Source organism: Equus quagga, chromosome 4 (assembly GCF_021613505.1).
Source record: "Equus quagga isolate Etosha38 chromosome 4, UCLA_HA_Equagga_1.0, whole genome shotgun sequence".
NCBI lineage: Eukaryota > Metazoa > Chordata > Mammalia > Perissodactyla > Equidae > Equus > Equus quagga.
In genome coordinates, this window is record NC_060270.1 from 3,329,198 (window position 1) to 3,401,286 (window position 72,089).

General features: G+C 36.8%; 3 protein-coding genes and 3 pseudogenes across 3 annotated transcripts; all 6 read left to right on the forward strand.

Annotated features, from left to right (window-relative positions):
* The first annotated feature begins 3,260 nt into the window (after window positions 1-3,260).
* On the forward strand, window positions 3,261-4,048 carry LOC124238122 (olfactory receptor 5K4-like; annotated as a pseudogene).
* Window positions 4,049-15,471: 11,423 nt separating this feature from the next.
* Window positions 15,472-16,401, forward strand: LOC124238607 (olfactory receptor 5K1-like). Its single transcript, XM_046659750.1, has one exon. The coding sequence runs from the start codon at window positions 15,472-15,474 to the stop codon at window positions 16,399-16,401; it is 930 nt and encodes a 309-aa protein (XP_046515706.1).
* Window positions 16,402-20,024: 3,623 nt separating this feature from the next.
* On the forward strand, window positions 20,025-20,943 carry LOC124238123 (olfactory receptor 5H2-like; annotated as a pseudogene).
* Window positions 20,944-28,142: 7,199 nt separating this feature from the next.
* LOC124238515 (olfactory receptor 5H2-like) lies at window positions 28,143-29,090 on the forward strand. Its single transcript, XM_046659557.1, has one exon. The coding sequence runs from the start codon at window positions 28,161-28,163 to the stop codon at window positions 29,088-29,090; it is 930 nt and encodes a 309-aa protein (XP_046515513.1). The 5' UTR covers window positions 28,143-28,160.
* An 11,728-nt stretch (window positions 29,091-40,818) lies between these two features.
* LOC124238510 (olfactory receptor 5H2-like) lies at window positions 40,819-41,748 on the forward strand. The gene has a single exon (XM_046659553.1). It carries the CDS (start codon window positions 40,819-40,821, stop codon window positions 41,746-41,748), a length of 930 nt encoding a protein of 309 aa, XP_046515509.1.
* Window positions 41,749-69,035: 27,287 nt separating this feature from the next.
* Window positions 69,036-72,089, forward strand: part of LOC124238124 (olfactory receptor 5H2-like) — a 5,671-nt pseudogene continuing 2,617 nt past the window's right edge.

The window sequence follows — 72,089 nt, forward strand, 5'->3', positions numbered from 1 at the left end:
TGCAATCCCTATAAAAATTCAATTTGCATTTTTCATAGAAATAGAACAATTCTAAAATTCTTTTGGGACTACAAAAGATCCCCAATAGCAAAAGCAATCTTGAGAAAGAACAAAGCAGGAAGCTTCACACTTCCTGATTTCAAGCTATACTATAAATCTATAGAAATCAAAACAGTATGGTACTAGCATGAAAACAGACACACGGAACAATGAAACAGAACTGAGAGCCCAGAAATAAACCCACAAATGGAATATGATTCAGCATTAAATAAGAAGGAAATCCTGCCACTTTTGACAACGTGGGTGGACCTTGAGGACATTTTGCTAAGTGAAATATATCAGACAGAGAAGGACAAATATTGTATGATCTCACTTATATGTGGACTCTTAAAAAAACATAGAAACAGAGAGTAGAATGGTGGTTTCTAGGGGCTGGGGGAAATGGGCAGACGGTTAAAGTGTAAAACTTTCAGTTATAAGATGAATAACTTCAGAGGATCTAATATACAGCATGGTGACTAGTGTTAACTTCTCCAACTTGAAAGCTAACTGTATACTTGAAAGTGGTCAAGCGAGTAAATCCTATGTTCTCAGCACAAACAAAAAATTGTAACTATGTGAGGTGTTGGATGTGTTAACTAACCTTATTGTGGTAATTAATTTGCAATATACACCTGTATCAAATCATCCTATTTTACATCTTAAACTTACATAATGTTACATGTCAATTGTAACTCAATAAAGCCGGAATAAAAAAATTTGCCATGGTTGTCAATCTCTGGAGTTGCTGGATTTGCCTAATGAGCTCTGAGCTCTCTATTAAGGAGTAACTCCAAAATATCTATGTGCCTTAAAACGTCAGTTATTTTTTTTCTTAACAAAGAATTTTAGAAATCAGATTCACTTTTGTTACTTTTGTGTCTTCTGAGAATACACTGTTATGACTATCCTTCTGAAATCAGATGGCCCCCCAATGATTTCCACAGTGAAATGCATATTTTGATGTTATTATCTGACCTTTCCATGTATATAAACAAATCTCCTGGTTATTCATATTTTACTGAGAGCCTGATGTGGTAAGGATATATCCAAGACACCTACAGACCAGCATAGCTTTATTAACTGTCATAGCTCTAGATAACAGAGCGATCTCAACTATTTATTGGCCAAGCAAGACAGAATTAATACAATGACTAATGCCTGGGTGCATCCTTTAGGAAAAGTGTAAATATCAATTAATCCATTAAGATAAAGGGCCAATTGGGGTCGGCCTGGTTGCATAGTAGTTAAGTTTGCAGACTCCACTTTGGTGGCCCGTGATGCAAGTGTGGATCCCAGGTGCTGACAGATACACACCTCATCAAGCCATGCTGTGGTGGCCTCCCATACAATATGGAGGAAGACTGACACAGACGTTAGCTCAGGGACAATCTCCCTCAAGCAAAAAAAAAGAAAAGAAGAAGATCGGCAATGTGTGTTAGCTCAGGGCTAATCTTCCTCACCATATTAATTAGCTATACATTTTATCTACTCAATAATTTTCTTTGCTTGTCTCTAAATTGAAGACACTGGAAAGTTGTAATAAGATGGCACAGTGGATCATTCTGACCTATTCTGAGTTCAAAGTTACCAATGTCTTATCAGTAAATATACAGGTAACGCTATAAATGACTTGGTAAAATGATTCTGGGAGGTAAAGGAAAATTGATTTCTAATTCAGTAGAATAATTTATATTTCAAATGCAGGAGAGAAGACGAGTTTTCATTCATTATTCTGATTCAGTATTTTCTATATAAAATAGTGATTATAGGTAACTAAACCAGAGTCTACATCAGTATTTTCATTTGGTTTGCCACTAGGGGTTTCTAAAACAATGATATAAAGATATCTTTGAATATTTTTACGAAGTTTTTCTAAAATACTATTATTCTGAAAGATTTTTTAAAATGTTATAGACCTAAAATACAAAGTATATCTTATTTTATTCATCTGATTGCAATCATCTAGTGAGGAACTCCAGAAAACCTTTCCATGCTATGGGAGAAAATAGAAAAAACAGTATATTAAATTCAATGTAGTCAAGGATAAGAAACAAACAAAAAAATTTAACCAAAATATTTTTTTAAAACAATGTGCTTTGAAGAATTAACAGGCACATCTCCAAAATTTTTTATCTGAAAAATGCTGAGGCCAAAGGTTTTTAGCAATTTCTGGAAGAAAGGAAAAAGGATTGCAGCATTCTTTAAAACCTACGTTTCTTGTAGTATTATGGTTACTAAACTATAATAAGTATATAATAAATTTGAGTGATCATTGAATTCCAATAAATATATAGTGGATTAAGTGTAAATAGTGAGTTTATAAGCATAAATAATCACATAATAAATGTAGAACCTCCACGGGATTTACCAAAAATGAGGAAAGTGGTTTCTATAGAAGTAAGAGAGAGTGCAAGATAGGGATTTATCACGAGTAATATACACTGTGAATGGAGAGTTGGTGACCAAACTCATAATGCTGGCATGCATGTAGGACACTCAAAACTACTGACAGAAAGTTTTAGAATAAATGGATGTTAAGAGTAATAACTTCTTGGGAGAATGTGTCACAGCAATATAGGAGTAGGATCCAGAATGTGATGGATTAAATAGAAATCATGTCAAAATTAACTTATTAAGAAAGTTTAAAGATGCTCTATTCTTCCCCTGTCTTAAAGGATGAATAGGTCTTTTTTTAAAATGTCCCTTGGAAGGCTTACCAGTGCAGGAATACTAAGATAGAGAAACCAGTTTTAAAACCCATTGTGTTTCTGTGGAGTTTTTAAAATGAGACATTTAAAATGTCTAAAGTAATTTATTTTCAAACAATCAATCCAACAGGATAGGATTTAAAACTCATTTACTTTTTTCCTGGAGAAAAAGACATCATAATTAAATGTCTTCTAATTTTGGAAATACCAAATTATACATACTGACCAGGAATGTGTACATCAGCATTGGATAATTTATGCAGAAACAGCATTTCTGTCCTGGGAATTCACACAGGCATTTCTAGACAATCCTGTGGACACAATCTGTGATACTTCTGTTCTCACAGACTTGACCTACTGTGCATGGGCTATTTTTCAGAAGACAGCATAGGATGATTGAAGAAGACCTTCTTTCTTTTTGTACGTGGGGAAATTCGAGGGGAGAATTAGATACACTCTATTTTAGAATTCCAATTCTCTACAATTCCTATCTCAGCTGAGAAGCCAGGAATGGCTGAGGAAAATGACTCTGACAACTGAGTTTATCCTCATAGGATTTACAGATCACCCAGAGCTGAAGATGCTCCTGTTTGTGGAGTTCTTGGCCATCTATCTGATCACCATGGTGGGGAATCTTAGCTTGGTGGCACTGAATTTTATGGAGCTGCATCTTCACACATCAGTGTGCATCTTTCTGGGCAACCTGAGTCTGATGGATTCCTGTTGTTCCTGTGCCATTACCCCCAAGACGTTAGGAAACTCTGCATTCAGAAGACCACAGGGGCCTTCATAGTTGCAAACCTGCATTCCCTGATCCATGTAGGGCTTCTATTAAGGTTAACTTTCTGCAGGTCTCATCATTGACCACTTTTTTGGTGATGTTCTTCCACTCTATAGACTCTCCTGTACTGACCCTTTTATCAATGAATTACTGATATATGTTTTTTCAGTGTCAATTCAAGTCCTCACCATTGCCACGGTCTTGATCTCTTATCTTTGCATCCTTTTCAATGTTTTGGAATGAAAGCTAAAGAAGGGAGAGGCAAAGCATTTTCTACGTGCACATCCCACTTTTTCTCTGTCTCAATATTCTACATTTGTCTTCTCATGTATATTTGACCATTTGAAGAAAGGAATAAAGATACACCAGGAGCAATTTTTTATACTATAGTAATTTAATTCCTTTACTAAATCCTTTTATTTATAGTCTGAGAAATAAGGAGGTGATAAATGTTCTGGAAAATACTATATTTAAATATAATATTCTTAAACAAACTTCAACCTCTATGGAAAACTGATTTTAATATATTGGAATATATAATTTCAATATAAAATATAATATATATTTAATTATATTCAATTATTATTAATATAATTATATTAATTATATTCAATATATAATATAATATATATTTAATTTATTGAACATAGAAAATGAAAAACATTTTATATAAAATAGTAATCTGTAAATCATTAGATTGTGTTTGTTAAAAGATGTATGAATGGAATTTCAAAATTTTCTGGCAAATCTTAATCCGAATTCTACCATTACCAGAGCAGGCCAGGAGGAATCTCAATGATAACTTCCATTACCAGCTCTCATTATGCTTGTGTAATTGTGCCAGACTATGATTCCAAACCTCAACAAATCAACACTGCATCAAAATTAAATGTTTAAATGTGTAGAAAATTTTCCCTTGACTAACCACATCTAGTTAATGGAAGACATTATATCTGATCCCACGTGGAGTGTCTGATACATTTAAAATTTCCTGGCAGGAGATGGAAATGACCGTTTCCATTCAGAAAACTCACTGGAGACACACGTGGATTAGTTTGGGGAGAGAGACTGGAAGCAGACTAATGCAGTATCTATATTTAAAGTAACGAAGTTTGATCTAGATAAGACTCCAGGAATGGGGAAAAATGGACTGAGAAGGAATACACCATCACATACACAGCCGCATACATATTTAGTAGAATAATTAATAATGAATCATAATATGAAGTAGGTTAAGATCTACTTTAACCTGAAATGTGCTGAAGGTCCTTTACCTTTGGAAGGCATCAATTGTTATATATTATGGAATATGAAATAGCAACTTACATAGTAAACACTTAATAAGCATTTAAAAAACACATTAATTAGGGCATCGTGGTTTTAGTTTTTATATTTTTGAGAAATAGTAAAATTAATTAATATTTGATGTGTTTATTGGCCATTTTTACTTCTACGAATTATCTGTTCATTTTTCATTAAATTCTATTATTTCCTCATTTATTTCTACCACTCTACAAAGAAAAGATTAAAATGTTGCAACTATTTGCAGCAAATAATTTCTCTGTATGTTAACAGTATTTTAGTATTTGTGTTATTTATAATTGATGAACATTACAATTTGATATATCATAGTTATTGATTTCTGTCTTATGTGATCTTTTATGTTTTTTGTGTTTAGAATTTCTTTTCTTAATCTGAGGTCTAAAATTGACATTTCTTTTTCTCTTTTTCTTCTATCACCTCCCTCTCTTCATTTTTCTCCTCCTCTTTCTTTCTTTTTTTTCTTGATAGTTTAAATTTTCACACTTCCCTCTTGATTCTGTCTGGAATTTATTAAGCATATGGGATAAATTGAAGACATTGATTTATTTGGTTTGTTTTGTCAAAAATAATTCACAGATTAATTTACCTCAAATAAACATCGAAGGAATACTTCCTTGGGAACCTGGAAAAATGTCTAAATTTTTTCCAGAAAAATAATAAAACAGATAGACTTGATGTACTATGTATTAAAATACATGATGAATTTCCAATAATTAAAATAATTTGGTATAAAATGAAGAATTATCAGACAGATCGATGGAAAAAAAAGACTATCCATAGTAAACTTCCATAGAAAATCAGAAGAGCATCAGAAATCAATGAGGAAAGGACTGAAGTGACCTTCAATCAGGTCATTGAAGTGACCTGAAGTCAACCAAGGTCAACTGGTTAACTATCTCTTCCATCTGCGTTAAAATTTGTAAGTCCCCTCTCATTCAGAGATATTTTATAAACATAATTTGTATTTTTTTTTCCAAAGCTTAAATTTTTTTTTTTTTTTAGATTGGCACCTGGGCTAACAACTGTTGCCAATATATATATTTTTTTCTGCTTTATCTCCCCAAACCCCACCTGTACATAGTTGTATATCTTAGTTGCAGGTCCTTCTAGTTGTGGGATGTGGGACGCCGCCTCAACGTGGCCTGACGAGTGGTGCCATGTCCGCGCCCAGGATCCGAACCCTGGGCCGCTGCAGCGGAGCGCACGTACTTAACCACTCGGCCATGGAGCCAGCCCCCCAAAGCTTAAATTTTTATACGTAGTACTTCTACTCAACTGGAATTCACATTAGAATGCTGTGAAATGAGAAATAGAGTTTGATGTTTTATGGCTAACCAGTCATTCCAAAAGCATTTATTAACTAAATCTTCCCTGCTCATTGATTCTTCTGCCTCTTTCTTCATGAGCAGTCACACTCACACACACAAGCATACACGGAGAGGCCTGTTTCCAGTCTGTCTGGCCTGCACAACCAAAACACGGCAGTCTCAGTCCCTACAGCTGTATTGTAGCAGGAAAGAGAGACATTTTAAAAAGTAATTAAACTAAATAGTAATGAGTGTTATGATTGGGGAAGACTCCTCTGCTTCTACTCGGAATCTAAATGTTGGGATTCTGTAAGGTTCAGATGTAAGATTCTTTATTCTATTCTCTCTATTCTTTCTTTGTATGTGACTCTATTTATTTTATAAGACTTTTAATATCATCAATATGATGATGACCCAGAACATATATCCTCAGCTCTGACATGTCCCATATCTCCAGGCTTGTGTATACAACTTCCAAGCACGACATAGTTATGTGAATGCCTCACAAACATCTCAAATCTAGCATGATCAAAAGGGAACTCTCTTATTTTATCCTCCAACCAAGTGGGCCGGGAACAAATTAGGTCCATCTCCTTCTGCTATCACATCCAGACTTACACAAGATCTGTCAACCATATCTCTGAAATCTATCTGAAATGTGCCCAAGTCTCTCCGTTTACACCACTTTCACACAATTCCATGCTGCCATCACATCTCACCTCAACAATATCAATAACTTCACACTGTTGTCCCTTGCTGTTGTCCTTTTATTTCTTTTTAATTTTTATTCAGAAACCAATTTTAAATATAGTACTAAAAGGCATATTCCAAAAACTATAGTCTTCTGCCTACTGTGACCATGCATTTCAGCTACAACGACTTTCTAATTATTTTTAGCTATCTCTCTGAAAATTCACCTTTATACTTCTTGGTTTTAATTGTAGACATAGTAATCAACCCCTGTTATGGTAAATAACTGTTTACTTGTTTATTTAACTCCTCATTTTTCTCATCCTAGATGATATATCATGATTTTAGATAATTCAGTAATCCATCTTTATCAGAGACACACAAATAGTTTCCACTGCTGAGACAATTAGTGTACCAGGCTTATGTTTCCTTTTCTGTATGACTTAGTGAGATTTTTTAAAAAGTTAATAAAAATTTTATTTTCCCATTTGCTCAATTAGATCATCATTTTCTATCAAATATCTTCCCTGAAAATTCAACTGTGATAAATAATCTTTCATTCTTTTTTATCCTGGAGACTTTCTCCTGGTGCCCTCCATTCTCCTGTTCCATTCTGGAGGGGTTGCCCTCTGGCCCAGTGCTCACCTGTCCTGCTGAGACTCCCCTTTGCTGAACTCCTGTGTTAGCTTCCCTGTGTCCCAGCTCTCTGTCTTCCTCTTCACGTTCATCCTCTCATTTTGCTAAGAAATCTTCATTGTCTCTTTGCCAGTAAGGATTTGGAGCCCAGACATGTTGCAAATGATCTTCGTTCTTTCCTCACACATGATTAATAGTTTGGTATCTACAGAATTATAGATCTGAAATAATTTTCCTTCTGAACATTGAAGGCATTCTTCCTTTATCTTCCAGCAAGCTGCGTTGGTTTGGAGAAATTGCATGTCATTCTGATTCCTTTTCCTGTGTTGTTTCTCTGGAAACTTTTTGAAGCTTTCTTTCTCACTGGCTTTATGAAATCTCAGAAGGAATATCTTTGGCATTTTTTAAAATTAGTTTTTCTAGAAGTGGATTCTTTGTTTCTTTTCTCCTTGCCTGCTTGGTTCTCTTTTCTGTTCTTTTCGTGTTCCTTCCCTCTTCCATCTCTTCCCTTTGCCTTTCCTTTCTTTGTCCATCCTTTCCTTTCCCTTTTCCATCCTTCCCGCCCTTCCCTCTCTCCCTTTATTTCACTTGAAAGACTGAAAGCTTTACTTCCTCAATGAAAACAAAGCTGAGAGTATATAACAAATAAAATTCACATAGAAAAAGCAGAATAAATAAACCTAATCACCAGTTTTCATAATAAATTGTTTTCCTAACATCCTATGAAGATCATTAACCTTTAAAAAATTATCATTATGAATGCATAGATTAGAATACGTTTTATCAGCTTAAATCCAGTATAAGCATTACTCATTTTGATGCCAAAACTATAGTTTGACTGGTATGAAATCAAATCAAAAACTTCAAGAAGGTTCCAGAGTCCTTCTGATAGGACTGCAGTAGTCTCCGATTGCACAAGATGCCCAGGCGCCACCTGTGCATTTCCTGCCTCAGAATGGGAATTACACATCTTTCCTAAGAGGCCCTATAAGCAATAATGTTCACTAGTTTCTGGTCTATGTTTCCTCTGTTTCTTATACAAAATAAACAAACACACAAACATGAAGGCATATCTACACAATCTTGTTTCCCCTTCTTTCTTACTGAAATGTTAGCATGTATATACATACATATATTCACATACACACCCTCACAGAGACACATACACACAGTCACACATACATCCACACACACGTACATATGTACACACAGTTACAACACACACAATACACATAAACTTTCACACACTCACATATACACAGATTCAGCAAACACACATACACACACTCACACACATGCACACTTTGTGCCTTGACTTTTTTTCTTTTACTTCCCAGTGTGACCTGGATATCTGGTCTCTTAAGAATGGATTGTTTCCCACACTTTCTCTGACACATCTCTGCTCTAACCTTTACTTGTAGCCTTTCTGAATCACTTGGTCTTAGTTGTATCTCTTATACAAAGTATAGAGCTGAGTATTCTTTCTTGAGCAAATCTGAAAATCTTTTTATTGTAATAGTTAAATTAATTCTATTGACATAAATTTCTATGAATGATGTGTTTGATTCAAACTCTCTCCTATCATTTCATTTAATTCTACCATTGGTATTATGGCACGGTTTCTTTATTTATATGGCTTGTCTTACTTTTTGTAGTTCTTTTTATATTTTGGATGGTTTGCATCGTTGTTACCTTTATGTTAATACCTTTATTACATATCCAGTCCTCTCATTCTGTATTTATGATGCTGGTTTTGGCTTGTCAGCTATGATTAATATTATTTGCGTATGACTCGGATTTAGGTGGCAGTCAATGGGCTTATTCTACTAAGCTCTCCCCCTTTACCTCTGCTTTTTTTTTTTTTTACTTTTTATTAAATTCTCATTTTGTAATGATTTCAGATTTCCAGAGGAGTTACAAAGAGAGTACAGAGTTCCCATGTACACTTCACCCAATGGTAGCATCTTAAATAATCATGGCTCACTTATCAAAACTAAGATGTTAAATACAGGCTTCATTTTATATTTTAACAGTTTTCCCACTAAAGTCATTTTTCTGCTCCAGGATTCAGTCCAGAGTACCAGTTTGCATTTACTTCTCAGGTCTCCTTGGTTTTCTCCAATCTGTAACAGTTTCTCAGTGTTTCCTTGTCTTTCATGACCTTGACAATATTGAAGAGTACTGATCAAATGCTTTGTAGAATGTTCCTAAATTTTGGGTGGACTGATATTTGCTCATGATTAGACTTGTGTTATGGATTTTTGGGAAGAATATCACAGAAGTGAAGAGGCCCTCTCATTGTATCATATCGGGGTACGTGACATCAACATAACTTGCTACTGGTGAAGTTAACCTTGACCACTTGATTAAGGTAGAGTCTGCTAGTTTTTCCACTGCAGAGTTAACTATTCTACCTTTTCATAAACCTCTCATTAGAAACAAGTCACTGAGTCCAGCTACACTCAGGGGAGGGGGCTATGATATATCTCCTGGAGGGAGCAGTATCAGAGACTCTGTGGAAAGATGTTGACACCACCCCAGTGATTAATAAATATTTGGGAGGGATATTTTGAGACTATGAAAATATCCTTTTTCCCCTTAAAATTTTGCCCACCAGAGGATCTTCCCAAGCAATTATTACTGTGGTGTTCTAATAGCATTATTCTATTTCCCTGCTTCCTTCTACATGCATTAATTGGAAAGTATAGCTGATGGAGATATGAAATCCTTGGCTCATGCTTTTTTCCTTGAGCTTATTGAATACATTGATCCACAGTTGTCTTGCTTCATATGCTGCTGTTGGGATGCCAATCTGATTTCCTTTCTTTGGAAGTAAGGTTGTCTTTCTATGTGGAGGTGCAGATAATTAGATGTTCTGTGGAGTTAGCATTTAGACTTGGTTGTGAACTTACTGAAACAGAGGGTCCAGTGAATTGGAAAGGGCAGAAAAAAATGTAAATGAATCAAATAGAAAATTTCCAATCTATTTCCTCATTCCCTTTGTATTACCTGTGAGTGTCTCCTATATCACGTTTGAGTAAGCTGCAGCCACCCTTGTTTACTACCCATTTTTTATTAGGTCTTGGTTATTCAAGCTTCCAGGCTTTTATCCTGCATATCCATCAGGCTGCTTCTTTTCCGCATTCACTTATTATAATCCTACTTATCCTGCAAGGTTCAGCTGCTATGACACTTCCTTTGAGAAATATTCACTCTATTTTTATATAACACGTCCAAACTTTTTAAAATTACAACCTGAACCACATGCTAGTTTAGCAATATAAGTAAAAGTTGTTTTCCCCACTAGATTATGAGTTTCTTGTAGGAACCATATGGAAAATCTGAGAACTTCTTATCCCCACCTTGTTCACATCCTGTTCCCACTCTACCAATACCCTGTATGCTGTAAACACTTGATAAGGGTTAATTAGAACAGAACTTTGAGCACTCAATGCAACATGTATTGAGGATATACCTCAGTTCGTTGTCAGGAATCCAAGAGATGGATGACGTGATTGGTGACTCAGCGATATTAAGTCAAGACTTTTACAATTAGGAGACACACAAGTCACACTTGATAAAGTGGCAAATGCATTATAAAAGCAGATAAGTGTCATGTAGATAAGGAAGAGGAAAAATCAATTCATTGTAAAGGACCTAGGAAAATCCTCATGGAGGAAATCAGATCTGAGCTCAAGGATGAGTAGGATTTGGATGGAAAGAGAAGGTGTTTTAGGTGAGGGAAACATGAGCAAATTAACAGAAGCAGATGCACAGAGCAACAGTGAAGGACGCACATGGTCAAGTGCCCTGAGATGAGTGAAAAAAGCAAGTTGATAGATAAGATGCAGACAGACACATAGCATCTGGAATACCAAAATGAGAATGGATTTGGTTTGAAAACTGGTGAGGGACCATGACAAATTCTTGAGCAGATGAGTATCATGTTTTTTCATTCATTCAGCAATTATTTGTTGGGCACAACAAAGTACCAGACACTGTTCAAGGTGTTGAAGATAAAGTAATGAACCTAACAAAGAAACCTCTTCCCTCTTAAGCCTATATGCTAATGGAGGGGGGGAAGTGACTGATTATAGACATCCTAACGAATATATAGTATATTGAAGAGTGATTAGTGTAACCAAGGGGACAAAAAACAGGGTAACAAAGATAAAGTCAGCTGGGGTGAAGTGGAAAGAAAGAAAATAACCTCAGTAACGCATATGTGGGACTAAATAATAATATCAAAGTTTCCAGTGAGTGTTTTGAAAAATGTGGGCAAATTCAACTCACAGAGTGAAGAAGCTGATGACTTGGCTGAACCTACCACACTTTTTAATCTTCTCTCCAAATCCTACTCACCTTTCATGAACTATATTAATTCCTCCAGTAACAGATCACACCAACCTGAGACTCTTTTCTGCTTGTTCTATGTTTTATGCACAGAATAATGAACAGAATTGTAAAAATAAGGTCAGTTACATATGAATCAGCAAGATGATCATCAGATGACCTTAGTGTAGGTCATTTGCCCTATCCTCATTGTCTCACCAGTCATCTTTAATTAATTTCACATAGTTTGTATGTTTTGAGGACTGAATTTCCCCATAGAAATACACTGATGTCAGTGCAGAGAAGTCCCTTTAGGATTTGATGGAAAATTTTAACCTTGCATCGTAAGGGACATAATTATTGACACTGACATATTAATGGTCTCTCAGATTTTCATTCTTTTAATCCCAAATGTTTCAGAGATAATATTTATAATCTGACATTTTATGAGACCAAACACCATAAAGCAGACAGTGAGGTGTTACCAAACTCTTCTGAGTGAATCCATGTAAGGGAAGCGTTCTAATTTATTGTTACTTTTAATATTAGCAGCCATAAATATTTATTTATCTGAATTGTTTAGCATGTATTCATTGTTCTTAGATTTCGATTTCTTAGTTATCTTTCTACCTCTTCTGAGAACTGAAGGCTATGAGAAACTTGGATGAGAAAATTTACTGCAATTCATGCTCATCTTTTCTGTTTTTAAGATAGATTTTCAAAATGTACAGGTATGAATGGAGAGTAATTCTGTTATGCAATTCAGGCATGTACATGACAGTTATCTCTAACTTAGCTAAATAATAAAGTGGTTTATATTTGATATTTGTAAACAAAGAAATCAAATTTTCAGCCAGTGCCTTTATTTTGATGTTTTGGTTACGGAGAAATAAGCCATTTTGACCATCAAATTTATATGATGAGACACACCAGTCAATATGTCCTAAAGGATCACTAAAAAATAAGAGAGGATAGCCTTTTGGAGGAAAAAAAATTTTGTTCTCAAAAATTACATTAAGGTTTAAAGGTTTTTCTCTTTTTCTAGTGTTAGAAAACTAAAGTATAAAGGCAAGCTTACTTCTATTTATTAGCTTTATCTGCTCTGATATCCTTCAAAAAATCTTCCATAATTTTCTCAGGAAATAGGAAAATATTATATGAGTAATTCAGACAAAAAAGATACCTAAATTTGTTGGATAAAATATGTTTTTAATTGAAATATATTTGGCATAGAATATTGTGCAAGTTTAAGGTATACAACATGTTGATTTGATATATTTGCATATGATAATGATTTCCATTGTAGCGTTAGCAGTCTATCACAACACATAATTATCATTTCTTTTTGTGGTGGGAATAACTATGATCTAATCTCTTAGCAAGTGTGATGACTATAATACAATATTGTCTATATTCACTATAGTGTGCTTTAGATCTCCAGGACTTATTTATCTACCAGTTGAAACGTTGGCTCCCTAAAATGCATCTCCCCTAATCCCTCACTGTCCAGCCTGTGGTAACCACCATTTTGCACTTTGTATTTAAGAGGTTGGCTTTTTTAGATCCCAGATGTAAGTGATCTCATACAGTATTTGTCTTTCTGTCTAGCTAATCTCAGCATAATATCTCAGGGTCCATCCATCTTGTTGCAAATGGTAGGATTTCCTTCTTTCACAATGCTGAATAATATTCCATTGCACATATATACCATATCACCTTTATGCATTCATTCATTGATGAGCACTTATGTTGTTTCCATATCTTGGCTATTGTGAATAATGCTGCAATGAATATGAGAATGCACATATCTCTTCAAAATCCTATTTTCATTCCCTCTGGGTATACATCCAGAAGTGGAAATGCCGGATCCTATGATAGTTCTATTTCTAATTTTTTGAGGAACCTCTATACTGTTTTCCATAATGGCTGAACCTATTTATATTCCCACCAACAGTGCACAAGGGTTCCATTTTTCTCCACATCCTCAACAACAATTGTTTTTGATGATCATAGCCATTCTAACAGAAGTGAGATGGTATCTCATTCTGGTTTTGATTTGCATTTCTCTCATGATTAGTGATGTTGGGCATCTTTTCATGTACATATTGGCCATCTGTATGTCTTCTCTGGAAAAATGTCTATTCAGCTCCTCTGCCAATTTTTTAATTGGATTTTTTAAACTTTTTCTATTAAGTTGTATGAGTTCCTTATATAGTTTGGATATTAACTCCTAATTTTTTTTAATGACGAGTTTTAAATAATTTTCTTTTTAGATTCTTCTTCAAAACTAATAGTCTCAATTTGCAGAAGCCAAAGAGGTTACTAAGGATCATTGGTAGGACACTGAAAACAAGTTTGCACATTCCAAGTCTTCAGGGTGGAGCTAGGACTGGAATCCATACTGCTTTTTCCCCATTGCATTTTACTCAGCATTTTTCCCTATTGCATTTCTTATAAGAGATATAAGTCAAAGCTAATCTCAAAAGGCCTACAATATAATAAGAAAATTGTTCATGCACATATGGGGGAAAAAGCAATGTAGATTAAACACAAGCAATTCTAGATTGTGTTGGGGATATAAGATATGCTTTATGGTTCAGCAAATAGAGATCACTGTGGTCTGGGGCATTTAGTTAAAACTTTATTAAGTAGCATTATATATAAACTATGCTTTACAGAAAGGAGAAAAGGATGTAGATATATTGGCAAAACTCAATAAGAATAACGGTGTGGGGCCGGCTCCGTGGCCCAGTGGTTAAGTTCGTGCGCTCCTCTGTTGCGGCCCAGGGTTTGGATCCTGGGCAGGGACATGGTACCGCTCGTCAGGCCACATTGAGGCGGCGTCCCACATCCCACAACTGGAAGGACCTGCAACTAAGATATACAACTATGTACGGGGTGGGTTGGGTAGATAAAGCAGAAAAAAAAAAAAAGATTGGCAACAGTTGTAAAAAGAAAAAAAAATAACGGTGTGGACAGAGTCAGTGTTTATGGAAATGGGTGTGACACTGGGAAAAGAGATGAGAAGGGTGACAATCTATAGATATTCATTTCCTTAGCTATTCAAGATAATTTTCTTTAAAGATAAATAGTCCTCTCCTTAATCTTTAGTGATCGCCATGCAATTCCTAAGATACAAATTTAACATATCTGTTGTATGTAATTTCCAAACATTCACTCCACTTCAAGTACTAAAAACTTTGAGTGGAAAAATATACATATATATGAAAATTTCATATTTAATATTCATATATATATGAGATTTGATTTTAACTTTATTGTAAGGATCTCTAATACAAAATCTAACACTGAAATTATTTTTGAACACTGAGCCAAACATGGGTACACTAGACGTGTACACTCCTTGCATAAATTCATAAAGACCAACCTTTTCCACTGTAAGCACCCTCCCTAGAATTGTCAAAATATCCTTTGAATCCTGAGTTTCAGAATCGAGGTCATTGAAGCCGACGTTTTAAGGGAATGAATGTACCCTAGAGGTTGTGTACCTGTCTCCCAGAGATAGTGGGATAAGCTTGAAGAAAAAGCTCCTCTCCTTGTTAAAAAAAGAAAAATTTGAAGGGAATATTATGCACACTCTAATTTAGAATCTTTTAACTCCATGATTACTATCTCAACAGACAAAGTAGAGATGACTGAGGAAAATCACTCCTTGACAACTGAGTTTATCCTCACAGGATTTACAGATCACCCAGAGCTGAAGACCCTTTTATTCCTGGTGTTCTTGGCCATCTATCTTATCACCATGGTGGGGAATCTTGGTTTGGTGGCACTGATTTTTAAGGAGCGGCATCTTCACACACCAATGTACATCTTTCTGGGCAACCTGGCTCTGATGGATTCCTGTTGTTCCTGTGCCATTACCCCCAAGATGTTACAGAACTTCTTTTCTGAGGACAGAATGATTTCCCTCTATGAATGCATGGCACAATTTTACTTTCTCTGCCTTGCAGAAACTGCAAATTGCTTTCTCCTGGTGGCAATGGCCTATGATCGCTATGTGGCCATATGCAGCCCACTGCAGTACCACACCATGATGTCGAGGAAACTCTGCATTCAGATGACCACAGGGGCCTACATCGCTGGAAACCTGCATTCCATGATCCATGTAGGACTTCTGTTTAGGTTAACTTTCTGTGGGTCTCACCAAATCAATCACTTTTTCTGTGATGTTCTTCCATTATACAGACTTGCTTGTGTTGACCCTTATGTCAATGAATTGATGATATTTATCTTTTCAGGGTCATTTCAAGTCTTTACAATTACCATAGTCCTAATCTCTTATTTCTGTATCCTTTTCACAATTTTCAAAATGAAATCCAAAGAGGGAAGAGGCAAAGCCTTATCTACGTGTGCATCCCACTTTCTGTCTGTCTCAATATTCTATGGTTCTCTTCTTTCCATGTACATTCAACCAAATTCAGTTAAAGAAGGGGATAAAGATATACTCATTGCAATTTTTTATACAATAGTGATTCCTTTATTAAATCCTTTTATTTATAGTCTAAGAAATAAGGAAGTAATAAATGTTATGAAAAAAGTTATGAAGATAACTTCATAACATACTGAAACAAACATCCCCAGTTGAATAATTGATTTTAATTTGATAAAACTTTTTTAAAATCAAAGAATACTGAGAAAGTTGAAAATGGTCACTTCATATAGAAAATAGTAAATTGCTGTAACATGATGGTGTATGAGTCAAATAAACAAATTCAGAAAGTTCTCCTAAAATGTGTTTCAAAAGCTAAGCTAGTAAGGTCTATCAGAGGTAAACTAGATAATAACTCCTGAGCTCACAAATTGTTTCAGGGTATAATTAGTTACACTAGTAACTACTTGTTTCAGAGGATAATGAGTTACAATTTTCAACAAATCCAACAAATGCTAGGGATAGACTTCTGCATATACAGAGGCTGGAAGCAAGGAGATTAACTTCAACAATCCACGTATTAGATGATGGGAGGTGAAACTGGATAATACGTTAAAAATAAAGGAGTGCACAGATATAAGCAACATTTTTTTTAAAAAGTAGATTGTAACTCTTGGATAATAAAACAAAGGCCTATCTTCTTCTTGTATCGCTCATGTTATAAGTGATTTAATATCACTGATACTTAATAAGGTGCTTGACACATTTGGTCATTTAGTAAAGATTTCCTTCAATATGTTTTTAACACAATCATTTAAATTAATATGTAATAAGTTTATTCTTTTTATTTTTGAATGAATGAATAAATAATTTTTAATTTCTCAGTTTTAAATTCTAATATTGTAAATACTGATAGATATAACCCACAGAAACAAAGCCCTTTAGGGTCCTAACATATTTTGTGACTGTAAAGGAATCCAGATACTAAGAATTTTGAGAAGCTCTGAATTAGATGGATGCTGTGCCTCTTGTATCCACCCTCTACTTTAGTGGATACTTTCAGCTGTCTGACTTGCACGCATTGATTCCCTTTCCCTTTTCTTAGGGGATCACAGTTCTTGGTATACATTACTGTACCACCCAGCCCCAACTCTTAGCAACACTGAATCCCACAGGTCTGTTGAGGGAAAAATATATGACTTATTTGGAGCCAGTGAGACAAAAGAGATGATTTTCTGGAAGTTTCGGGGAAATATGCTTCCTTTATTTCAAAAGAGATGCATCAAAAGGGTAGTGCTTCTCCCTCCGAGTGTCATGGGATGTGGATATGAAATCTGCCACTGTCTATATCCATTCTGCCTTCTGGAGAGAACGCAGCCTGGAGATGAAATCAGCACACAGAGGTGAGCACAGCTGAGGGATCACAGAGGAACAGACCCAGAGTCTCTGGGATAAACCATCCTTTCTGATTGTGTAATCCAACAGATCTTCTCACTGTTTATACTTGTTTGGAAAAGATGCTTTCTTTGCAACTGAATAAGTAGTAACTGACAACTTCATGTCTCCTTGCCTTCTCTCTCATTTTATATTCTATTTTAAATTAATCCGCATTCTTTCACCTTACAAATACTCTTCAGCAGTGTCCATTTAACTATTCAGCGTATCTATTGCCTTTTAATTTCACTCCTCTATTCTAACTCTAACCCTAACCCTAACCCTAACCCTAACCCTAACCCTAACCCTGTCCCCTTTCTCTTCTTGAGGCCTTCCTCTCCTCTTTTTTAAAAACTTTTATTAATGTACTCTAAAGGAAAAAATAATTACTTTTGTCTATGGGCAGTGGACACATGCCAAGAATGCCCGACATTTCTTGGAGAACTCGAAAAGATTCCCCTCACATTGTTCACTGTATTTCCCATTCATTTCTCATTATTCTCTGGCTTCAACTCCAACATAAAACGGAAACTGCTCTCACTAAAGACATTAAAAACATCTTATTTCCCACACTCATTGGTCTCTGTTCACTCCTTATTCTACCACAGCATTCATTTTGGCAATCAGTACTGTACTTATGTCCTCGAGCATCTTTTCTCTCTGTAAGTCCACAACACTCAGCTGTCCAGTCTCCCTCCTGCTCCTCTGGTCCTTCTGTTCAGTATTCTTTTCTGGTCTCTCCCTTATCTCTCTTTGGTTGCAGCCAGGGCACTTGGTTGCAAGAGGAAATCCATTAGTTGAAAGGAAATGGACTCTAACATAGAAATTGCAGGGAGATTGGAAGAATCAGCTGAAAAACAAGCAGGAACAGAAGGAAGCAATACAGTGTCAACAGCCAAACTTTAATCCCTACTCTATGAGCTGCTGTCCCTGCTGCTGAACTCTGGACTGCACAGCTCACACTGACAGTGGTGTTGGTGTGGAGGCAGGATGCCTGTGCTGGGGTGTTGATATTGCTGCCTTGGCTGAAATTGCAACCTAGATTCTCTTTTTTCCCTGTCCCTTTGTCCCCCTCTCTCCATATTCTAAATCCAGCGTAGATGTGTTTGCCTGGTCAAACCTAGGTTATGTTCCCTCATCTAAGTGCAACGGGATGGGAAATGCGGTTTCTTGCTTTTTGACTTCTAGAGCAAGTCGTGGCCTTTGCCTGAAACCAAGACTTATGAGGTAGAAAAGAGGATCAGTTTTTAGCCATCTAAAAATGACATGTATCCATTTTATAACCTCTTTAGTATAACTTCCTCAAGTTTCATTCCACGCCCTCTTCTCCTTACTTTATGTACACTCTTTAATGGATAGGTCATCCATGTGTTTGCCTTCAGCTACCCAAATGACTCCTAATTCATTGTTTCTAGTAACAGCTATTAGCCTCATACTACTAAGCTAACTCATCTGGATGTTCAGAGGACACTCTCTCCACAAGTTGGTCAAAGCATCTGAGTTCTAAAACTCAATTTCTGATGACCATCTATCAATCACCAAATGACTCTTCTCTCCTTCACTGGCTGTCCCCTTCCCATCTAATATGTCACCAAGTCCTAGTGAGTGTACCTTCTGACTTATTTTGATCTTTCTCATCCTCATCACTCCCTGTATCGTATCACACATGGACTAAGACCTTCACAGGTATTTGAATCAAGGGAGGGCAATTTTTAAATACAGATTATTAGACTCCTTCTGCCCTCATTGATTCAATTTCTACAGCAATACTTGACTATCTATATTTTATACAAAAGTTACCCAGACAATTCTGCTGTGTAATCTGCTTTGGGAACCACTGGACAAGAGTAACACCTTCCTAATTATTATCCCTGACTCTTGTTTACCCTCCCTACAGAGTATTTTCTACACTCCCAAATAATTAATTTAAAGAATATATTATGAAGCCACTGCTTGTCTCAAAGTTTTCAGTACTTGACTATTTCCTGAGGAATAAAGTTCAAGATCCTTGACATGGCATTCGATTCATTTCCTAATAATTCAGTCTATTTTCCCCTGAACCTCACCTACGTCCTAGACACAGAATTTCCCTGACACACTAAGTATCCCCATAAATTGAGCAAATGTTTAGAATATCTTTCCTTTTTTCTAAATCTGTTAAGTCCTGAACATTTTTAACTGAAATAATTGCAATTTCCATTACTTAAATTCCTCAAATTAGTTTCCATATATTATAATAGTAGTAAACAAAATTAAGCGCATTCTGATTAGTGTATGGTTTTATTTCAGTTACTTTCCTCCAGTTTTATTTTTATACATCTTAGTCAATGTTCTTTTTACATTTGCTGCATTCATTTCAGGGGCCAACCAGTAACGATATGGATACTAAAAATGCCAAATCACTAACAGAATTTGCTCTCACAGGAATTACTTATCAAGCAGACTGGCAAATCCCCCTGTTTCTGGTGTTCTTGGTGATACATCTCATCATCATTGTGGGAAACCTTGGACTGACTGCACTCATCTGCAATGACCCTCACCTTCACATTACCATGTACTTACTCCTTGGGAGTTTAGCCTTCATGGATGCTCGGATATCATCCACAGTGACCCCCAAGATGCTGGTCAACTTGCTAGCTAAGTTAAGATTAGCTCTCTCTCAATGCATGATACAATTTTTTTCCTTTGCATGCAGTGCAACCACAGAATGCTTCCTTTTGGCAGTAATGGCATATGATCACTACGTGGCCATATGCTAAACTTTACTTTCCCTGGTGATTATGACCAATAGACTACGCATCTGACTGTGCATTAGTCTCATCGTTTGTAGGTGGCTTATTCATTAAACAATTCATAGAGTTTTAAATTCAGATTAACCTTCTCAACTCTAACGTACTACAGAACTTTTACTGTGACATCATACCACTTTAGCATTTCCTGTACTGACCCTTCAATTAATGTTCTGATGGTATTTATTTTCACTGAGTCAATACAGTTCACCATTCTTACTGTTCCTGTTGATTATACACATATTCTCTTTACATTCTTAAAAAGGAAGTACAAGCCTTCAGGAAAGTCTTTTCCACCTGTGGAGCCCATCTCTTATCTGTCTCTTTATACTCTGGCCCTCTTGCCTTCAGGTATGTGTGCCCTGGATCTGCACAAGCAGATGACTAAGATATGATGGACTCTCCATTTTACACTGTCATCATTCCTTTGTTAAATCCAATAATCTACAGCCTGAGAAATAAGAAAGTCATAGATTCTATGGCAGAAATGTTAAAGAGAAATTGTTAAGATGTCATACCAATATTTGTTCTCTTTCTATTAAAATAGTCACACAATTATGCAGACTAGATGTGTCTCCATTTTGGTTAGTGTGCCAAGTTTTTTTTTAATTGTAATTGTCCAAATGTTTTAATGAGTTACGGTGGGAGTACTTAATAAAAACATTAATATATGTGCATTTGTCATTCAAAAAATACAAAGAATTTTAAACAGGTCTTTATGTCATACTAAAATAATTAAAGAGGAAAGCAAAATACTTTACTGCTTGTATTTTTTTAATGTGGCTTCATAAACTCGTTAAGCACTAAAACAGTGTAGTTCCTCTGCAGGACTCGATTATTATGTCTTTGATATTAATACAACTGGACAGTCTGAACACTCATCACATTTAACTCCACAGTAAAAGCAGGTTTCTGTTTGATCGAACAGAGGCAAATCCAAGGATCTACCAACCATCAGAAGCTCTTTCCTTCCACTTTATTTGGGACATGGTGAGTTTCACTTGTGTGAGGATTCAACTCACATATCACACAGAGAAATAAAAAGAAGTGGGAAATCAATGAAGAAAAATAAGAAGAGTGTTGAGACAGTGAATTTTGGGTTAAATTGTAGGAGGATGCTTTTAGCTTACTGTGCATTCATGAGTAATGAGAAGGGGGAGTCGCCTCTCACTGTCTATGATGCTTTGAAAGGCACTTTCCAGTTGTCTGTATTTTGTAGACAATCTGAAATGCTTCACTAATTCAGAAATCTAAGCGATGAGATTGCATAGCAAGGAAAAAGAAGCAGTAGAATAGGAAGGAGATGGTCTCAGTCTCACAAGAATTTTAAAAGAAATAAACCAATAAAAAATTGGTAATATTCAAAGCTTACTGGAATGTGTCGCTGACAGTAAGAAGCTTCAAGTGCATGCTACCGAAGTTCAAACAATGATAAGAAGATATGATGTCATAGTGTCCAGTGGGTGTCTGGGGAAGACACGAAAATGAGCAAATGTTTGGATGTTTTGTGCCCCGAATTCCTTCAATGCTAGCTTTCATCTCATTCCATGGTCTAAGTATAATGAGTGACCATCTTCAGGTCCACCCCTGCCCTTCCTCTCTCATCACTGTTTCCATACACATTTTTGCTGATACCACTAAGACCCTCACCCTGAGAACTAACAGCCTCTGTGAACTGCCAAACTCTACTAACTTATCTCCTACATCTTGTGGATAGTGTCTTACTTCCCAAACATTGCTGCCAGATTGTTCTTCATAAACAGAACTCTAATTAAAGTATATTCTTCTCAATAACTTTTAATGTATTGTCACTGCTAACAGATTATATGCATACATGGTATATGTGTCTAGATGTGTTGTGTATATATATATGTACTTTTTATGTTTACTTATTCATGTGTACGTACACACTACGTGATATATAAACATACCTACACGCATATAAACACATCCGTAGAAATACATGTGTATATATATATATATATATGTGTGTGTGTGTATATATATATATACACACTTCACCTTTTTCACAACTATTTTTTTTTTAGCTTTTGGATGTACATAATATATTTCGAATTCTGTGTAGATTACATCATGTTCACCACCCAAAAACTAATTATAGTCCATCCCCTCACATGTGAGCCTAATCACCCCTTTTGCCCTCCCCCCATTTCCCCCATAGTAACTACCAATCCATTCTCTGTTGCTATGTGTTTGTTTGTTGTTGTTTTTATCTTCTACTTATGAGTGAGATCATGTGGTATTTGACTTTCTCCCTCTGACTTATTTCACTCAGCATAATACCCTCAAGGTCCATCCATGTTGTCACAAATGGCCGGATTTCATCATTTCTTATGGCTGAGTAGTATTCCATGGTATATATATACACTTCATCTTGCATTTACTTCATGGCATTATTTGAAGTCCTCTCCAATGAAAACTTGTTTAAACTCTGAAGTCTTTTCCTTTGCATTTCTCCTAGTGGACTGTGTGTGAAACCCAAAGTGAGTGACTGGAAGCCTTCTGGACACACCACCCTCTCAGGTACACACTTTCATTAATACAGGTAATTCCACAAAAATGCCTGCCCCTGACTAAATGTCCCCATCTTCTCTTACAATTGAAATATTATCCTTTCTTCAGGGTCCATCTCAAATGTTAGAGCTTCCGTGACACACTTCCAGGTTACCTGCAAGATGACAGGAATGCTCCCTCATATGAAACATTCAATAGTTCCTTTATTCTTTTAGGACACAAATGCCCTTGCTTAATAGCTATTTTTGGCCTATAGCCTTTTTTAGATTACAATTTAGAAGTCTTAGTACTCTTTTTATCTTTTGCAGTGCTTAACACAGTCCAAATAAGTTCAAATAAGTATTCATAAAATATTTGTAAAATTAATCTGAAAGCACAAATATATAGAGAACATTAAAAGTGCATCACTCATTTTCGATCTTAATGAGCCCTCTGAGATTACTGGGCTTGTGATGGCTGCTGCATGCCAGCTCACCTTAAGTTTCTTTCATGACAGGCAAGTATCATACACATAAAGTGAATTATTATTTGATTGAATTATTGCTTGATTATCAGTGATGATTGCCAATTAAAACCACATTGCCTTATGTCAACAAAGTTAATGAGAGGGATGTCTGTTAATTAGAAAATTTAAATGTCAAGCTGGGTCAACTTTTGGACCATAATTCTCAAAGAAATTTCATATGCAAGATAATCCTCAAACCATGATGACTTGAGGATTGATGATGACTTCTGAGAAGGTACCTCTTAAGTCAGAGTTATCTGAGGCTAACAGCTAATAGTTGCATCGTCATACTTCCTTATATTTTTCAAGATAAAGAATGGTTCTCTAAATGTAAAGCTAGTGTTTGTACTAGTCAGGGTTGTCCAGAGTACAGAACCAATGAGATACAGATGAATACAAATATATAGATAAATCATATGAATCTATATCTTATTTATATCTATATCCAAAACATTTATTATAAGAGATTGGCTCACACAATTATGGAGATTGAGTAATCTGTCTGGAAAGTAGAGACCCAGGAAAGCCAATGGTGCAATTCTAAGGCTTGAGAATAGGAGAGCTAATGGTATATATTCCAGCAAGTTTGAAGTCCAGAGAAGAAAGAGAGCCTAAAGCAGGAGAATATCCACGTCACAGAGCAACTAGTCAGGCAGAGAGCAAATTCAACCTTCCTCTCCTTTTTGTGCCATTCAGGCTTTCAATGGATTGGATGATGTCCACAAGCATTAGGGAGGAACAACTACTTTTGTTTGTCTGGCCTCATTAAAATCGTGGATGATTAGCTCTGACAAGATCATACTAATCCAAGCACTCTGAACATCAAAATTTACGGGAATACTGGAGTTTAAACAAACATGTCAGAAGTGTCATCTGTGGTGGAAAATAGTGGCATAAAGTACAACTTCAACTGTTAAAACTAGCACTGTCTACAATGACTTGATGTTTATGTTTTCAAGGTCTGTAACGCCCTTTGGGACAACTTGGACTTCTCACACGTGTCCAAGCCTACAATGCCCAGAAGAACAGCTCACTTTTGTCTTAAAGGGAATCCTTGGGTGCTATCAGGGGAATTTTAGTTCTTCAATCCTTCCTCTTCTGGCAAAAGCACACAGTTGTACAACTGATTGACTAGTGTTCAGAGTTAATTAATATAAACCACATTTTCCTAAGCTTGGGCAATGAGGCCTCCAACTGAATCGGTGTGCAAAGAGTTGATGCCTATGTTGTTGCCATTCCTGGGCTATTGTATATTTTTCTTCTTACAAAGCCTGTCTCTTAGAAAAGATGTCCACAATTTCTTACGAGATATGGGTAAGAGAAAAATGAATTCTATAATAGTCATTATTTTTCATTTAAAAAATTTAAGATATGGTTTAACTTATAATAACATTAGATTCTGTTTACAAGATATCAAAATACCACGTGGAAATGTGTAGAGAAAAGTGAATTAATTGTGTATTTTATTTTATGACTAAAATTGGGATATGAAAAATAGCTGTAAGACTAAATTGTTCCCTTTTGGGATATTTTATTGTTTTGTTAACCTAACTATAAAGATTTTCAAAGGCAAATTTTGGTAAACTAGAAAGTTAAGTAATTTAAAAGTGGGTTTAAAGTTTCAGGTCATATGATTCTTATACAAGAAATCATCCTGATGATTCAGACAGAAAGATCCATTCTGTTTTATTAACCAGTGACTAAAACATTTACAGTAAATTACTTAAATATTAATTCCTCTATCCTTTCACCTACTTCTGACAATTTTGTTGAGTATTTTGAATATGGAACATTAAAATGTACATATAGAATATAAACGGAAATATATAGAGATCATTATGTATTTATATATATAGTTATATATATATCAACCATATATATCTATATCTATATATACATCAGGAAATATGTAGGAAATGTCCCTCCACTAAGCTTTCCAGCATTCATGACTCAATAAGTGCCCACATACAAGGTAACACACAAGGTAACTTTGAGAGATTTCAATTAATTATTGATTGGGATTGCAGGGAAGCAGGTCATTCCATATAAAAACCTACTTAACAACTGGAATTATTTGATGTTCATTATTTGTACTGTCTTTGTTTGGGACCCAGTTTGGGCTTAGTGTTATTGTGCTAAAAAGAAACCCCTCAAACAAACAAAATATCTCACAACTGGTGGAGAGGAAAGTGTTCTCAAGTAAAACCAGCAGAAGTTCATTTATAATCACTGCAATAACAAAGAAAAAGCAACTTTTAAATATGGAAGGAACTTTCAGGCAGTGCCAATGTATTTATGAATAATCCAAAGTGTATAAAATAAAATTTAAAATTGAGGTCTCTTTTTCACACACAAATTCCACAGGAAAACATGGATTTGAAAAAAATGATTCTCACGACTAACAACCTTAAGGAATGCCAGGGTGAAGACAAATACTCACCCCAACCTCTGAGCCTCCCCTCCCATCCCCTCAGCCTTTCAGTGACTTCCTCTCTCCCTCTTCCTGGTCTTTCCTACACTGACACTCTCTGTCTCTGTTATTTTCCATCTTGTTTTCTTACATATTTCCTTCCCATTTCTCCTGTTCCCTTTTTCCTCTCCATGTCCTACTCTCCTCTCCTTTCTTGTGAAAACTTTTATTAAAATGTTCCAGAGGAAAAAAACCCCTACAGGTGTCTAGAAGTGGAGAAATGCCAACTGTTCTCCAAATTTCTCGGAGTTCTCTGTATCATTCCACTCACCGGTTTTCCTTTCACTTCTTGTGATTTTCTGGCCCAAACTCTATCAAAAAATGGAAACTTCTCTCACTAAAGCCACTACCAATCTCTTAATGTCCACATTCAATGAACTCTGGTCACTCCCTGTCTTAGTAGAGTATTTATATTGGCATCTGACATGTACTTTCCTTCATTCTTCTTGATCATCTTTCCCTCTAAGTCCACAACACTCAGCTGTCCAGTCTCCTTCCTGCTTCCCTGATCACTCTGCTCACTACCCTCATCTGATCTCTCCCTAGTCTTTCTTTGCTGAGAACCAGATCTCTTGGTTGTAATGAGAAATGAATTAATTGAATGGAAATTGGCTCTAACACAGAAATGCAAGAAAGATTGGAGGAATTAGCTGAAAAAAATGGGTAGAAAAGAAGAAAACAAAGAAGCCAACTAACAGCCAAAATCAAGTCCCATCACTAACTGAATGAGAGCCCCTGTCACTGCTGCTGAACCTGGAATGCAGCTCACACTGACAATCCTCTTGTTCTGGGTGCAGGTTGCATTTGCTGGTCTCTTCCCATTGCCATATTTGTAACCAATATTCTCTGTGATCCTGTACCATGTGATCCTGTACCATTTTCTCCTTCTCTCCATATTTCAAATGTAGGTTCAGTGGGTTTGATTTGTCAAATCTAGGTCAAGTCCCTTCACTCCAGTGCATGGGGAATGGCAAAGTCATTTTCTGGCTCTTTTGGCTTCTTGAGTGGTGGTAACGTGTGCAGGCCCCTAAGACTACATGGTAGAAAATGGGATCCAATGTTGGCCATCTCATGTAAGCTGTGTATCTACTTTATAAACTCTTTGATAAACTTCCTCCCATTTCTTTCCATGTCCTTCTTCTCTCAACTTTATGCACTCTATCCAACAGGTAGGCCACCATAAATATGCATTCAGCTACCCCAGTAACTCCAAAGACATTATTTGTCTCAAGCTCTAGTAGATTCTTACTACTAAGCTCTCTAACTGGGATGTTCAGAGGATGCTGTCTCCACAAACTGGCCAGAGCATCTGAGTTCTCGATCTCAACTTTGATGACCATCTACCCAGTTACCAAGACACTATTCTCTCCTTCAGTGACCACCTCCTTCCTATGTAACTCGTCACCAAGTCCTAGTGACTCTATATTCTGCATTCTTTTGCATCTCTCTCTTATTCCTCCTAATCACTCCCAATTTCAGATCACTCATTGACTAGGCACTCAACATGCATGTGAATCAGTTGAAGAACATTTTTAAAATGCAGATATTAGACCCATTCTTGACCCACTGAATTAATTTCTACTGTGATAACTCACAATCTATATTTTGTGCAAAAACTTGCTCAGACCATTCTGGTGTGTCGTCTGGTTTGGGATCCACTGGACAAGAATATCAGCTTCCTGACTTGTATTTCTGAGTCCAATTTCCACCCCAAGAAGCCTGCTTTCTACACTGCCATATATTTATGTTTTAAAATACCTTATAATACCACTCCACACCTCAAGTTTTCAGTGCGTGTTAATTGCCTAAAGATAAAGTTCAAGATCCTTCACAGGCCATTGTATTCATTCCACTACCCAGGCCATTCAAACTTCTTTTCCCTTGACCCAACATCAGTGTTCCACACACACAATTTCCCCAACACACTCAATAGTCTCCCCAGAAATTTAGCATATACTTAAAAAGACTTTCCTTTTTCTAAATAAGTTCATTGTTGAACATTTTTTGAACTGAAATTAGTACACTTTTCTTCACATGTTCGATTCCCCAAAAATGGATTCCATCTATTATAAAAGTAATGAAAAAAATTAAGGGGAAATTCTGACGTGTATATATTTACCTCAACTCTCTTCTTGTGTATTTTCACATTATAAATCTTCAGTGATATATTTTTTTCATTTACTCCATTTCCTTTCAGGCAACACGCAGTGTGGACATGGAAATGGAAAATGCAACGTTGCTGACAGAGTTTATTCTCTCAGGACTTATTTATCAACACAAGTGGCACATCCCCCTGTTCCTGATGTTCTTGGTTATTTATTTCACCACTATTGTGGGGAACCTTGTTCTGATTGCTCTCATATGGAATGACCCTCAACTTCACATCCCTATGTACTTATTCCTTGGGAGTTTGGCTTTTGTAGATGCTTGCTTATCATCTGCTGTGACCCCCAAGATGCTGGTCAACTTCTTTGCCACAGATAAGATGATCTCTTTCTCTGAATGCTTGATACAATTTTTTTTCTTTGGAATCGGTGTAACCACGGAAAGTTTTCTTTTGGCAGCAATGGCATATGATCGCTATGTGGCCATATGCCAACCTTTACTTTATCCTGTGATTATGACCAATAGACTATGCATTAGGCTATTAGTTTTGTCATTTTTTGGTGGCCTTCTTCATGTCACAATTCACATTGGTCTCATATTCAGATTAACCTTCTGTAAATACAACATAATACATCACTTTTACTGTGACATTATGCCATTATTTAAGATTTCCTGTACTGACCCTTCTATTAATTTTCTGATAGTATTTATTTTTGCTGGGTCCATACAGGTGTTCACCATTCTGACTGTTCTTGTCTCTTATACACTTGTTCTCTTTACCATCTTAAAAAGGAAGTCTGTGCAAGGTTTCAGGAAAGCCTTCTCCACCTGTGGAGCCCATCTCTTATCTGTCTCTTTATACTATGGTCCTCTTGCCTTCAGGTATGTGCGCCCTGGATCTGCACAAGCAGATGATCAAGATACGATGGACTCTCTATTTTATACTATCATCATTCCTTTGTTAAATCCAATAATCTACAGCCTGAGAAATAAGAAAGTCATAGATTCACTGGCAAAAATGTTAAAGGGAATTTTTTAGATTTCATGCTACTATCTGTTCTCTTTGTATTAAAATAGTCATAAAATTGCGCAGATTAGATATAGCTCAGTTTTGGTTAGTGAGCAAAGCTTTTTGTAGTTATAACTGACCTAGATCTTAATGCATTAAGGTGCGAGTACCTAAAAACATCTTCATATATGTGTGTATGTTACTCAAAAACAGAGGAATTTAATCAGGTGTTCTTGTCATACTAAAATAATTCAGGACAAAAACAAACAAAATATTTTACATTTGTCTGTTTTCATTGTGGCTTTATAAATGTATTAAGCATGAAATTAATGCAGTTCCCAAACAGGACTCAATTCTAATGTCTTTGACAGTAACACTACCTGGCAGCCTGGAGACTCAGATCACATCTAACTCCACAGTGGAGGCAGGTTTGTGTTTGAGTGAACAGAGGCAAATCCTGGACTTCTGCTAGCCGTCAAAGGTCTTTCATTCCACTTTATATGGGACATGGTGAATTTCACTTCTTGTGGGGATTCAACTCACAGATCACAGAGAGAAATAAAAAGAACAGGGAAAACATTGAAAAAAAATGTGAAGAGAGTTAAGACAGGGAAATTTGGGCCAAACTGTAAGAGGATGCTCTTAGCCCAGTGTGTGTCCATGGGCAATGAGAAGGAGGAGTCGCCTTTTACTGACTAAAATGCCTTCAAAGGCACTTTTCAACTGACTGTAGGATAATCTGAAGTGCTTCATAATTCAGAAAGCTAAGAGATAAGATTTCAGAAATTATTTTGGATGGGCATAGAGAGGAAAAGACATGGCAGAATAGGAAAAAAATATTCTCATTCTCAATCTTCCAAGAATTTTTAAAAAAGGAAACTAATTAGATAAAGAAATCAGTAATACATCATGAGTATGGATTATGTTGTTGACAGTGAGAGACTTCAAATGCATGCTACCGAAGTTTAAATGATGTTAAGAGGATACGATGTAATGGTGACAAGTGGCTGTCTGGGGAAGACATGAAAATGAGCAAGAGTTTGGATGTTTTATGCCTAAAAGTCATTAAACATTTGTTTTTGTGACACTCCATGCTCTAAGTACAATGAGTGATGGTCTTCAGGTCCACCCCTGCCCTTCCTCTCTCATCACTGTTTCCATACGCATTTCTGCTGATAGCACTCAGACCCTCCCCTGAGAACTAACAGCCTCTGTGAGCTGCAAAACTCTACTAACTTATCTCCTGCATCTTGTGGATAATCTCTTACCTCCAAACATTGCTGCCAGATTATCCTTAATAAAGAGAACTCTGACTAAATCACATTCCTCTTAGTGACTTTTGAAGTATTGTCATTTCTAATCGGTTATATGTATACATGGTATATGTATCTTGATCTGTGTGTATGTATACATGCACTAGTTTATGTTTATCTGTTTATCTGTATGTACAGATTACATGATATATAAACATATATACATATCTATAGAGAAATATATATAATACATATGTTAAAACTTATATATATAAAAATATATATACAAGTATATATAAATATTTACCTGGAGTTTTCTTCCTGGCATTATTTGAAGTCTTTTCCAATAAAACCTGTTTAAACTCTGAAGCCTCTTCCCCTACATTTCTTTCGATGGACGCTGTGTGAGCCTTCTGGACACACCATCCCCTCAGGTACATGCTTCCATTAATACAGGTCACTCCACAAAAATGCCTGCCGCCAACTAAATGCCTCCATATTCTTTTACAATTGAAATGCTATCCTTTCTTCAGGGTCTATCTCAAATGTTACAGCTCCCAGAATGCATTTCCAGATTACCCCAAATGGGAGAGCAATATTCCCTCATTTGAAATATTCAGTATTTTGTTTATTCCTTTAATACACAAATGGCCTTGTGTAATACCTATTTTTGGCCTATAGGCTTTTTTTAGATTATACTTTAGAAGTCTTAGTACGCTTCTTATCTTTGCAGTAAGAGTATATTACTCTTTTTTTTAATCTTGTAACGAGCCCAGGAGATTACTGGGCCTGGAATGGCTGTTCCATGCCAGCTCACCTTCTAAGTTTCTTTCATGACAATCGTATCATACACCTAAAGTGAATTATTCTTTGATTGAATTATTCCATCATTGACAGTGATGATAGCCCATCAAAACCCTATTGCTGTATGTCAATAAAGTTAACGAGAGAAACATCTGTTTATTAGAAAATTTAATTGTCAAACTGGATCAACTTTTGGACCATCATTCTCAAAGAAATTTTGTATACAAGATAATCCTTATTCTATCATAATATAATGCCTCTTCGGAGAAGGTACCTTCTAAGTCAGATTTAGAGGGTAACAACTAACAGTTACATCATGATATTTCCCTCTATTTTTCAAGATAAAGAAAGAAGTAAACTAAATGTACGCTAGTGTTTGTATCATTCAAGGTTCTCCAGAGTACAGAACCAATAACATATGTATATAAACCCAAATATATAGATAAATCTATATCAATCTCTACCTATATCTTCTCTATATCTATATCTAAAGACATTTATTGTAAGGTATTGGCTCACATGATTATAGAGACTAAGTAATCCCACGATCTACTGTCTTCAAGGTAGAGACCCAGGAAAACCGATGGTGTAGTTCTAAGGTCTGATCATAGGAGAGCTGATGGTATAGATTCCAGGATACCTTAAGGCCTGAGAACCATGAGAGCCCAGGGCAGAAGATCAATGTCACAGATTAACCAGTCAGGCAGAGAGCAAATTCAACCTCCTCTGCTTTTTTGTTCCATTCAGGCCTTTGATGGATTAGATGATGCCCACCAGCATTAGGGAACACTGACTGCTTTATTCAGTCTGCTAATTTAATACTAATATTTTCCAGAAACACCCTTACAGACATAAGCATAAATGATGATTAACCAGATATCTGGACAATCCATGTCTGAGTCATATTGACACACAAAATGAATCAGCACAAGTCCACTCATTGTCAATGTGGCATCCATACGCAATTCCTTAAACCATACTTAAACTCTGAATAAGACAATAGGAAGGTCAGAATACTGTCCAAAATGACAAAATTATGCTGTATACAACCAGAAATGCACTAAGCCCTTCCCCAGAGGAGGAGGTTAAATACTTGAGTGATGTTTAATCTTCTCTTTGATATCTGCTAACTTAAATAGTGTGATTTAAAACTAACAATACTTAATTACTACAATTTAAAGTCAATACATTTTGTTACATGAGGAGAGCATAAGAGTGGAAACAAAACAAAGATATTTGCTATGTATGTATGTATGTATGTATACATACATAAATACACACACACACACACAAATGTACGCACACAGAAATATATTCTTACCAAACTGAGGAGTAAATAATCATAGCAATTGCAGTCCTCATTTCTGTAACCAGTCGTGTGGTCACAGCTTGTATTTGTAATTACTTTTTTCAACCATCCATTCCATATTCCCTTTGTTGCCTTCAGTAAGCATCTGAGTTGGTCATTTTTCTTTACCTTCATTCCTGAAGTGTCTGGGCCATTAGAAGTCTTGCCTGGATTGGTTTGTTGAATTTTCCATTTACCTTATTTACGAGGAATGGTACTACTAAGAGACACCCTAGGTGATCTGAATTTCAGATGTACTTGTCCTAACCTCCATTGTGTAGGAGTAATCCAATTTCTTTTTGGTAGTCAGGGTCATTCATACAAGCCAGCACAGTAACTTTCTTCTTTGCATGATAATTCAGAGGCATAGGAGCACGAAGTGGCCAAGACACAATCTTAACTTCTTGCTCAATGGGATCATTGTTGTCTGTGCTGATGGAAGGTTTCCTCCCTTTGGATCTAAGGCCTCTAGGCCCACAGAGCATAAGTCCATGAGAACAGGAAGCAAAAATTATGCTGGCAGGTAACTAGGGGTAATAGTGTGTGATGCCACTCTTATTTTCATCACTTGACTCCTAGACCAGTTAATCTTAGCTATGGGAGAAACAGTACTAAGTAATGGATGCTGATTCAGAAAATATACAGCCTTCTAGAGAACCTGGCCTAGCTCTGCATGGTAATGTCATCTAGGTGGTGCTGTGACAGAGTTTCAGCAGGCCATTCCATCATTCTGTCAAACTACCTGTATGAGGATGATGGCAAAATGGTAAGATAAGGAATTGTATAAGAATGAGGCCATTGCTGCATTTCATTTGCTATGAAGCAAGTTCCTTGATTAGAAGCAATGCTGCATTGAATACTACGACAGGAGACAAGAAATTCTGTAAATCCATGGACAGAGTTTTGGCAGAAACATTGCATGCAAGATTGCAAATCTACATCAAGAATAAATGTCTACTTTTGTAAGAACAAAACACTGCCCTTCCATTACATTATAATCTACCCAATATAATCAACTTTCAGCAAGGTAGCTGGCTGATAACCCCTATGAATGGTGCCATACTGGGGACTTTGTGTTTATCTCTGTTGTTGGCAGACTGGACACTCAGCAATGGGCCTAACCAAGTCAGCCATGATGAGTGGAAGTCTATGTAGCAGTGTCTGGGCACATCCTCCATTCCTGCCACAATAACCACTTTTTTCATGAGCACTTTTGGTGATGACAGGGGTGGCTGCAGAAAGAGGTTGACTGGTGTCTATAGAATGGGTCATTCTATTCAATTGATTACTAAAATTCTCCACTGCTGATGTCACATTGTGAGCATTCACATGGAACATAAATATCTTCAAATGTTTTGCCCATTTAGAGGGGTCTAACCACATAGCTCTTCTACAAATTTCCTTGCCATCAATTTTCCAGTAATATTGCTTCAAACTCCCTGACCATCCTTCCAAACCATGGGCCAAAGTGGATGAATCATTACATAATCTCGTATCTGGCCATTTTTCCTACTAGGTAAGTGAAAAAGCCAGGTGAATTGCTCTAAGCTCTGCCAGTGGAAGGATTTTCCTTCACCATTTTCTTTCAGGGATCTCCCAGACAGTGTCTGTATTTGTCCACTTTTGAATGATGTCTGCATTTCCTGTGGCACCATTGTTAACTGAGGCCCAGGTCATCTTTGCCTCAGTCTACTGATTACTGAGAACTCTCCATGTGGCCATAAGTGCAGGCTGATATAGAGAAGCCAGTGGAGCAGACATGGGGTCCTGGATATTTGGGCCACTTCTTCATGAAACTTACTGGTGCCTTCAGGGCCTACTCAGGCTAGATCATGTATATAGCACTTCCTTTTGGTGACGTTGTGGCTGTGCCCTCACAAATGCATGGTTTCATGGGTCATTTAACACTCAGTTCATGAGAGGTACCACTGGCCCCATGAAATTTGTGGTCTATGTTTAAGCATCAGTCTCTACTATAGTCCAGTAGCAGGCCAACAGCTGTTTATCAAATGGACACTAATTATTTGCAGTGTTTGCAGAGTTTTGCTCCAAATCTAAGGGTCTGCCTTGTGATTTTCTTATAGAGACCCACAAAGGGCTCCAAACAGCATCCCTATCTGCGACCACCACTTCAAGCACCAGTGTTACTGCTGGATCACATAGTCCAAGTAGCAGAGTAGCTTGCACAGCAGTCTAGAGATTTCCAAAATCCTTCTTCTGTTTTGAGCCACACTCAAAACCAGCAGATTTTTGGTCACTTGATAATTGAGTCAAAGTCTACACCCAAACGAGAACAATGTTGCCTCTAAAAACCACTGAGGACACTAGGTCTTGTGCTTCTTTTTTGGTTGCAGGAGGGTTACAACAACTTATCCTCCACCTTATAAGGGTTATATCCACATGACTCACACAACTGGACCCCTGGAAATTTCCCAGAGACCAATGGGCCCTGAATTTTTGCTGGATTTATTTATTACCTTCTGGCGTGCAAATGTCTACCAATAAGTCTAGAGTAATTGCTGTTCATTGCTCACTAGGTCCAGTCAGCATAATGAATGAGTGAGATATCTTGTGGAATGGAAATAAGATCAAGATTATTGAGAAAATGTTTGCAAATCATGTATCTGATGAAAAGCCTGTATCCAGAATATACGGAAAATTCTCAAAACTCAATCATAAGAAAATGTATAACAATTGGCAAAAAATTTGAACAGACACCTCACTAAACAAGACATATATACATTAAACAGAATACACAAATAGGCTCAGTATAATTCGTCATTGAGTAAACACAAATGAAGAACACAATGAGATATCACGACCCACCTATTAAGTGACTAAAGTTGAAAGACTGTTCATACTGGAAGAGCAATGTAGACCTCTGTACTCACAGTCAACAAAGTGAGTTAGGAGATAATGCACTAAATTGAAGGGGGCAGTAAATTTACGTCAAGTTTGGGTTATGTTGAAGCTACCTCTGCACATTCTACTGCTCTCTCCACTCATCTGCTTGGTTTTCACAGTGAATCTTCTTTTACCTCTGTTGTTTTTTTTTTCCTCCTTCTTTTGGCTTTCAGTAGAAAAATTCTATGCTCCTGGGATAATTGATTAATAAGTCTACCAAAAAGTATGCCTTCTGCTTTCCCCCTCACTGTAAATCAAGTCCCAAATAGAGGTTAAACATTTTTATATCCTTCAGATATGAAACCAAACTCTCGCTATTTTAACATTATAGCATTTTGACATAAATAATATCATTATTTTTCTGAATGAATGTTCCTTGTCAACCTCCCTGTTAACGATTAAAGGCAAATGTGAACACCTTAATGCAATGTTCAAAATCCCTCAATAGTTTTCCCTCAATTTGGCATAAAGAATAAACGCCCTGACCTGGCCTCCTGTGATCCCACCCAGGCTGGCCTTCCTGGCCCCATCCAGCTCCTGCTTCTCTCTTGGCATGCCAGCTCCATTGACCGTGTTGAGCTTCTCCAGGGATCTAGCTCTCTGATAATCTAGGTCCTCCAATGAAGAAGGCCCTGCGGATGGCACATGTCTGCAGGCATCACCTTGTTAGAAATGAAGGCCCTCTGGTGCCACCCAGACCTCTGAGACAGAATCTGCATTTTAACAAGATCTCCAGGAGATACACAGGCGTTATTGGGAAGCTCTGATCTAGGCCACCTCCCACTGTGGTCCTTTGCTCTGTTTTTCTTTACTCCTCCCCTCACCTTTGCCTAATAACATTTCTCATTGGATTTCAGCTTAAAGTGGAGATTTAGGTAAAGTTATGAATATGAGCTTCAGTTTGCATGAGGAGGACAACTTTCTTGGAGTTGGCTCCTGAAGGGAATCTAGAACTCTGTCCTCATTAAAATCATATCTGATTAGCTCAGACAAGACCACGCTGATCAAAGGATTCAGAGCATCAAAATTTATAGGTAACCTTGAGTTTGCATAAACACGTCAGAAGAGTCATCTGTCATTGAAAACAGTAGCATAAAGTCCAATTTCAATCTTTAAATCTAGCACTTTCTACAAGGACTTGATGGTTATGATTTCAGAGTCTGTAATACCCTGTGGGACAACCTGGACTTCTCACACATGTCCAAATCCATAATGCCCAGAAGAACAGCTTAGCTTTGTCCTAAAGGGAATCCTTTGGTGCTGTCGGGGGAATTTCAGTTCTTCATTCCTTCCTCTTCTGGCAAAAATGCACAGTTATATAATTGGTTGACTCATCTTAGAAGCAAATTAAAATAAACCACATTTTTGTGAGCTTGAGAAATGAAGCTTCCAAAATGAATCAGTGTGCAAGGAACTGCTACCCAAGTTTTTGTCATTCCTGTGCTTTTGCATATATTTCTACTCTAGAAAACCTAATGTATTGAGAGTATCTGCACAATTTCTACAAGACATGGGTAAGAGAGTCATGAATTCTATAACGATTAGTGTTCTTTATATAAAATAGTCAAAATAGTGTATAATTTATAATAAAATTTGATTGATTTACAAGGTGTCATGAAAAGCATGTGAAAATGTAAAACAGTTAGTAATTATCTGTACAGCTTATTTTTGTGTCTAAATTTGGAGAAGCAAAATATCTGTATGTAAGACTGACTTGTTCTCTCAATGATTTATTACCTTTATAACATTACATAATAACTCATAAGATAAGTTTCAGAGAAGTAGAATGTTAAACAATTTACACTGGATTTAAATATCATGTCATATGTTTCCTACCTAAGAAATCTTTCTTGTTACTCTGATTCAAAGGCCTATTTTTTTAATTAATCACATTCTCTGATTAAACTTTTAAGGTAAGTCACTTACGTATTAGCTCTTCTATTTATTCACCAACTTCCAACGATAATTTCACTGAATATTTTAAATACATACATAGAAAAAATACACAGAAAATGTCCCTCCGCTGCTTGTTCCAGCTTTATGATTTAATAAGTAACCAGATGTTGAATTTGAGAATTTTTTATTATTTAGTGGTTTGGAATTGCATGGAAGGAAGCCCGTTCCAAATAAAAATACACTGGACAACTACAATTATTGGCATTGGTTATTTACCTGAATTAGATTCTAATCTTTGGCTTAATTTTATTCTGCTAATAAAGCTGGTGGAGAAGAAAATTTTCTCAAGTAAAACCAGCAGAATTTCTGGACAAGGCAGTTCTAATGACAGTAATAACAAAGATAAAACAACTTTAAATATAGAAAGAACTTGCAAATAGTGCTGGTATATCAATGAACAGTGCAAAGTTTCTAAGGTAAAATTTAAAATGAAAATCTCTTTCATACACAAATTCCATAGGAAAATAAACTTGAAATTCTGACTAAAAGAAAAGGAAAGGATTCTCAGTGTTCACAACTCTTAGTGGAAACCAGGCTTAAGACAAAGATTCACCCCCCCTCTGAGTCTTCCACTCCTTCCCCTCAGTCTTTCTCAGACATTTCCACTGTCTGCACTGGCTTCTCTTTTCCACACTGATCCATAACTGTCTCTGTTACTCTCTTCCTCTCTTTTTTTTCACTCACTCAAATTTCCACTTTCCACTCTTTCCAATCCCTGTCTCTTCTTTTTCTCCTCTCCTCTCTTTTGAAAAATTTTAGTAAGATGCTCTATTGGAAAAAAAATTACTTTTGTCTACAGGTGGTGGACACACGCCAACAGTTTTCCACATTTCTTGGAGAACTCGAAAACATCCCCCTCACCTTGGGCACCATGTTTCCCAGTTGCTTCTCATTATTCTCTGGCCTCACCTCCATCAAAAAATGGAAACTTTTGTCACTAAAGACACTAAAATATATGTATGTTTTTTTGAGGAAGATTAGCCCAGAGCTAACATCTGCTGCCAATCCTCCTCTTTTTGCTGAGGAAGACTGGCCCTGAGCTAACGTCCATGCCCATCTTCCTCTACGTTATATGTGGGATGCCTGCCACAGCATCGCTTGCCAAGCGGTGCCATGTCCGTACCCGGGACCCAAACCAGCGAAGCAGAACATGCGAACTTAACTGTTGCGCCACCAGGCTGGCCCCAAGACACTAAAATATTTTATTTCCTAGACTCACTGATCTCTGTTCACTCCTTGTTCTCCCACAGCATTCATTTTTGTGATTGGCACTCTACTTCATCATGAGCTTGAGCATCTTTTCTTTCTCCAAGTGCACAGCACTCAGTTGTCCAGGCTCCCTCCTGTTTCTGTGGTCACTCTGCTCAGTATCCTTTTCTGGTCTCTCCCTATCTCTGGTTGTGGCCAGGGCTCTTGATTGCAACTGGACACCAGTTAGTTGAATGGAAATTGACTCTAAAATAGAAATTTCAGGAAAATTGGAGGAATCAACTGAAAAATGAACAGCACTAGAAGGAACCTGTACCTGTACCAGCTCAATAAGAGCTGCTGTCTCTGTTGCTGAGCTCTGGATGGCACGGCTCACGCTGTAATCAGTGTTGTTGGTGTGGATGCAGGACGATGCACTTGCTGGGGTCTTGGTGTTGCCGCCTTGGCTGACTTTGCAAGCAAAATTCTCTTTTTTCCCTGTCCCTTTGTCTCCCTCTATCCATATTCCAAACCCAGAGTAGGTGAGTTTGGTCAAATCTAGATCAAGTCCCTCACTCCGAGTGCAAGGGGGATGGGAAAGTGAGCTTCTGGCTCTGACTTTGGGAGCAAGTGGTGGCCTTTGTCTGATACCAAGAAGCATGTGCTGGAAAAGAGGATCAGTTTTTAGCTGTCTAAAAGTGACACATATCTAGTTTATAATGTATTTTCGTGAGGAAGATTGGGCCTGAGCTAACATCTGTTACAAGTCTTCCTCTTTTATTTATTTTTTCTCCCCAAAGCCCCAGTTCATATTGCATATCCTAGTTGCAAGTCCTTCTTGTTGTTCTGTGTGGGATGCCACAATGGCATGTCTTGAAGAGTGGTGTGAAGCTCCATGCCCAGGAGCCAAACAAGCAACCGTGGGTCACCGAAGCAGAACATACGAACTTAACCACTATGCCACTGGGCTGGCCCCCTAATTCATAACCTCTCTAATATAACTTCCTCAAGTTTCTTTCCATGCCCTTCTTCTCTTTACTTTATGCACTCTCAACAATAGGGATAGGTCATCCATAAGTGTGCCTTCAGCTACCCAAATGACACCTAAGTCTTTGTTTCTACTAAGCTCTAGTAGCCTCATACAACTAAGCTAACTCACCTCTATGTTCAGATGCTCTCTCCACAAATTGGCCACTGCATCTGAGTTTTCAAACTAAATTTTTGATGACCATCTACCAGTCACCAAGTGTCCCCTTCTCCCTCACTGACCATTCTCTTCACATCTAATATGTCACTGAGTCCTAGTTATTCTACATTCTGATTTATTCTGATCTATCTATTTGTCCTCCTCATCACTCCCCATATCTCAATATCATATCTCACATAGACTAAGAACTTCACATGCATTTGAATCAAGGTAGGGCAATTAGGAAATGCAGCTTATTAGACTTTATTCTTGTCCCACTAAATTAATTTCTACAGCAATACCTGGCCATCTATATTTTGTACAAAAGGTTCTCCAGACAATTCTGATGTGTAATCTTGTTTGGGAACCACTGGACAAGAGTAAAAGCTTCCTAATTTGTATCTAGTTTCCCTTCCCTGCAGAATATTTTCTATACTACCAAATATTTAATTTAAGAATGCATTACCATGCCACTCCTTGTCGTAAAAGTTTTAAGTACCTGTCTATTACTTTAGGAATAAAGTTCAAGATCCTTTCTACTGCATTCAATTCATTTCATAATAATTCAGACTTCATTTCCCTAGGCACTCACCTGCGTCCCAGACACAGAATTTCCCTAATACACACAAATGTCTCCATAAATTGAGCTAATGTTTAGAAATTCTTTCCTTTTTCCTAAATCTGTTAATTCCTGATATTTGTGAAGCAAAATAATTGCATTTTCCAGTACATCAATTCCCCAAGTTACTTTCCATATATTAGAGTAGTAGTAAACAAAATTAAGTGCATTATCAATAGTGTATGGTTTCATTTCAACTACTTCCCTCCAATTTTGTTTTATTAATTTTTTTTTCTTTTTTTGCTGAGGAACATTTGCCCTGAGCTAACATCTGCTACAAATCTTCCTCTATTATGTTTGTGAGCTGTCATCACAGCATGGTGACGAACAGACTAGTGGTATAGGTCCGTGCCCAGGGACCGAACATGGACTACCACAGCAGAGCATGCCGAACTTAACTATTAAGATACTGGGGCTGGCCCCTCAATTATTTTATACAGTCTTAGTGAATGTTCTTTTACACTTACTGCATTTCTTTTCAGGGGCCACCCAGTAATGACATGGATACTAAAAATGCAACATTTCTGACAAAGTTTGTTCTAGCAGGACTTTCATTTCAACAGGAGTGGCACATCCACCTGTTCCTGGTGTTCTTGGTGATATATCTCATCACTATTGTGGGAAACCTTGGACTGATTGCACTCATCTGCAATGACCCTCACCTTCACATCCCCATGTACTTGTTCCTTGGAAGTTTAGCCTTCATGGATGCTTGGCTATCATCCACAGTGACCCCCAAGATGCTGGTCAACTTCTTTGCCAAGAGTAAGATGATGTCTATCTCTGAATGTGTGATACAATTATTTTCCTTTGCATTCAGTGCAACCACAGAATGTTTTCTTTTGGCAGCAATGGCATATGATCGCTATTTGGCCATTTGCAAACCTTTACTTTATCCTGTGATTATGACCAATAGACTATGCAATAAGCTATTAGTTTTGTCCTTTTTAGGTGGCCTTCTTCATTCCTTAATTCATGTAGGTTTTTTGTTCAGATTAACCTTCTGTAATTACAACATAATACATCACTTTTACTGTGACATCAAGCCATTGTTTAGGATTTCCTGTACTGACCCTTCAATTAATGTTCTGATGGTTTTTATTTCCTCTGGGTCAATACAAGTGTTCACCATCATGACAGTTCTTGTGTCGTATACACTTGTTCTCTTTACAATCTTAAAAAGAAAGTCTATACAAGGCATCAGGAAAGCCTTCTCCACCTGTGGAGCGCATCTCCTATCTGTCTCTTTATACTATGGCCCTCTTCTCTTCATGTATGTGCGCCCTGGATCAACACAAGCAGATGACCAAGATATGATGGACTCTCTATTTTACACTGTCATCATTCCTTTGTTAAATCCAATTATCTATAGCCTGAGAAATAAGAAAGTCATAAATTCAGTGACAAAAATGTTAAAGAGAAATGTTTAGATCTCACACCAATATCTGTTCTCTTTTTATTAAAACAGTCGCACAATTGTGCAGATTAGATGTGGTTCTGTTTGGTTAGTGTGCAAAGTTTTTGCAGTTGTAATTGCCCTAGTGTTTTAATGACTTACGGTATTAGCAGTAATATACTTCTTAAAATATCTGTATTCATTTTTAAAAAATATAAAGAATTTTAAACAAGTGCTCATGTCATACTAGAATAATTGGAACAAAACACAAAGATGCTTTGCATATTCTTCAATGTAGCTTTATAAATTATTAAGCACTAAAATATTGTAGGTCTTCTGAACAGGACTTGAGTACAATATTTTTTTCCCAAGTAATTTTATTGAGATCATAATAGTTTATAAGATTGTGTAAGTTTGGGTATATATTATCGTTTATCAATTTCTGAATACACTTCATCGTGCTCACCCCTAGAAGTCTACTTTTCATCCATCAACATGAGTATGTGCCATTTTATCCCTTTCACCAACCCCCCAACTCCCTTTCCCTCTGGTAACCACTAATCTAGTCTCTTTATCCCTGTATTTATTGTCTTTGACATTTGAGTGAAACCTTGCAGCATTTGCCTTTCTCTGTCTCATTTATTTTGCTTAACATCATACCCTCAAGGTATGTAGGAACACAGCTGGGCACCCTGAGGACTCATATTACATTTAACTCCACAGTGGAGGCAGGTTTGTGTTCAAGTGAACAGAGGCAAATCCCAGGAATTCTGCTAGCCAGCAATAGTCTTTCATTCCACTTTATTTGGACATGTTGAATTTCACTCTTCATTTATTTATTTATTTTTACTAATTTTACTAATCAGTAGCATGCAAATTTTGGGGGAACATGTTGTGGACATGAGGGCTTCAAAATGCATGCTACCAAACTTCTAATAACGTTAAGAAGACATGATGTAGTGCCTAGTTTGTGGCTGTGAAAGACAGGAAAATGAGCAACAGTTTGTACGTTTTGTGCCCTGAAAGTCCTTCAGTGTTAGCTTCCATCTCACTCCATACTCTAAGTATGAGTGTCTCATGTTCAGGCCCTCCCTTGCCCTTCCTTTCTCAACAGTGAAACTGCATGCACTTTCCTGCGGAAACCACCGAGGCCCTCACCCTCACAACTACCCACCACTGTGATTCGTAAAAGCTTTGTTTCTTCTCCCTACTCTGTTGATACTCTTACTTCCTAAACATAGTTGCCAGGTTATTCTTCATAAACAGAACTCAGATTAAATTGTGTCCGTTTTCAATAACTTTCAATGTTTTGCCATTGCTACTAGATTATGTGCAAATAGAGTACATGTATCTGATCTGTATGCATACACACACATATGTTTATTTGTCCTCGTGTATGTCTGGATTATACGATACATGTATTTACATCCAGATCTCTATCTATACATCCCTACATCTGTCTGTGTCTATGTCTATGTCTATCTTTCTCACCCTAATTTACTCACTCTGGCATTACTTGAGGTCCTTTTAAATAAAACCTTGCTTTAACTCTGAAGTCTCTTCCTCCACAATTCTCCCAGTGGACCCTGTGTTCCCCAAAAATGAGTTGCAGAAAGCTTTCTGGACACCCTTTACTCTCTCAGGTATATGCTTTTGCTAATACAGGTCTCTCCACAGGGAAAGGAAACAGAAATGCCATCCTTTTGTCAAAATCTATCTCAAGTGTTGTAGCTTCTGTGATGCTTTTCCAGATTATTTTGAAGGGGATAGTAAATCTCATTGAAACATTTACCTCACTCCTTTGAAGCATTTAGCAGTTTATTCTTCTTGGGCCACACTTGGTCTTGTATAATGCTTACTTTGGGGCTACTTTTTTTTTTTTTGAGGAAGATTAGCCCTGAGCTAACTACTGCCATTCTGCTTCTTTTTGCTGAGGAAGACTGGCCCTGAGCTAACATCCATGCCCATCTTCCTCTACTTTATATGTCGGATGCCTACCACAGCATGGCTTTTGCCAACCTGTGCCATGTCCACACCCTGGATCCGAACTGGTGAACCCCGGGCCCTGAGAAGCAGAACGTGGGAACTTAACCACAGCACCACTGGGCTGGCCCCTGGGGCTACTAGCTTTTAAAATTATAAATTAGTTTTCCTAGTCTCTTTCTATTTTTCCAGGGCTTAACACAGTGACTTACACACATTAGGTCCTAAATAATTATTCACGAAATATTTGTAAAATTAAATTAATCTGACAGCACAAAGACAGAGAATGCATTAAGAGTCCATCACTCATTTTCAATCTTTTAATGAGCCCTGGGAAATTACTGGGCCTGGGGTGGCCACGGCATGCCAGCTCACCTTCTCAAGTTTCTTTCATGATGATCACAAAAATCACACACCTAAAGCAAATTATTCTTGTTCTTCTTATCTCTAGGATTGGCTCCTGGGATACAGCATGACAAAATATCAGGGAAAAGCTATTCCATTAGATGTTTGGTTCAAAAGTTTGTTTGGCTTAAAAGATGTTTTGTTTAAAATAGGTGAGCATTCAAACATATAATTATTCTATACTCTGGAGGTCCACTTCACAAGATTAGACCAGGTCAGCTGCTCTCTTGTTGTCCTATGAAGGAATAGATGCAGTCTATACAGAAACTGAAATATAAAAACGTACACCTAAAACGTATACACTGTTATAAGCCTATATGACCTCAATAAAATAACTTAAAATAAAATCAATAAGAAGCCAAGGACATTTTCAAAAAAACAAAAAAAAGCACAGATTGTTAGGCTCCGCTGATAGAGTTTCTGATTCAGCAAAGTTAACGCCGTTGGTTTGGGATCGTATTTATTGAACCACTCATTTCAGCTGAACTTTGAGTCTTCCAGAATTCACATGTTGAAGTCCTAAAACCAAATGTGGTGGTGTTTTGAGTGGAGCTTTGGGAGGTAATTAGATTATCTCATCCTAAAATGGGCCTTCAGGAAGGGATTAGTGCCTTAGAAGATGAGAGACAGGAGAGCTCTCTCTCTACAGAAGTACTCACCCAAGAAAGGCCATGTGAGCCCAGTGAGAAGGCAGCTCTGTATAAACCAAGACGTGGGCTTTCCCATGGACTGTATCTCTAGCACCTTGATTTTGAAGTTCCCATCCTCCAGAAGTGTAAAAAATAAATATTTTCTGTTAAAGCCACCCAGTGTATGATATTTTGTTATAGCAACTGAGCAGACTAAGAGAACCACTGTTCTAAAATAATCAGTGAGACAAAATTGTTATAATGTCAAGATATTTGGAGACCAATCAAAACGGAGTTTCTATACATCCTCTCTTTCTTACTTAAATAGCACTACACAAATAATCCAAAAGTTTCCAACCTCTGCATTCTACTTTCTTCCTTGTTTTGCGCAGGTGGATGAAGATTTCAATAGGGCATTTCTTTCAAATCACGAAAAATTGGGGACATTTTTATAACTTTTCTTGGGAACCATGATTGATAGTGATGATAGCCAATCAAAACCTGATTGCTTCATTCCAGTAAGGTTAATGAGGGTGAAGTCTGCCTGTTAGAAAAAAACTGTCAAGCTGGACCAACTTTTGTACCATCATTTAAAAAAATATCCATATATAAGATGTTCTGCTTGCAGTAATAATGTGATGTTTATTCTTCATGAGGAGATACCCTCTAAGTGAGACTTATTTGACAGTGGTAACTGAAAATCCTATCACCATATTTCCTGTATTTTTCAAGAAAAAGTAAGAAATTCACAAATGTACAGTGTGTGTTAAAGAGACTTCAAAATGTCTGAGATTGTAAGACTGTACCAAAAAGCAAGACCTACCACATACACACTGCTTACAAAAATAGCACTTTAAATATAAAGACCAAAATAAGTTAAAAGTAAAAGGGGCAAATAATATATCATGAAAAAACTAGAAAAAAACCTGAAGTCGCTCTATCACTATCAACCAACTTGACGTTAATGACATTATTGAGCACTCCACTCAACAGCAGCAGAAACAGTATTTTAAAGCACGTGAGAAACATCTGTTGAGGCTGACAAGTTATGGAGGTGACTGCGATCCTCACGTGTGCCCTTTTTTGTTTGAAATACTCCATTGCACTCCACTCTCTTCATGGAATAAATTAAATTAGGGAGACATTTTTAAGCATGTAAGGATATTTTTAGTTTGTTATGCAGACTTTTTCTCAGGAAAGAATCGCAAACTCATTATCCTCACTGAAGAAAGGATACTGACAAAAACCAAATGATGGATACCTCCCCAAAGAATTTACCTTTTAGTAGAGACCACTGCTTTACCATAAAGGAATAAAGTTCTTATACTGTTGTTCTGGTTTCTTTCTTTTTTTTTTCCTTTCCTCCCCTCCTCTCTCCCTTCCTTTTTCTTTCTTTTTCCCTGTAGTGAGCTGTTATAAAGCTGACAAAATTCCTTATATAGACTCATTGATAACTATTGTTTTATATATGAGTGAGAGTCTTCCAATTTGACAAACTCATGTAGCATTTGGAAAGCAAAATAGAGCAGATATCTCCTTTCTATCACAATGTGCGTGACTAAGCAGGCTCAGGACAACCTGAATGGGTGGGGCAGCAGGTACCCTCCACGTCCACTGTCTAGTACCCACCTTTTAGGGAGCAGAAGAATGGAGCTACAGCAGCAGGGGTGGTGGTGGTAGCAGCAGTTTCCTGACCTCTCAATGCAGCAACAGAGCTGTGACTTTGAAAATAAGCCAAATGGTCAAACTCTGGCTTGTGTTCCTCCAGCCTTTCTAGTGATTATTTTCAAGAACCTAATTCTGTGCATTTTTCCTTGACATTTGGATAATGGTTTCTGTTTCCTGCATCAAAATGTGACAGAGTTACTTAGAACACATTTCTATAATGTATAATGTTAGAAGACTTTACAAGGGTCTCATGTTATTAAAAGTACTTTAATATTTAAATGAATTCTTGTTAGGATATATATAAATATAAAAATATATGTTTGTGTATGTGCACATTTATATGTATAAATAATACTTATGTAAAGAATTGGATAAAAGGTTAATCATAAATATAGATATATAAAATTATAAATTTAGCTATCCAAATACCTATATTGATCCAACAATATAGAGAATATCTGAAAAAGTAGACTTTTGTGAAGAAAACTCACAATGGAAAATGAAGCTTCCTATTGTTCAAGCACAAATTAGAGCAGGAATGGATTGTAAGATGCCCCATGGGAATTAGACTAGTCTATAATTTGTACTGTTGGAAGCAGGAAGTCTTCAGGAACCTCCACTAGACTGAGATTAACACCATGCAGGTAGGTGCTACAGGCTCCAGAAAGCAGTCAGCCTATTAAGAGGTTATAGCAGCTTAAAATTGATTTTTATACTATAAATTTTTAAAAGTATATAAAATGATAGAAAGGTAAGCATGTGCAGAGTCAGAATACCTAGATACCATAAGTTGTATGATTTGAGGAAAGTCTAAACATGAATTTATTCCATTTGCTAAATGGGGAAAATAACAGTATCCTTCAAGAGCTGTTGTGAGGGTTAAAGGAAATTATATGAAAGAAAGTGCTTTTAAACAGAAAAATGCTCCACACTTTTACATTTTATCTCTAGTCATTCTTTAGCAAATTTTTTAAAATCCACCAATTTCACAACTCCTATGCAATGATCTGTTCTGGTCTTTGAGGCTATAGCTTAATTCATTCTGCACTTGGCCCAGTTCATCAGTAGAAGATGAAATTTGTTTGACATAAGAATGAACCTCCTTCTGAGATATGAAACTTGGGTAAATTCTTCCATTTTATTTTCTGTACAAAAAAAATCACATAATAGTATATATCAAAATAAGCAAAAGAAAAACACACTCTGCATGTTTAATTACATCCAAGTAAATTTCATGATAATAAAGGCACATTTAAAAGAAACGTTTCATTTCAGTCATACACAAAAGTGATATCATAAATAAATTATCTTCACCTTGAAGACATTGATGGCTCCAATTATTTCTCTTGAGGTTATTACTATGATTTCTGTTGTATTATTATTGATTATAACATAAAAACATTTAAGAAAGATTTATGACAATATTAGACAGCTTACTGAACTATTTAAAAAAATAACCAAAGAAATTATATAACTGAAAAATTAAAATTTGCTGATTCTCTAAGACACAATAAACTTTGAGTTGTATTCTATGACAATGGCACCAATGAAGGAGCTAAGACATACAACTAAGAAAACAAACAATACCCAGAAAACAAAAATAAAAACAAAATGATCACTGACTTCTTATCAGAAACAGAGCTCAAAACAAAGACAGAACAACATTTTTAAAGTGATAAAAAAATAAAATATGTCGACTGAGAATTCTATATCTGGTGAAGATATATTTTGAGAATAAAAGCACTATAAAGACATTTTTAGATAATAAAAACTAAGGGAGCCTACCATTAGTATCTCTGTGATAAAGGAACTTCTTAAAGATGAAGGGAAATGAGTCCAGAGGAAAACTTAGATCTTTAGGAAGAAATGAAGAACTCTTTAAATTAAAAAAAAACCCAAGTAGATATACAATAGAGAAAATAAATAAAACTAAAACTTGGTTAATTAAAAGTGTCAAGAAAGATGATAAAGCATTAGTGAGAATTAAATACATGTGGTGAGTGAACACAAATCAACAACATAAGGAATGAAAGAGACCATTTCTACAGTTTTATAGTATTAAAAGAATAGGAAAATTATGAACAACTTTATTTAAAAAAAAGCTGATTACTTAGATAAAATGGATACATTCTTTGAAAAGTACAACTTCCCAAAACTGTCACAAGAAGAAATAGAAAAGCTACATACTCCATATCAATTACATATATTGAATTAATACCAAATTTTTTCCTAAAAAGGAAATTCTAGGCTCAGATGAAACCATCTGAAACCACTGGCAAATGTAATCAAGTGTTTAGGGAATAAATAATACCAATTTGCAAAAAACTCTTTCGGTAAATAGAGGAGTAGGGAAATCTTCCCACCTTATTTTATGAGAACAGCACAATCTTGATATCAACAGAGATCAAATGCATTTTAAGAAAGTATAGATCAATATCCCTCTGAACATAGGGGCAAAAATGCTTAATAAAATATTACCAAATCCAGCACAGAAATAGAAAAGATAACATATTCTGACTAAGGTGATTTTACTCCAGAAATGCAAGACAGGTTTAATAATTTTAAGAGGCAATCATTTTACTTCATCCTATTAACAGGGCAAAGAAAAAATATGATTATTTCAATAGATGCAAAAAAGGCATGTGACAAAATCTAACACTCATTATTGATTTAAAAAAAAGCTATCAACAGTCTATGAATTGAATTTCCTCAACTTGATCCATAGATGTATGTAAAACCTACAGCTATTTTTATACTTAATGGTGACATACTGAACATTTTGCCTTGATATTGGGAAAAAATATGAGAATGTTTACTCTCATCTCTCTAGCCAATATTTTATTGGAGCTCCTAGTCATTGCAATGAGGCAACATAAAGAAATAAAAGGCATAATGATAAGAAAAAAGGAAGCAAAATTCTCTCTCTTCAAAGAGGATGCAATTGTTTAGAGAATTCTAAGGAATACATAAAATAATGATTGCAACTAATAGGTTAATTTAATAAGGTGTAAGTATAAAAGGATATTATACATATCAATTGTGGTTGTATATACTCTACCAACAAACGCTTAGAAAATAAAATAAAAAGTAAACCCCATTTCCAATATTATAAAAGTGATAAACTACTAAGGAATAAATTTAACAAAAGGTGTGATAGACCTGTATTCTAAGTACTATAACACGTTGCTGTGAGACATTAAAGGAAACCTGAATAAATGGAAAAGTATACCATGTTCATGGAGTGAAACATTCAATATCATTAGAATGTTAATTCTTCCCAAATTTATCTACAGATTTGATGCAATTCCAGCCAAAAGTATTATGATCCTGTGCAGAAATTAATGAGCCAATTCTAAAATTTAAATGAAGTGCAAAAAATCTAGAATACCAAAGCAAGTTTGAAAATAAAGACTAGAGGACTTACTGATTGATTTCAATACTAACTATGAAGCCAATTAATTATAATTAAAACAGTGTGATATGGCAATAAGGTTGCACAAGCAAATCTGTGGAAGAGAAGAGAGAGCCCAGAAATAGGCCTACACATATGAAGAAAGTGATTTCAATAAACACTCGAAAGCATTCCAATGGAGGGAGAAAAGTCTTGTCAACATACTGTGCTTGAAAAACTAGATGCCTACATGGAAAAAATATGCCTTGACCATTGCCTCTTATCATACACAATAATCAATTCAAGATTAATCATAGACCTAAACCTAAAAGATGAAGCCACCAAGCTTCTAGAAGAAAAGAGAAAACTATCTTCAAGAATTGTGGGTAGGCAAAAGTGCTTGGGCAAGACACAGAAAGCAACAGAATTAAAAAATGATAAATTAGACCATCAAAATGAAAATTTCTGTTCATTAAAAGATATCATTAAGAATATGAACAGCCAGGCCACAAACAGGGAGGGAATATTTTCAAAACTGTATCTTAAAAAGGACAAGTAAACAAAATATATAAAAAAGCTACTACAATATAATTAGAAAAAGAACACGTCTCTCACTGAGGAATATGCAGGACCTTAGAAGCCACCATAAGGACTTCTACTTTTACTCTAAATGAAATAGGGATCCACTGAGGTGTTTTGAGCAGAGTGACAGTACACGACTTATAACTCTGGCTGCTTTGTTGAGACAAGATCGTACGGTGCGTGGGTAGAAGCAGGGAAATTTATTAGATGACTTTTGCATAAATAGGTAAAAAATAGTGATTTGCACCAGGATGGTAAAAGTGGTTTGATTTTGAATACACTTTGATAGTAGTGGTACATTTATTTGATGACTGATCATATTTTTTGCCTGAGTACCTGGAAAAATGGAGTCACCTTTTTCTAAAATGAGGAAGACACAGGAGAAATAGAATTAAGGGTTGATAGTAGCAGAGAAGATCAGGCTTGGCCATGACAAAGTGGAGATGTTTCCTAGACATTTACAAAGAGATGTCCAGTAGGCACTTGGACATACAAATGACAAATCTGCCAGTTTATAATTGAAGAAAGAGCTTTTCCTTGCTACCGAACTTTGTCTCGAAAAAAATGAGTTCTTTATTTGTCTTACTTAAGTTAGATTAACCTTCCTTTGGAGATGATCTGCTTTGGTCCAAGACAAATTAGGACTAGCTCTCTCCTTGAAAAAAACACAGCATAGACCTCAGTATATAGACTGAAAGAGTTGAGACAACGCAATGATTCTAGTTCCACTCAAACACCTGGAGAGAAGTCAGGAGAGTAAAGGACAAACAAGTGAACTCTGAGAAAACCACTAAGAAAAAGATGAAAGAGAGGGAAGTTGGGGGAAAGAAGACAAATATGTAGATCAGGATAAGAGATCAAGGTAGACCTAGAGATTGGGAAAGGGAAGAGGAAGGGATTTAAAAGGGAAGACGAGATGTGGAAGTCATTCAATGCTTTATGCTTTACACCAATTACAATTATCTACACCATTACAAACGTATGAAATTAAGGCTTTCTAAAATAGAGTGCAATTTGTTCCTCTCTATTCATTATCTCAAAGTTTACTGCTAGAGTATTCTCTAATATTTATACTGATTTTTCATGTATTACAAATATAAATAATAGCTTCAACAAAGTCAATCCTGGTGGTCTAGTGGTTAAGATCTGGGGCTCACACGGCCGGGGTTCATGTCCCAGTTAGGGAACCACACAACCTGCCTGTCAGTGGACATACTGCAGCAACTGCATGTTGCTGTGATGCCGAAAGCTATGCCACTGGGATTTCAAATAACAGCAGTGTCACCCATAGCGGACAGATTTCAGTGGAGCTTCAAGACTTAGACTAGGAAGAAGGATCTGTCTACCCACTTCTCAAAAAACTGCCATGAAGATCCTATGAAGAGCAGTGGAGCCTTCCCTGATAACACAATGGAAGGTGAGAGGCTGGAACAAAAGAACAAGGCAGGGTTCCCTCTGCTGTGCACAGGGTTGTTGGGAATCAGAATCCACTCCATGGCACAAACAACAAAGTTTCAACAAATCTGATACAGAAGACTCAGAGACTCTTCTCTCATTTTATTATGAAATGAAGGGGAGAGGCTTATTTGCTTGTTTCTAGGAACATAATTGACAAAATATTTCCCTTTTTGAGACTATTATTAGTTTTTGAAAAATAATCCATCAACTGAGAATCATCGAGCATAGTATCCTGGCTAATGCCCTTGTTCACTTGTTAACTGAGGACAGACAGAGACAATTAACACCCTCTGTTGAAAACAGTGTATCTGAGAGTCTTCTCTAGAGGCTCTATTAAAAGTTAGATACTTAGAGACTAGGAATAGGGAAATTTCTGTAATTGTAAATATGTACCCATAATTTACATGCAATGCTCAGTGGACATTATTAGGGAATCAACAGGGATTTCTTAGGAAAGGTAACGTTGCTGCATCAAATGAGAATAGTCTTTACATAATGCTGATAAAGTCCAAAAGTGAACCTTGGCATTAAGGGCAGAAGACTTTTTCTCTGCTCTGGCCCTAAGCCAAGCTGACTGCATATCACCCCACCCCTCACCTGCTGTCAAGCTGAGGCTGACTCATTAGAACAAGTTGTTAGTGGTAATGGCTGCTCTCTGAAATTTCTTATAATCCCTCTCTCTGTTCATTCTGACTCATTAGCACTCATTTGTTTTCCTCTAATATTTAACTCCATTCTCAATTCCATACTTTCCTGGCAATTCCCCAGATTTGGTAGTCCTGAGTCCTTTATACTCCAAAGGAGTGGTCTCCTTTTCCTAAACTGAATTCCAAGCTGAGCCTAGATTACATTAATAGAAATATGCATCGAGTTAATTAAGACCTCCAATTCCTCCCCAAATATCTCTGGACTAATTATATATAAGAAATGGGATATTGGCCTTAACCACATCAGCACTATCCTCAATTATTAATGATGGTAAAATAGAGTGGTGAAGGCATAAACTCTAGGTTTAGAACCCTGGGTTTTGAAATCTCTCTCCACAATTCCCTAGCCCTTGGCCCTGCCTAAGTCACAAACTCTCTGTGCCTCTGAAGGGTGAGAATATCATCAACTGCAGAGATCTGTTATGAAAATTTACAAGAGTAATCATTGTAAAATATTTAACACCAAATCTGGCACATAGAAAGAGTCCAGTAAATGCTGGCTAGAATATTATAATATTCTAGACAAAACTGAAGTATTCTTGGAAGTATGGGTACACAACTATTTTAGGTCAGAAAGATGATAGCAACAGATGTACTTGAACATGTAGAATCTTTCATTACACTTAGATATTGAATGTCATGGTCATTTTCCAAATGTGAATGAACAGGTTCTATCACAGCTTCCTAGAATTTTGAGGCATTGTTTTTAATTTGGATGGCATTTTGTTCAATTACTAGACAGACCTATTTTTTTCTTCTCCAGCTTTACTGAGATATAATTTACATATAACGTTGTGTAAGTTTAAGATGTACAATATGAAGATTTGAGATATATATATATAATAAAATGATTACCACAATAAGTTTAGTGAATACATCCATAACCTCACATAGTTACCATTTTTTTGGTGGTAAGAACTTCTAAGATTTACTCTGTTGCACTTTCAAGTGCATGATGCACTACTATTAACTAGAGTCACCATGCTGTATATCATTTCCAGGAACTTATTCATTCTATAACTGGAAGTTTGTATCCTTTGACCACCTTCACCCATAACCCTCATCCCCGCTCCCATCCCATAACCACCAATCTACTCTCTGTTTCTATAAGAGTGGCTTTTTTATTTTATTGTTTTTTAAAAATGTTTATTTATTTATTTATTTATTTAATTGCAGTAACATTGGATTATAACATTATATATCTTTCGGATGTACATCATAATATATTTTGAATTCTGTGTGGATTACATCGTGTTCATCACCCAAAAACTAACTATAGTCCATTCCCTCACATGTGAGCCTAATCACTCCTTTTGCCTTCCCCCCTTCCCCTATGGTAACCACCAATCCAATCTCCCATGCTATGTGTTTGTTTGTTGTTGTTTTTATCTTCTGCTTATGAGTGAGATCATACGGTATTTGACTTTCTCCCTCTGACTTATTTCACTCAGCATAATAACCTCAGGGTCCATCCATGTCACAAATGGCCGGACTTCATCATTTCTTATGGCTGAGTAGTATCCATTGTGTATAAATACCACATCTTCTTTATCCATTTGTCCCTTGATGGGCACCTAGGTTGCTTCCAAGTCTTGGCTATTGTGTATAATGCTGCAATGAACATAGGGGTGCAAGTATCTTTATGCCTTTGTGTTTTCAAGTTCTTTGGATAAATACCCAGCAGTGGGATAGCTGGATCACATGGTAGATCTATCCTTAATTTTCTGAGGATACTCCATACTGCTTTCCGTAGTGGCTGCACCAGTTTGTACTCCCACCAGCAGTGAACAAAGGTTCCGTTCTCTCCACATCCTCTCCAACATTTGTCGTTTCCTGTCTTGTTACTTATAGCCATTCTGACTGGAGTGAGGTGATACCTCATTATAGTTTTGATTTGCATTTCCCTGATAGCTAATGATGTTGAGCATCTTTTCATATGCCTGTTGGCCATCTGTATATCTTCTTTGGAGAAATCTCTGTTCAGATCCTTTGCCCATTTTTTAATTGGATTGTTGGTTTTTTGTTGAGCTGTATGAGTTCTTTGTATATTTTGGATATTAATCCCTTATCTGATATATGGTTTGCAAATATCTTCTCCCAATTGTTAGGTTGTCTTTTTGTTTTGTGGATGGTTTACTTTGCTGTGCAGACGCTTTTTAGTTAGATATAGTCCCATTTGTTCATTTTTTCTTTTGTTTCCCTTGCCCGGTCAGACATGGGACTTGAAAATATGCTGCTCAGATCGATGTCAAAGAGCATACTGCCTATGTTTTCTTCTAGAAGTTTCATGGTTTCAGATGAACATTCAAGTCTTTAATCCATTTTGAGTTGATTTTAGTGCATGGTGTAAGGGAATGGTCTACTTTGATTCTTTTGCATGTGGCTGTCCAGTTTTCCCAACACCATTTATTGAAGAGACTCTCCTTTCTCCATTGTATGCTCTTGGCTCCCTTGTCGAATATTAGCTGTCCATAAATGTGTGGGTTTACTTCTGGGCTCTCTATTCTGTTCCATTGATCTGTGTGTCTGTTTTTGTGCCAGTAGCATGCTGTTTTGGTTACTGTGGCTTTGTAGCATACTTTGAAATCAGGGAGTGTGATACCTCCAGCTTTGTTCTTTTTTCTCAGGAATCCTTTGGCTATTCGGTGTCTTTTGTTGATCCACATAAATTTTAGGATTCTTTGTTCTATTTCTGTGAAAAAAGTTGTTGGAACTTTGATAGGGATTGCATTGAATCTATTGATTGCTTTAGGAAATATGGACATTTTAACAATGTTAATTCTTCCAATCCAAGAGCACGGAATATCTTTCCATTTCTTTCTGGCTTCTTCAATTACTTTCAACAATGTTTTATAATTTTCAGTGTACAGATCTTTCACCTCTTTGGTTAAGTTTATTCCTAGGTATTTTATTCTTTTTGTTGCAATTGTAAATGGGATTGTATTCTTAATTTCTCTATCAGTTACTTCGTTGTTAGTGTATAGAAACACAACTGATTTTTGTACATTGATTTTGTATCCCGCAACTTGACTGTATTCTTTTATTGTTTTTCAAAGTTTTTTAGTGGAATCTTTAGGGTTTTCTAGATATAAAATCATGTTGTCTGCAAAGAGTGACAGTTTCACTTCTTCTTTTCCAATGTGGGTCCCTTTTCTTTCTTTTTCCTGCCTGATTGCTCTGGCTAGGACTTCCAATACTATGTTAAATAAGAGTGGTGACAGTGGGCATCCTTGTCTGGTTCCTGTTCTTAGAGGGATAGCTTTCAGTTTTTCTCCATTGAGAATATTTGCTGTGGGTCTGTCATACATGGCGTTTATTATGTTGAGGAATTTTCCTTTTATACACATTTTATTTAGAGTTTTTGTCATAAATGGATGCTTTATCTTGTCAAATGCTTTCTCTGCATCTATTGAGATTATCATGTAATTTTTATTCTTCATTTTGTTAATGTGGTGTATCATGTTGATAGATAGGCAGATGTTGAACCATCCCTGGAATGAAACCCACTTGATCATGATGTATGATCTTTTTAATGTATTGTTGTATTTGATTTGCTAGTATTTTGTTGAGGATTTTTACATCGATGTTCATCAGTGATATTGGCCTGTAATTTTCTTTCTTTGTGTTGTCCTTGTCTGGTTTTGGTATCAGGATAATGTTGGCTTCATAGAATGAGTTAGGAAGCCCCCCCTCCTCTTCAATTTTTTGGAAGAGTTTGAAAAGGATAAGTATTAAGTCTTCTTTGAATGTTTGGTAGAATTCACCAGGGAAGCCATCTGGTCCTGGACTTTTACACTTTTGGGAGGTTTTTGATTGCTCTTTCGATCTCCTAACTGGTGATCAGTCTATTCAAATTTTCTACTTCTTCTTGGTCAAGTTTTGGAAGGTTGTATGTTTCTAAGAATTTATCCATTTCTTCTAGATTATCCAATTTGTTGGCGTACAGCTTTTCATAGTATTCTCTTACTCTCTTTTTTATTTCTGAGGTGTCCATTGTAATGTCTCCTCTTTCATTTCTGATTTTATTTATTTGAGCCTTCTCTCATTTTTCTTGGTGAGTCTAGCTAAGGGTTTGTCAATCTTGTTTATCTTTTCAAAGAACCAGCTCTTGGTTTCATTAATTTTTTCTATTTTTTTTTTTTTTAGTCTCTATTTCATTTATTTCTGCTCTAATTTTTATTATTTCCTTCCTTCTCCTGATTTTGGGCTTTGTTTGTTGTTCTTTTTCCAGTACCTTTAGATGCACTTTTAGATTGTCTATTTAGGATTTTTCTTCTTTGTTGAGGTAGGTCTGAACTGCTATAAACTTCCCTCATAGAACCGCTTTTGTTGTATCCCACAGCTTTTGGCATGTTGTGTTTTCATTTTCATTTGTCTCCAGGAATTTTTTGATTTCTCCTTTGATTTCTTCATTGACCCAATCACTGTTCAGTAGCATTTTGTTCAATCTCCACGTTTTTGTGGCTTTCCTGATTTTCTTCCTGTGGTTGATTTCCAGTTTCATACCTTTGTGGTCAGAAAAGATGCATGGTATTATTTTGATCTTCTTAAATTTATTGAGACTTGTTTTGTGGCCTAATATGTGATCAGTCCTGGAGAATGTTCCATGTGCATTTGAAAAGAATATGTATTCTGTGGTTTTTGGATGGAATGTTCTGTATCTATCTACTAAGTCCATCTGGTCTAATGTGTCCTTTAAGGTGAGTGTTTCCTTATTGATCTTCTGTTTGGATGATCTCTCCATTGGTGTAAGTAGAGTATTAAAGTCCCCTACTGTTATTGTTTTACTGTCTATTTCTCCTTTTATGTCTGTTAATAATTGCTTTATACATTTAGGTGCTCCTATGTTGAGTGCATAGATATTTACAAGTGTTATATCCTCTTTTTGGATTGTTCCTTTTATCATTATGTAGTGCCCTTCTTTGTCTCATGTTACAGTTTTTGTTTTAAAGTCTATTTTTTTCTGATATAAGTATTGCTACCCCTGCTTTCTTTTCTTTGCCATTTGCATGGAGTATCTTTTTCCATCCCTTCACTTTCAGTTTGTGAGTGTCTTTAAGTCTGAAGTGTGTCTCTTGTATGCAGCATATACATGGGTCTTGTTTTTTAATCCAATTGGCCACCCTATGGCATTTGATTGGAGCATTTAGTCCATTGACATTTAAAGTAGCTAATGATAAATATGTATTTATTGCCCTTTTGTCACTTAAAAAAATTCTTGTTAAAAAATGGGCAGAGGACTCAAATAGACTTTTTTCCAAAGATGACATACAAACTGGCAACAGGTACATGAAAAGATGCTCACATCACTAATCATCTTGAAAATGCAAGGCAAAACCACCATGAGATATCACCGCATACCTATAGAATGACTATTATCAAAAAGACAATAGATAACAAGCATTGGTAAGGATATGGAGAAAAAGAGAACCCTTATGCACTTTTGATGAGAAAGTAAATTGGTACAGCCACCATGGAAAACAGTATGAAGCTTCCTCAAAAAATTAAAAATAGAACTATTATATGATCCAGCAATCCCATCTCTGGGTATGTATCCAAAGAAAATGAAATGACTATCCTAATGACACGTCTTTGCCTCCATGTTTATTGCAGCATTATTCACAATAGTCAAGATATGGGAACAACCTAAAGGTCCATAAATAGATGAATGGGTAAAGAAATTGTGATATACGTACATAATGGAATATTATTCAGTCTTCAAAAAGAAGGAAATCCTGTCATTTTTGAGATCATGGATGGACCTTGAGGGCATTAGGGCATTATGCTAAGTGAAATAAATCAGACAGAGAAAGAAAAATACTGTACCATATCAATTATATGTGGAATCTAAAGAAAGATGAACCCACAGAAAGAGTAGAATGGTAGTGGGCTGGGGCTGGGGGAAATGTAGACATATTGGTCAAAGTGTACAATCTTTCAGTTATCAGATGAATAACTTCAAGCGATCTAATATACAGCATGGCGACTACAGTTAACTTGAAACTTAAAAGTTAATTATATACTTGAAATTTGTCAAGAGAGTAAATCTTAAAATATTCTCACCACACACACAAATTGTAATTATGTGAAGTGTTGGATGTGTTAATTAACCTTATTTTGGTACCATTTTGCAGTATATACATGCATAAAATCATCACAATGTACACCTTAAACTTACAATGTTATATGTCAATTATATCTGAATAAACCTGGAGTAAAAAATTTGTCATGATTGTTGATCTGTAGAGTTGTCAGATTTGCTTACCCACCCCTGAGCTCTCTAGTAAGGATTAACTCAAAAACATCTCCATGTCTTAACAGAGACAGTTCTTTTTTGTTTTGTTTTGTTATTTAGAGACCAGACAAAATGAAGGTTCTCGTACCCCCCATTCCTTATTTAAACAGCACTATGAAAATATTCTAAAAGTCTCCACCCTTGGTTTCTCCTTTCTTCCCAGTTTTATACAGCAGGAGACACATAAGACATCTGTTTCAAACCGTGAAATATTGTGGAACTTTTGTAACCATTCCTTGGGAACCATGATTGACAGTCATCAGAGCCGATCAAAACCTTACTGTCCCATTTCAAAGGTTAATGGGAGGCATTGCTGTTCCTTTTGAAGAAAATTAATGATCAAACTGGATAAACTTTTGGAAATCCAATATCCAATAATTTTCATATGCAAGATTATATATATATATATAGTATAGTATACACATACTGTAATTATGTGATATTTGCCTCTTCTCAGAAGGCACCTTTGAAAGGATACTTGTTTAGGGCACAAGCTAACAGTCCCATCATGATAGTTCCTTTGTTTTTCGATATAAAGCAAACAGTTCATTAAATGTACAGTGATATTTTGTATTAGTGCTGACAGGAGTAACAATACTAATATGATATATAGATAGCGATAAATGTATCTATATCTATATCAAGTATAGACAGAAAATCTATCTATATCTATATCAAGACATTTATTATAAGATATTGACTCACATGATTGTGTAAGCTGAGATGTTTCATGATCTGCCCTCTGCAAGATGGAGGTCTGGGGCAGGAGTTGTCTTAGTTCAAAGGCTGAGACAGGAGAGAAAATGGTATAGATTCCTATCTGAGTCTGAAGTCCTGAGAACCAGGATTATCTAAGGCAGGAGAAGATCAAAGTCAGCCAGTCAAACAGAAACTGAATTCAACCTTGTTCTGCCTTTTTCTTCCATTCAGGTCCTCAACATATTAGATGATGCCTCATCAACTTAGGGAGGGCCATCTTCTTTACTCAGTCCACCAATTCAATACCAATCACACCTGGAATCACCCTCACAGACACACCCAAAAATAATGTTAAATCAGATATCCAGACAGCCCATGACCCAGTGAAGAAGACACATGAAATTAACTATTACAAGTCTATCCATTTTCAACTTGGGCACCCACCAAAATTCCTTAAACCATACTCACTCTCCATACAAAGACAAAAGCAAAGTCATAATTCCAACTAATGTGATAAAACTATGCTGCACACAACTGAAAATTCTCTGTACTCTTCTCCAGAAGGGGTGATAAAATAATTGAGTGATGTTTATCCTTGCTATCTGGTTACTTAAATACTATGATGTCATTAACAATACTTAAATACTATGATGTAAACTCAATACATTTTATATTACATGATAAGGGAATAAGAGTGGAAAGAAAACAAATATATTTGCTGTACACACACACACACAGACAAATGTATTCATGTCAAACTAAGGAAGAAATTCTTACAGCAATTAGAGTTCTCACTTTTGTAACTGGTCACATGGCTGTAGCTGGTATTTTTAACAACCTTCTTCCAGTCACCATTCTATATTTCCTTGGCCTTCAGCAAGCCCCTCAGCTGCTCATTGTTTTTTTCCTGGTAGGGTGACCCAAACCTTCTTTCCTGAAGAGTCTGGGCCATTAGAACCCCTGTCTAGATTGGGTTGTTGAAGTTTTCCATTGACCTTAATCATTGGAAAGGAAATAAAAAGAGATGCCCTAAGTGATCTCCATTTCAGATACTCTGATCTTTACCTTCATTGTGGACTGTTAGTCCAATTCTCCCTTGGTAGTCAAGATCAGTCACCCCAGCCAACACAGTTACTCCCTTCCTTCTCTGATGATTCAAAGGAATGTCAAGCCCAAAGGGACTGAATGGCAGTCCGAACTTCAAGCTTAATGGAATCATTGCTGCATCTCCTGGTGGAAGCATTTCTCCCTCTGGAAGTAGACCGCTAGTCCAACAGAGCATTAGGTCATAGCAACAGGAGGCAAACTTTTTGATAGTAGGTCACTAGGGGTGATAGTGACTGGTGCCACTCCCATCGCCACCATTGACTCCTGGACTTGAGAATCCTGGCAGTGAGAGGAATGGTACTATATACCGGAAGCTGGTTCAGAAATATACATCCTCTGGTGAACCCTGTCTTAGCCTTGCAAGGTGTTGCCATCTAGTCAGTGCTGTAACTGAGTCTTCCAGAAGGCTATTCCAAGGTTCTATCAAGCCAGCTGCTTTGAAATGGTGGGAAACATTGTAAGATTAGTGAATTCCATGAGCATGGGTGTGCTGCCACACTTCTGTGGTGTGAAGTGAATTCCTTGATCATAATCAATGCCATGTGGAATAGTATGACAAATGACAACAGATAAGGAATTCAGTGAGACCAAGCATGGTCATTTTGGCAGAAGCGTTGCCTACAGCAAAAGCAAACCTGTAGCCAGAGTATTTATTCCAGTAAGAACAAAACACTTCCCCTTCTATTACAACAGAAATTGTCCAATGTAAACAACCTGCTACCAGGTAGCTGACTGACCATCCCAATGAATGATGCCATACTGAGGTCTCCGTGTTGGGCTCTGCTGCTAGCAGATTGAGGGCTCAGCAGATGCCATAGCCAAGTTGGCCATGGTGAGTTGAAGTCCATGTTACTGAGTCCACGCATACCCTCTGTCCCTGCCACCACTGCCCCTTTGTTCATGTGCTCATTTGATGATGACAGGGGTGGCTGGAGAATGAGGTTGACTGGTCTTCATAGAACAGGTCATTCTATCCACTTGATTATTAAAATCCTCCTCTGCTGAGGTCCCCTTTAGCGAGCATTCACATGGAACACAAATAACATCATATTGTTTGCCATTCAGAGAGTTTTCACAGTGACTTCTCTTTTGTCTTGAGCCAGGTGTCACTTATCAAGTTTATGTTCTGAGAAATACATTCTCATGCAATTTTGTTGTGGTGCAAACACAATCCTAGATAGTATAAAATACTACACACCTAGGATATACGGTACTAACCTAATGGGATTACTGTCCTATATGCTGTCCATCATTGAACAAAACATCGTTAAGTGGTACATGACTGGATATATTTACTCCTCTTCTTTTTAGACTTTCACTAGCAAAATAAATATCAAAAGTAATTGATTGATGAGTCTACCAAAAAATATGCCCTTTCATTCTCTTATCTGCCAACCAAGTCCCAATTGGCTCATAAATATTTTGTTGCTCCTCAGATATCTAATAATAATATTATTATTTTCACATTATACTATTTTGACATAAATAATGTGATTATTTTTTCTGAATGAATGTTCATTGTCAAATTCTCTCTTAACACTTGAAGGTAAATATAAATATCTTAGCATCAAGTTCAAATCTCTCAGTAGTTTACCTTCAATCTGGGTAAAGCACAAAGGCCCTGACTTGGCCTCCCTGGTCCCATCAGGCTCCTCCTGCTTCTCTCTTGGCGTGCCAGCTCCATTTACCATGTTGAGCTTCTCCAGTGATCTAGCTCTCTGATAACGTAGGTCCTCCAGTGAAGAAGGCCCTGTGCATGGCAGATGTCCATAGACATCACCATGTTAGAAATATAGATGGTTGGGCCTGACCCTGACCTATGAAACAGAAACTGCATTTGAAGATCTCCCAGAGAGTCACAAGCATTAAACTTTGGGAACTTCTGATTTAGCCTCATCCAACTGTGGTCCTTTGCGACTCCCTAACGTTTGCCTAGCAATATTTCTCAAGAGATTTCAGCTGAAAGTGGGGGGTTAGGTCCAGGTCTGGATGTGAGCTGCAGTTTGCATGAAGAGGACAACTTTCTCGGGGTTGGCTCCTGAAGGGGATCCAGAACTCTGGCTTCATTAAAATCATGTATGATTAGCTCCAACAAGACCAGTCTAATCAAAGCTCTCAGGCCATCAAAATTTACCGACAAACTGGAGTTTATATAAACACGTTAGAAGTATCAATTGTGGTGAAAAACAGTGGTGTAAAGTCAATTCCAATTGTTAAGACTAACACTGGCCCTAATGACTTGATGTTTGTGATTTCAGTCTGTAATGCCCTGCGGGATAACCTGGACTTCTCACACATCTAAGTTCACAGTGCCCATAAGAACAGCTTGGTTTTGTCCTATAGGGAAACTGTGGGTGCTATTAGTGGAATTTTAATTCTTCACCCCTTCTTCTGGCAAAAACATACAGTTGTACATTTGGTAGACATGTATTCAAAGCAAATTAACGTAAACTACATTTTTCTGAGCTTGGGAATTAAGCCTCCAAAATGAATCAGTGTGAAAAAAGATGCCACCTATGTCGTTGTCATTCAGTGCTGTTGCATATTTTTCTGCTTTAGAAAACCTAAGTATTGGAAATGATCTCCACACTTTCCTCTAAGAATGGTAAGAGAGAAATGAATTCTATAACATTCAATATTCTTTATATAAAATAGTCAAAATATTATATAATTTATAATAAAATTAGATGATTTACAACGTGTAATAAAAGTAAGGTGAAAAATGTAAAACAGTTAGTGAATTATCTTTATATCTTATTTTTGTGACTAAATATGGAGAAGCAAAAGATCTGTAAGACTGAATTATTGCCTTTAACTGTTTATTGTCCTTATAATAAAACTGTAGTGACTTTATATGATAAGTTTTGGAGAAGTAGAATGTTAAACAATTTAAACTGAATTTAAAAATCTGGTCATATGTTTCCTACCTAAGAAATCTTTCTGTTTTTTCTGATTAAAAGATCCATTGGTTTCATTAATCATATTCTCTGATTAAAGTTTTAAGATAAACCACTTACATATTTACTCCTCTATCCATTCAACTACTTCTGGCAACAATATGATTGAGTGTTTTAAATACATATACAGAAGAAAATAGGCAAAAAATGTCCCTCCACTGCTCTTTCCAGCTTTATGACCTAATAAGTACCCATACATTGAACTTGAGAATTTTTGATTATTTACTGATTTGGAATTACATGGAAGGAAGCCTAGTCCAAATAAAAGTACATCTAACAATAGCAACTATTGATATTGGCTATTTACATCATGTGAATTAGGAGTCAGTCTTTGGCTCAATTTTATTTTACTAAAAAAACTGGTGGAGAAGAAAGTGCTCTCAAGTAAAACGAGTACAATTTCCAGAGAAAGACAGTTCTAATGACAGTAAAAACAAAGATAAAGCAACTTTTAAATATGGAAAGAACTTTCAGGCAGTGCTAGTATATTTAGGAAGAGTACAAAGTTTCTAAGGTAAAATTTAAAATGAAAATATATTTCATAGACAAATTCCACAGGAAAATAAATTTAGAATTTTGATTAAAAGAAAATGAAAGGATTCCTGGTGTTGACAACATAATGCAAACTAGGGTTCAGAGAAACATTCACCCCCAACCTCTGAGCCTCCCCTTCCTTCCTCAGCCTTTCTTGGATACTTGCACTGTCTTCACTGGCTTATCTTTCCCACATTATCCATCTATGTCTCTGTTACTCTCTTCCAACTTCTCTTCCGTTCTTTTTCTTTGTTCACCCACGTAAACTTTACCCTTTCCACTTTTCCTGTCCCTTTTCTCTTCTTGATATCTTCCTCTCCTCTCCTCTCTTTTGAAAACTTTTATTAAGATACTCTACAAGAAAAGAAAATTACTTTTGTCCATGAGAAGTGGACACATGCCAATAGTTCTCATGTTTCTTGGACAACTTGAAAACATCCCCCTTATGTTGTGCACTGTTTCCCATTCACTTGTCATTATTCTCTGGCCTCAACTCCATCATAAAGTTGAAACTTCTCTCACTAAAGACACTAAAAATATCATTTCCCACACTTATTGATCTCTATCAACTCCTTATTCTACCACAGCATTCATTCTGGCAATCGGCACTGTACTTCACCATGACCTTGAGCATCTTTTCTCTCTCCAAGTCCACAATGCTCAGCTGTTTAGTCTCCCTCCTGCTTCTCTGGACACTCTGCTCAGTATCCTTTTCTGGTCTCTCCCTCCTTTCTCTTTGGTTGGAGCCAGGGCACTTGGTTTCAACAGAGAATCAGTTAGTTGATTGGAAATTAATTCTAACATAGAAATTTCAGGGAGATTGGAGGAGTCAGCTGAAAAACAGCAGAAACAGAAGGAAACAGTCAGTCAATAGCCAAAATTAAATTCCTACACTAGCTCGATAGGAGCTGCTGTCACTGCTTTTGAACTCTGGGTGGGACAGCTCATGCTGACAGTGCTGTTGGTGCAGATGGAGGATGTACGTGCTGGGCTCTTGATACTGCTGCCTTGGCTGACTTTGCAACCAAATTTTCTTTTCCCTGTCCCTTTGTCTCCCTCTCCCATATTCCAAATTCAGTGTAGGTGAGTTTGACTGTCAAACCTAGGTTAAGTCCTTCATCTATGTTCAAGGAGGGTGGGAAACTGAGTTTCTGCCTCTTTGACTTCTAGAGAAAGTTGTGGCCTTTGCCTGAGACCAAGACTCATGCGGTAGAAAAGAGGATCAGTTTTTAGCCATCTAAAAATGACGTGTATCCACTTTATAAGTTCTTTAACATAACTTCCTCAAGTTTCTTTCCACGTCCTTCTTCTCTTTATGCATACTCTTTAATGGATAGGTCACCCATAAGTATTCCTTCGGCTACCCAAATGACACTTAAGTCATCATTTCTATTAAGTTCTGGTAGCCTCATTCTACTAAGCTAACTCATCTGGATGTTCAGCAGATGGTCTCTCCACAAATTGGCCAATGCATCTGAGTTCAAAGACTCAATTTTCGATGACCATCTACCAGTCATCTAGCGACTCTTGTCTCCTTCACTGACCATCACCTTCAATATAATATGTCACTGAGTCCTAGTGATTCTACATTCTGATTTATTTTGATCTATCTCTTTGTCCACCTCATCATTCCCAATATCATATCACACATGTACTAAGAACTTCACATGCATTTGAATCAAGGGAGGGCAATCTGGAAATACAGATTATTGGACTCCTTTCTTGCCTCACTGAATCCATTTCTACAATAATGTCTCACCATCTAAACTTTGTACAAAAAGTTCCCCAGGCAATTCTGATGTATAATCTTCTTTAGGAACCACTAAGCAAGAGTATCTAGTAACTTAAATACTATGATGGAAAATTAACAATACATAATTACTATGGTATAAAGTCAATACATTTCATGTTACATGACAAAATAGTGAGTGGGAAAAAATAAAGATATTTGTGTGTATATATGTATGCATATGTATATATACAAATATACACATATACATGTACACAGAAACACATGTAGTCTTACCCAAATGAGGAGTAAATAATCATAGCAATTACAATCCTCATTTCTGTAACCAGACGTGTGGTTGTAGCTTGTATTTATGACTATTTCCTTCCACTATCCATTCCTTACTCCCATTGCCTTTAGCAAGCACCTCAATTGGTCAGTTTTGTTTACCTGGACATTTTTCTTTATCTTCATTACTGAAGTGTCCAGGCCATTAGAATTCTTACCTGTGTTGGTTTGTTGAGGTTTCCATTCACCTTAATTACAAAGAATGGTATTACAAAAGACACCCTAAATGATCTGAATTTCAGACGTACTTGTCCTTATCTCCATTGTGTAGGAGTAATCCAATTTCTCCTTGGTAGTCAGCATCAGTCACACCAGCCAGCACAGTAACTTTCTTCTTGCATGATGATTCAGAGAAATGGGCAGTACAGAGTACAAAGTAGCTCAGTGGTAGTCTTAACTTCCTGCTCAATGGAATAATTGCTGTGTGTGCTATTGGAAACAATCCTCCCTCTGGCTCTAAGACCTCTAGGCCAGCAAAGCATAAGCCCATGGGAACAGGAAGCAAAAATTATGCTAGTGGGTCACTAGGGCTAATAATGAGTGGTGCCACTCCCATTTTCACCACTTGATTCCTACACCTATGAATTCTAGCTATGGGAGAAACAGTACTATGTACTGAACACTGATTTAGGCAACATACAGCATTTTGGAGACCTTGCCTAGCCTGCATGGTAATGCCATCTAGGTGGTGCTGTGACTGAGTTTCAAAAGCCTATTCGATCATTCCATGAAACTACTTCTATCGGGTAGGTGGGGAAAATGGTAAGACTAGGAATTCTATAAGCATGGGGCCATTGCTAGGCTTAGTTTTCTATGAAGAGAGTTCCTTTATTAGAAGCATTGTTGTGTGGAATACCGTGACATTGGATAAGGAATTCTATAAATCCTTGGATAGAGTTTTGGCAGAAGAATTGCATATAGAATTGCAAATCTACATCCAGAATAAGTGTCTATTCTAGTAAGAACAAAACACTTCCCCTTTCATCACACTGGAACCTGTCCAGTGTAATCTACCTGCAGCCAGGTAGCAGGCTGGTCAACCTGATGAATGGTACCATGTCAAGGTCTCAGTATTGGTCTCTGTTTTTGACAGATTAGACACTCTCCAAAGGCCTTAATTGAGTCAGCCAGTATGAGGGAAGTCCACGTTGTTTAGTCCAGACATATCCTCCACTCCTGCCACCATAGCCCCTTTTTTCATAAGCCCATTTGGTGATGTCAGGGGTTGCTGGAGAAAGAGGTTGACTGGTGTCCACAGAATGGGTAATCCTATCCACTTGATTATTAAAGTCCTCAATTGCTGAGGTGACATATTGAGTATTCACATGGGACATAAATATCTTCATGCCTTTTGCCCATTTGGAGAGATCTATCCACGTACCTCTTCTACAAATTTCCTTGTCTTCAATCTTACAGTATTGATGCTTCAAACTCCTTCACCATCTAGCCAAACCATAACTAAAGCCCATGTATCACTGCATAATGACATATCTGGCCATTTCTCTTTCTGGGCAAGTGAACAACCAGGTTCCCTGTTCAAAGTTCTGCCCAGTGGGAGGATTTCCTTCACCACCGTCCATCAGGGTTTTCCAGAGAGTTCCAGTAGTGCTGCACTTGTCCACTTTCAAATGGTGTCTGCATTTCCTGCAGAACCACTGGTAAATCAGGCCCAGGTAAACTCTTCCTTTCTCTATCGATTATCTAGAACCCCCAATGAGGCCATAAGTACAGGCTGGGACAGAGAAGGCAGTGGAGCAGGTGAGGGGACCATGGACATTTAGGCCACTTCTTCACGTAACTTACTGGTGCCTTCAGGGTCTGGTCATGCTAGATCATGTGTATACCACTTCCATTTGATGATGCTGTGGCTGTGCACTCCCAACTTCATGGCTTGGTGGGTCAGATAAAACCCAGTTCATGGTCCCAGGGGAAATTGGTGGCCTATGGTTAATCATTCAATCTCTATTAAGGTCCAGTCCCAGGCCAATGTAAGGTCCAATTGCAGGCCAATACATGTTTCTCAAACAGAGCAGTTGTCTGTGCTGGGTTTCAGGGCTTTGCTCCAAACCTGAGTCTGTCCTGTGATTTACCTATAGGGACCTGCCAAAGGCTATAAACAGTATCCCTATATTCCATCACAACTTCAAGCATCATTGTTTCTGCTGAATTATATGGCCCAAGTGGCACAGCAGCTGGCACAGCAGCCTAGACCTTTTGCAATGTCTTCTCCTGTTTTGAGCCATAGTCAAAACTAGCAGCTTTTCTGGTCACTTGCTCATTGAGTTGGAGTAATACATACAAATGAGGATGATGTTGCCTCCAAAAACTAGAGGGACCACTAGGTGTTGTGGCTCTTTTTGACTGTAAGAGGGGTCAGATACAACAAATTTTCCTGTTCCTCAGAGGGGATGTCTCCACGTGACTCACGCAACTGGACCATAGACATTTCACTGAGATCAGTGGGCCCTGAATTTTTGCTGGATTTATTTCTCACCTTCTGACATGCCCTGTCTACCAATAAGTCTATGGTAATTGTAGTCCTTGCTCACTAGCTCCAGTCAGCATAGCAGATCAGTAAGATATCTTGTGGAATGGGAAGAAGATAAGGATCCTTGAGAAAATGTTTGCAAATCATGTATGTGATGAAAGCCTTGTGTCCAGGATATTTGAAGAATTCTCAAAACTCAATAATAAGAAAATGTATAATCAGTTATAAATGGGTAAAAGATTTCAACAGACACTTCACTAAAAGAGATATACGTATGTCAAACAAGGACACAAAAATATGCTCCATAAAATTGTCATTGGGGAAGGTAAATTCAGACCACAATGAGATATCAGGAACCACCTACTAAAATGATAAAACTGAAAAGACTGCTCATACTGGAAGCAGCAATGCAGACCTCTGTCCTCACAGATCGGCAACAAAATGAGTTAGGAGATAATGACACAGAATTTAAGGGGGCAGTAAATTTAAGTCTACTTTGGGTTATGTTGAAGTTACCTCTGTACATCACACCACTCACTCCACCCAACTCCTGAGTTTTCACAGTGAATCATCCTTTACCTATCTTGTTTTTTCTCCTATTTTTTGACTTTTCCTAGCAAAACTCTAAGTGTATGGTATAAGTAATCAGTCTACCACAAACCATTCCCTTTTCTTTTCCCATACTGCCAATCAAGTCCCATGTGGATGATAAACATCTTTCTACTCTTCAGTTAGGAAACTAAAATATTACAGTTTTCACCATACGAATGTCATATAAATAATGTCATAATTTTCAGAATCAACGTCCCTCAACAATGTTCTCAGTTAATGCACAAAAAGAAAATATGAAAATTTTAGCACCAGGTTCAATATCCCTCAATTGTTTTCCCTTAATTTGTGGTGAAAAGAAATGCCCTGACCTGTCCTCTAGACCCACTGTGAGCCCACCCAGTCTGGCCTCCCTGGCTCCATCTGACTTGTCCTGCTTCTTTCTTGGCACGCCAGCTCCATTTACCATGTTATGTTTCTCCAGGGATCTAGCTCCCTGATAACCTAGGCCCTCCAGTGACGAAGGCCCTGTGGATGGCAGGCGCTCACAGGCATCACCTTGTTAGAAATGAAGACGCTCAGGCCCCACCCTGACCTCTGAGACAGAATCTGCATTTTAACAAGATCTTCATGAGATTCACAGGCACAGATTTCAGCTGAAAGTGGGGGGTTAGGTCCAGGTCCGGATGTGAGCTGCAGTTTGCATGAGGAGGACAACTTTCTCGGGGTCGGTGCCTGAAGGGGATCTGGAATTGCGGCCTCATTAAAACCATGCATGATTAGCTTGACAAGACCATACTAATCAAAGCACTCAGAACATCAAAATTTATGGGTAAACTGGAGTTCGTATAAAAATGTGAGAAGTGTCATCTGTGGTGGAAAATAGTGGCATAAAAGGCAATTTCAAGTGTTAAAATAAATAGCACTGTCTACTGTGACTTAATGTTTAGGATTTCAGAGTCTGTAATGCCCTTTGGGACAACCTGGACTTCCCACACATGTCCAAGTCCACAGTGCCCAGAAGAACAGCTTAGCTTTGTCCTTAAGGGGATCCTTGGGTGCCATCAGGAGAATTTTAGTTCTTCACTCCTTCTTCTTCTGGAAAAAGCAAAGAGTTGTACAATCGGTTGAACGTGTTCAGAGAAAATCGATATAAACCACATTTTCCTGAGGTTGTGTAATAAGGCTTCCAAAATGAATCAGTGTGCAGAGTTGATGCCTACGTTATCTCCATTCCTGTGCTACAGAATATTTTTCTACTTAGAAAGCCTGTCTCTTTGAAGGGATGTCTACAATTTCTTATAAGATATGGGTAAGAGAAAAATGAATTCTATAACAGTCAGTATTCTTTATATAGAAAATTTTAAATATGGTTTAATTTACAATAATTTTAGATTGGGTTTGTAAGATATCAAAATATGTGGAAATGAATAGAAAATAGTGAATTTAATGTGTATTTTATTTTAAGACTAAAATTGGGATATGAAAAATAGCTCTAAGACTGAATTCTTCTCTTTTTGGGTATTTTATTTTGTTAACCTAAGTATAATGATTTTCTAAGGTAAATTTTGGTGAATGAGAAAGTTAAGTAACTTAAAAGTGGGCTTGAAGTTTCAGGTCATATGATTCTTATAAGAATATTTTGTATCTGTAACATGGAATTATATATACATATTATAGAATTTAAATCGAAATATAAGGATATCATTAAGCATGTATGTAGAGAATGATATACGTCAACTACATATATCTATATATATCAGGAAATATGTAGAAATTGTCCTTCCACCATGCTTTCCAGAATTTATGACTCAATAAGTACCCATATATCAAGTAAACTTGAGGGCTTTCAATTAATTATTTATTAGGACTGTAGGCAAGAAAGCCATTCCATATAAAAATCTACTTAATAACTGGAATTATAGACATTCATTGTTCATATTGCCTGTATTCAGGATCTAGTTTTGGCTCAGTTTTATTCTGATAAAAAGAAACCCCCAAAACAAACAAAAACCCCTACAACTGGTGGAAAGGAGAGTGCTCTCAAGTAAAAGGAGCAGCAGGAGAGTTCTAATCACTGTAATAACAAAGAGAAAGCAACTTTCAAATATGGAAAGAACTATCAGGCAGTGCCAACATATTTATGAGCAACACAAAATTTACAAAGTAAGATTTGGAATTGATGTATTTTTCATACAAAAATTCCATAGGAATATAAAATTTAGACTTTTCTAAAAAATGGAAAAAATATTTTCTGGACTGACAACCTTGAGAAACTTCAGGGTGAAGATGAATATTCACCCCAACCTCGGAGCCTCCCCATCTTTCTCCACAGCCTTTCAGTGACTTACTCTCTCCCTCATCTGGGTCTTTGCTACACTCACCATCTCTGTCTCTTGTTATTTTCCACTTGCACTCTCCTCCACATTGTTTTGTAACATATTTCCTGCCCCCTTCTCCTGTTCCTTCTCTCCTCTCCATTCCTTACTCTCCTCTCCTTTCTTGTGAAAACTTTCATTAAAATGTTCCAGAGGAAAAAACCCTATACCTTTATATAAGAAGTAGAGAGATGCCAACTGTTCTCCACATTTCTTGGAGTTCTCTGTATCATTCCACCCACTGGTTTCCTTTTCACTTCTTATGATTTTCTGATCTCAACTCTATCACAAAACAGAAATTGCTCTCACTAAAGCCACTACCAATCTTTTAATGTTCACACTTAGTGAAATCAGAGGACTCCTTGTCCTATTAGAGCATTTATTTTGGCATTTGACCTGCTCTTCATTCTTCAGGAGTATCATTCTCTCTACATAGACAACACTCAGCTGTCCAGTATCCCTTTTCCT

Excerpts from the sequence above, each read along its gene's own strand:
- LOC124238515 (XM_046659557.1), top strand. The coding sequence starts at position 28,161 with ATGGAAATGGAAAATGCAACGTTGCTGACAGAGTTTATTCTCTCAGGA.
- LOC124238607 (XM_046659750.1), top strand. The coding sequence starts at position 15,472 with ATGACTGAGGAAAATCACTCCTTGACAACTGAGTTTATCCTCACAGGA.
- LOC124238510 (XM_046659553.1), top strand. The coding sequence starts at position 40,819 with ATGGATACTAAAAATGCAACATTTCTGACAAAGTTTGTTCTAGCAGGA.